This window comes from Oryx dammah, unplaced genomic scaffold (assembly GCF_014754425.2).
Source record: "Oryx dammah isolate SB20612 unplaced genomic scaffold, SCBI_Odam_1.1 HiC_scaffold_22, whole genome shotgun sequence".
Lineage (NCBI taxonomy): Eukaryota > Metazoa > Chordata > Mammalia > Artiodactyla > Bovidae > Oryx > Oryx dammah.
This window is the reverse complement of record NW_024070206.1, coordinates 44441151-44513239: the sequence shown is the minus strand read 5'-3', so window position 1 is coordinate 44513239 and position 72089 is coordinate 44441151.

Genomic DNA, 72089 nt, shown 5'->3' with positions numbered 1-72089 from the left:
AAAAAAGAGTAACCATCTATGGTGTCAAATGTTAACTAGATTCATTACAGTGATCAATTTGCAATACATACAAATGTTTCAAATCACAGCATTGTACACTTGAAATTAATATAATATTATGTTAATTAAAGCTGAACTAAAAATAAAGAAAAAATCAAGACTAAATTTTTTTTCATTAATCATTTTTTGGGTAGTTCTTAAATTTTAGTGTTAAATATTTATGGTAAAGAATTTCCTTTCATTAATTTGAGAAAATATTCTATAATTATTGCTTGTTAAAATATATTTTGATTTTTTTGAAAAAAGCTCGAAACAACTTATGTCATTTTTAGCTTGGTACTGTCTTTCATCTGTTTAACTAGGTTTTTCTCTTCTTCAGCGTTTCAAATACCTCACATGTTTACCAAAACCAGTCTCACACAAGCACACATAGATACGTACACTCTCATGACAGTTCAGTTCAGTTCAGTTGCTCAGTCGTGTCCCATTCTTTGCGACCCCATGAATCATAGCACGCCAGGCCTCCCTGTCCATCACCAATTCCTGGAGTTCACTCAAACTCACGTCCATCAAGTCAGTGATGCCATCCAGCCATCTCATCCTCGGTCGTCCCCTTCTCCTCCTGCCCCCAATCCCTCCCAGCATCAGAGTCTTTTCCAATGAGTCAACTCTTCGCATGAGGTGGCCAAAGTACTGGAGTTTCAGCTTTAGCATCATTCCTTCCAAAGAAATCCCAGGGTTAATCTCCTTTAGAGTGGATTGGTTGGATCTCCTTGCAGTCCAAGTGGATATCAAAAAGAAGCCTGTTAATTTATTCAGTATTTACATTGAATGAGTAAAATTTTATTTTCTTCAACAGTATTTATATTTCATACCATTTAATGTATAATAATGCTTCCCAGCTGGCATTAGTGATAAAAAAAAAAAAAAAAACCTGCCAATGCAGGAGACTCAAGAGATGCAGATTCAATCCGTGGTTTGGGAAGATTCCCTGGAGGAGGGCATGACAACCCACTCCAGTACCCTTATCTGGAGAATCCCATGGACAGAAGAACCTGGCAGGCTACAGTCCATAGTGTTGCACAGAGTTGTACACGACTGAAGTGACTTAGAACACACAAAGTATAATGAAAAGTAAGGATCAGGCACACATCTTATTCACATGTGAATTTGTAAGCACTAGAACTGACACAAATTAACAAATATGCATTATTGTTCAGTTGCCCAGATGCATCTGACTGTTTGCAACCCTATGGCTGTGGCATGCCAGGCCTCCCTGTCCCTCACCATCACCCAAAGTTTGGCTAAGGTCATGCCTATTTCATCAGTGATGCCATCCAGCCATCTCCTCCTCTGACACCCTCTTTTCCTTCTGCCCTCAATCTTTCCAAGCATCAGGGACTTTACCAATAAGTTGGCTGTTCACATCAGGTGACCAAAATACTGGAGTTTCAGCTTCAGCAGCAGTTCTTTCAATAAGTATTCAGGGTTTATTTCCCATAAGACTGGTTTAATCTTGCTGTCTAAGGGATGCTCAGTAGTCTTCTCCAGCACCACAGTTCAAAGGCATTGATTTTTTGGTGCTCTGCCTCTTTACGGTCCAGCCCTTACAACCACATGTTACCACTGGGAAGACCACAGTCTTGAGTATAGGGACCTTTGTCAGCAGAGTGATGCCTCTGCTTCCCAACACATCATCTAGTTTTGTCACAGCTTTCCTGCCAAGAAACAATCCTCTTCTGATGTCATGGCTGCAGTCACTTTCCACAGTGATTTTAGAGCTCAGGAAGAAAAAGTCTGTCACTGCTTCCACTTTTCCCCCTTCCATTTGCTATGAAACAATGAGGCCAGATGCCATTATCATTTTTTTTTAAATATTTAGTTTTAAACTGACTCTTTCATTCTCCTCACAAATGATTAGCTTTGACTAAAGAGTAAAATATGAATAGTAAAAAAGTAATAATATTCTGTTTCTTGTTACTTAACACAAATCCTTGTAAGATTACTATTTCTTACTTGTGTCTCTTTTCTCTATTGATTTTTAATTAATAAGTTTTTTTTTTTTCAGAAATTTTGCAAGTCATTCAGTCTTAGCTTTAGATAAGCTCTAAATTTAGTTCCACTCCCTTTTTGACAAAAAAAAAAAGCACATATACAATCTGAATTTTATGAGAATGGCATGCTAAAAACTTTAATGCTTGAAAACCATATATACATACACCGTGTTTGCATTCTTCTGGAGAGTTAACATGAATGTAGTCAATTGACAAAAATCTTCCCAAGAAATAATCAATACTATTTTGATCTCACTAATTTTCTGAGTTTGTTTATTTATTTGCTATTCCTGCCTATGTGCTTGCTATTTTTATTCAATTCTAGTTTATTAGATCATATAAAGGCACTTTATTTTACTGTTTAAAGCTGCAAGAATTGACGGTCCTAATTTGAGAAAGATACAATAAGGTTCAAAATTTGTATCTACTTCTTACACCATTGGATGTGAAGTAGTGAGGATTAAAAACAGAAATCAAGTCTTTCCTTCTGGAGCTTTTTAGAATCAGAGTTAGAAAAAGTATTTCCTTGGGATTTTGTCAATCAATATTTACAAGATTTCCATGAAATGTTTAGAACTGAGGCGCCATGCTGAACAAGTCAAATGTGGCTGAATTTCACCCGGGGACGAATGTTGCAGGTATTAAATTATCCATGGGCTCCAGTCAAGCAATTCAATACTCAATCTGCTCAAAGCCCAAGGAAATAAAAATCACATAAGGAATTCCAGTTTGAAAGAATATTTTCTTTTTAATTTCTGACGTACAATGTCAGGCCATCTGACATCATGTCACATCAGCTTAACTCCCTGGCTGCAACAGACCTGTTGTGCAGTATCAGTGGGGGAAATGTACAAAGAGATTCTTGTCCTCAATCAGATTTCCCTGGTATCAGTCTGGACAGCAAGCAGTCAATCCCAATTGAGCAGGCAGATGGAGACAGAGCAGATTAATAAGTGGGTCCTCTTATCTGAAGAGCTAGCAGGCATCATGGTTCACCAGGCACCTGAGTTATATTTTTAAATAGGTCAGCACATCGAGCGTTTACAAAGGGGAAATGGAGTTCTCTGGAAGATTGGCATCAGTAGGGAACACAATGTGGGAGGTGGAGCTCAAGGTATGCTTTGATGAGGGCAGTGCATTTGAAACAGTGGAGGATGGAACATAAAGACTTACTGTCTCTGTTTCATGATCCGGTTTGAAAAAACAAAAACAAAAACCTGTACCTTGGGAAGCACATAAAGCACATCTGGATAACATCTCTGAACCTGGTCAAGCATTTTGGTTTTTAAAACGTCATATACCATTATCACTGCCACTAAAGAACCATCATCAGGTCAAAACACAGGGTTCTTATTCATTTCTTTTTTTAATTTTACATCTTACACAGCACAGACTTCTCTGGAAGCTACACAAGAAGTAGAGAAATTGGTCCTTCAAACAAAAGCAGGTAAACATGAGCTATCAGGTTCAACTGTAAAATAATAATACAGGAATGTGTGTGTATGTGTGTGTGTGTGTGTGAAAAAATTCATTAAATTGCCTTGAAATCAAGCTCAAAAGGAAATACAATTTTGTTTTGGACAGAAGCAGCCAATAAACCAATATATAAGTAACACCCTTTAATGATCCCCAAGATTCCCAAATTAAACTACTTTTCCAAGGCAACAATGTGATCAATAGCTTATACTTTGAACATTACCCTGTTTCAACCAGGAAGCTTCAGTCCCTAAAAGAAAACAAGATCAAATTTGTTACTATGTTTTCCAGAGTATGGATTCCAACAGATGGAATTATCAGAAGGTCCAAGTTTAATTATTAACTGCAAGAACAGGTGGTATATTTCAAACATCCCATTTCCAAACAAACCTTGACTTACCAAAGAAGTCCAGGGAGCATAAATGAGAACTTACCAGTTAGCTGCTAGCTTGTGTGAACGGATAATTTACAATTAAAAGGGAAAAAAATGTCCAGTTTTTTAAAATGATAGCGTTTGTCTTTGACTCCTTTCTCTATCTGGTGGTAGATGAGGATTCTTGGGACCGTGCCACATTACCCAGATTGAACAAGGCAGGATCAAGTGATTCACACTCACAGGGTTTGCCTCCACACTTGATTTGACAGCTGGAAGTCAAACTCCATTTGCTTGTGTTGTTTCCAAGGGTAGATAAAAAAGACATTTGAAAAGAATAATTTGGGACCTCTAGGGAAAATAGTGTATTGATTGAGATGAAGTGTGGAAGCCTAAAGGAGCAAATTTCTCCTAAAATGAGACTCAGGAAAATTAAGTAGCAAGGGAGCAATGAAGTAACAATAAATGCTTAATTTGGAAAGGTTTTTTAAAGTCTCCCAGAGTTATTGAATCCTCTGATCTCAGCATCTTAGATTTAGTCAGTGATTAAATGATTATCAGATATGACAGTGCAGTATGGTGAGAGTTTCCTCTATAACGTCTGTGTGGGAGCAAGCATTTTCTTCCCTTGAAGGATGGAGGCACCAGTATTCGTGCTAGACATCTGAGCTGTGCTGGGATGTAAAAATGAAATGACACAACCTCAGTCTTTCTTCAAGTCATTTGAGAAACCAGAGAAAACCAGGAAGGTAGGTAGAAACAGCCTCAGCATTGAGAGTTGAGGTCATCCTGGAATCTAGAAAAAGGAAAGTGAGCACGGGAAGATTGGATGCAGTGGGTACAGACCAGTCATCTTGGGGCAGGGAGATACTAGTGAGCTGGAGTTGGTGGTAGGCCTAGATTTTTCAACTTGACAACTTGGTTCTAGGAGAGCCTGGATGACTAGATCTAGAAGTGGTGCTCTAAGGCATCCAACTCAGCTTAAAAATACAAGCAACTTTGTCTTTCCTCAGTTCTTCTCATGCCAAGCAGAAAACGTTTCTAGTGCTTTTGAGTCTTATTGCCCACCTCTCCTTCTCTCACACTGCCTCTCAGGAGCTTAGCAACAGAAACGATAGCCAAATGGATCTTCCAAGGAAACAAATGATGATCACTCCTAAAACGACCTCCGTTTCCTACAGACCAATATAAGATTATATCTCTGAATAAAACATCCTTCTCTGACTTCTGGCATGATTAAAACTAGAGATGGATTTTGTTGTTCAGTCATCAAGTTGTGTCCGACTCTGTGACACGCTGAAGTGCAGAGTGCCAAGGTCCTCTATCCTCCACCATCTCCTGGAGTTTGCTCAGATTCATGCCCATCCAGTGGATAAGGGAATGGCAACCCACTTCAGTATTCTTGCCTGGAGAATTCCGTGGACAGAAGAGCCTGGCAGGCTACAGTTCATGGGGTTGCAAGAGTCGGACATGACTTAGCGACTAAACCACACCACTATGTCCATCGAGTCAGTGATGCCATCCAACCATCTCATCTTTTGTCATCTGCTTCTCCTCCTGCCTTCAGTCTTTCCCAGCATCAGCGTCTTTCTTTCCCAATGAGCCAATTCTTTACAACAGGTGGCCAAAATATTGGGGCTTCAGCTTCAACATCAGTCCTTCCAATGAATATTCAGTGTTTATTTCCTTTAGGATTGATTGATTTGATCTTCTTGTAGCCCAAGACACTCTCAAGAGTCTTCTGCAGCACCACAATTTGAAAGCATCAGTTCTGCACTCAGTCTTCTTTATGGTCCAACTCTCACATCTATACATGAATATTGGAAAAACCATAGGTTTAACTATGTGAACTTTTGTCAGCAACACGATGGCTAGTTCCTCATAAAGGAACCATTTTTTAATACACTGCCTAGGTTTGTCATAGCTTTCTTTTTAAGGAGGAAGTATCTTTAAATTTCATGGCTACAGTCACCATCCTCAGTGATTTTGGAGCCCCCCAAAATGAAATCTGTCACTGCTTCCATTTTTTTCCCCTTCTATTGCAATGAAGTGATGGGAGCAGATGCCATGATCTTGTTTTTTTAATTCTGAGTTTCAACAACTAGAGATACCAACAATGAAATATAACATATAGCTTTTAACAGAACATAATGAAAATAAAATAAAATTAAGAAGTAAAAATAAAATTCCCACTTCTGTAACATAACACATTTCATTTGCTATAGTCTCAATTGTTCAGTTTAGTCTAGCAAACATAGCGTCAACTCTTAAGAGGGATAGAAGGATGAGTAAGACATTATCCCCACCACCAAGAAGGGAAGAAAATATTCATCTACAGTAACCATGACATATTTAGTCTAAGGAAGAAAAGAAGCATTTATTTTGACAATTCCTTTTATTATGTGAAGCATTTTTCATATTCTAACATAGACTTTAAATCCGTCAGTCTTGAGATTTTCATTATGGGCCTATGCCATATTTTCTTAGATATTTTACTGTTTCAGATATAAAAGATGTTTCTCATATTTTCTTATTAGTAATACAGCTGTAAAAACATCTTTTAATATGCTATTTTCTTCTCATGTTTTTACATTCTATTTACATGAGTATGCCAAAAGAAAAGCAAGCAGATATTATTAATAATTTTTTCCTATAGAAACACATATAGATCCTTTAATATTCATTTGCCTTCATTTAGTTCCTCTAGAAATATGACATATCCCACAAAGAACTGGCTAGTTCCTCATAAAGGAACCACAGAACATTCTGGGGCAGCTTTAAGAGAACATCCTAACATCACCTAGGTGCATTTATTCTATGTATTTACATACCCTTACTCTTGAATTTGAAATCATTTTGCTGATTTTCATGCTTTGTTTTGTCTTTTTTACCCTTTCTGAGTTCTAACTTATCTTGGTTTTACTAATGTAATGAATGCTTATGATTAATTAATGTTTAATTAATGTTCACTACTGCTCAAGAAAATTCTCTCTCTGAACAATACTTCTCTGTTTTTTTCTGTCCATGGGAAATACCAAAACACCTTCCCCAGCTTAGCTCAGACCTTGGTTCCCTCCATCCTTTATCTAGCCACAGTAAGGCAAGATCATGGATGAGTCCGATAATTAGAGGACAAAAATCTGGCTTTGATATTCAAGGTGCCTTTCTCCCAGGAAATGTGTGAATGGATCATAATTTAAAAAAAATCAGTACATAATAAATTTCAGAAAAATTTCCCAAGCTACTTATATGTCTATTTTTTTTTTTTTTTTTTTTTTTGCTCACTGAAGGTGAAACATCATCATCTACTGGAAAAAAGCCTTTGTGTTGCATTTGCCCTTTGATTTCCTTTTCTTATTCATTAACCTGGTCCTTCTTTTCATATTTGGTGTGAGTGCAATGACTGTATTAGAGTGAAAACCTCTATCTTGATGCTGAACAGATTTGAACTATTCATCAATTTTGTGTGTATGCTCATAATTGTATATACATATAAGGGTAAAGCTTCTGCCTGCAATGCAGGAGACCCAGATAAGATTCCTGGGTCAGGAAGATCCCCTGGAGAAGGAAATGGCAACCCACTCCTGTACCCTTGCCTGGAAAATCCCATGGATGGAGAAGCCTGGTAGGCTACAGTCCATGGGGTAGCAAAGAGTCAGACATGACTGAGCGACTTCACTCACTCATAACTATATATATAATTTTACTAGCTTTAATACAGCATATACATAATCAATAATATGATACAGAAAAAAATCAGTGTTTTCTTCAGTCTCTCTCAATACATTTTATACAACAAGGATGGCTCCTTTCTTTCTCTTAACCTATAGATCTCATTTATATAATTTATGTACATATGAATGTATGTATATATTCTTAGGTACATGTTTTCTCTCCTGAAAATTATAAACTCCTGAGGACAGAGTTTTTGACTTATATTCCCCTTGTATTCTATTCAGTTATTAGAATAGTACTAAGTATAATAAATATCAGGTGATTAATGAATTTATGTTAAATATTATATATCTAAGATAACTTTTAGTCTATTACCACAAATGACCCTCAAGTTGCATTTTCTACCTATAAATGTCCTAATTATTTTACTATTATTTGCAATCTATTTGATATTTACCAAGAAAAAGCAGATGTGTTTATAGTGGCTAGCATTAAAGTTGTCAAAGAAGGCAATCATTAAGGTACAAGAAAGACTCATGATGTGATTAAAATCAGCTCCCTCATACCAGAATAGGCAGAAACCAAAGTATGAAAGCAAATCTAAAGTTCTGCCTCTTTTATTTCTGTAGTCATAATCTGTGGCAGCCTCCTTTTTTAGTTTGGTTTTTACCTTCTTCCCAGAATAGAAGACACTTCATTATGTTTCCTATTTTTTTTTCCCCATTGATAAATGACTCCATTTTTCCCCAAGTTGGTTGGCAGAATGGCCAACATTAAATGTTCATTTGTTTAAACTAACAGAGTGTGGTCAGTTGATTCCCAAGGGAAGAGAGAAAGCCAAACAGGTCTAAAATGGCATCTTTTAAGAACACATTCAATTCATTATCTTTTTCATAAAGTTCACATATGCAAGCATTAATCATCATGGTGTGGCTCTGGGCAGGAAGTTCTTACCTAAGCAAGTTCTACTCTATAATATATCTTTAGTGTTTAATGGCCTTTACAGCTTAGATTTTATTGTGTGCTCACTCATCTGTTGTTTTATGAGCCAGTCTGTGTCTTTGTGATGAACTGATTAAGCAACTGGTTTCTAAGTTAAATTCATAAGCAAGTCAACACTCCATCCATGTCTAATAAGCACTTTAGCCCATTATGCTCTTATCTCTTTTCTAGCATATACAGTGTCAGGAGTGGGGAAAGCTTCTGGAAGAACTTAAGACTGCTTAATAAGTTAAGCCATTGAAGAACTCAAGATGATGATTGAAAAATGAGAATATTAAAGGAATATCTTGGTGATCCTCACTTTGCAAAATGTCATCTATGTTAAGGTGAAAAATAAACTCCAGAGGAAACAATAGTCCTATGGGGGAAAAAAATTAAGGATCAAGAAAAGAAAGAACTTTCTCAGTGTGCAACATGAAATAAGTTAACTGAGGAATAGTTGAGGTTTTAGTCAATGAAATGATTTCAGAAGAATTTGGCTAAAGATATGCCCCAGGTATTGAAGTGAATCATATATATGTTGGGAGATAAACTTGTTGACATTCACAGTCAAAGTCCATGATGCTAATCATTATTTGAGAATGAACAATGTAAGGGAGCAAAAATTGCCCCCCTAAGTGCCTCTTTGGCATATAGCTTATTTCAGTCTGAGTACAATTCAGGCCCAAAAGACAAGAAGAAACTTCAATCTTCACCCTAACTTTCCCCCTAAAAATATAGATAGAGGGGCTATCACAGTAATAATTCTATCACCAGAGGTCTCTGCATTGAATAAGGGCTAGGGATAGAGGGAGGAATTCTTAGAGAGCAAGGTTGTCTTTCTACCCTTTGAGTTCTCAAAGCACTACCTCCATCATCCTCTTATGTCTTTAGCTGAAGATGAAATTTAAGGTGAGGGCTTCAGTCATTTTGGAAAGTTACTCACTCCTTCTGGATCTGTCTATTGTATGCATTTTATTAAATTTTGCCTTGAGTTTCTCCTATTAATGTGTCTTATGTCAATTTAATTCTTAGGCCAATCAGAAGAACCCAGAAGAGTAGAAGAAAATTTCTTCCTCCCCAACAATAGTCTTAACCACTTACCAACCAATTAGTTTGGTGAAATAACCAGTTTGGTTGTTTTTTCTTTTCTTCCTTTCTTTCTGTTTGTGTTTATTGAATTTTTTTAGCTCAACTTAAAGCCTCTTAATGATGATTATTTCATATATAAGCATAGTCAAAGCTTCAGTTTGTTCACTGATAAAAACACAAAATTCAGAGTGAATTTGTGTACTAAAAGGTAGTTTTATACCATTCTATGTTCAGCTACCTTCTGTGGTTAGCATGATGTGACTTTTCAAACAAACCCAGCTTATAGTATCAAAATTCAGAACAGTTTGCCTCATTTTTCTTGCATAAGGAAATAAAATTACTTATTTTTTTTTAGTTTAGAAGGAAATTTACACTTTTAGGTAATATATACTAAAAAATAAGATACAAAAAAAGAAAAAGAATGTCAAGAACATTTCCAGTTCATCCTAAAACACATGCCAATTTAGCTCCCATAGAAAAGACAGCAGAATTTCTTTAAAACTTAAAAAAAAAAAAAATTTTTGGCTTAAAAAAAATTCCCTATTTCTTTAATTCAATCTAATTTGTGCTTCCTTGAATATGCAAAATAATTGATTTCTTATAGAGATTTTTCCTATATTTGTAGATGACGATTAAATCACCCTTAGCCTTCATGTCTCTGTATTAAATTAGAATGCTATCACCTCCCCAGCACTGTTTTATGCCAGCTCTTTAAAGATTTATGTTGCTTTCTGCTGAATTCTCACTCAAAATTATTTCTGTACAAAATTGGGCTGAATTCTTTACATGCTAAACCTCATACTGCCTTTCTAAGATTGATGTATATCATCATCTACATTTTGAAAGTTGAGGAAGAAGTTAAAGAGGAATTAGGCCTGTCATCATTAATAGACCCTGAATCATGGCTAGGATTAGAAATGAGAAGCTCACACCACAAATAATAGCAAGATGAACAGCAACTTCATCACTCACCAGTCACCAAACAGGTTGCCCTCCAATATCATCTTTATTTTATAGCACTATATTTCTTACCTCTGGGGATCTTTGTGAAATGGATGGGATGATCAGCTGAGCTGTGATGGATGAAACCATGCTGATTACTTGTTTTCCAAGATTGAAGACTCTCTGAATGTTAAACCATATCCAGTCTGTGGTGGACAGACTTTAAGTGGCCCCATGACTCCCACTTCTTAATGTCCATGCTCTTGTTTAGCCTTCGCCCTTCAAGTGTGGATGCAAACTGTGCCTTTCTTCCAACTAGCAGAGTTTGCAAAGGTAGTAGGATATAACTCCCATGATTATATCAGGTTTTATATACTCTGTCTGGCCAGACTTGTACTTGCTTTCACTCTCTTACTAAAGAAGCAATCTGCTATGTTGTAAACTGTCTATGGTGAAGACGACAAGGCAGGGAGCTGCAGAGTCGAGGATGGCCTCCAGGTGACAGCTAGCAGAAAGCTGTGTCTCTCAGACTGTACATACACAAAGAAATGAACTTGCTAATAACTGAGTGAGCTTGGAAGTGGATTTTCCCCAGTTGAACTGCCAGATGATAATGTAATCTGGTCAAAAGATACCTCGACTACCGCTTCATGAAATCAAAACAAAGGACTCAGCTAAGCTATGCCCAGACTTTTGACCCACAGACTGTGAGATAACAATTGTATGCTATTTTAAGCCTTTTTTACACTCTTTTCACACAATGTATAAAATTTACATGTCCTATTTTCAGATAAGAAGTTAAGAATACTGGCTAAGATGAAGATACTTTCTCAAGAAGCTCCATAAAGGGACCATAACTCAAAACTGTGCAGATGATGATAAAGACGTTTTGTAAGGTTTAATCAAATTATATCTCAATGTAAGAAGATATGACATAAGACCAGATTTAACACAAGGAAATGCATTTTACTCCTTCCCAATACTCTTCAGGAAGTTACACTGTAAAAATTGGAAATGAAGGAATAAGATTTAAGTATAATACAGAAATGTTGATCCGATTTTTGGTATTGTAAGGAGCTATACTTTATTACAAATTTTAAAGAAAATTTAAGTTTCAACCATGTCTATTGGCCTTATGTTCAGTTAAGTGTTTCCTTAAAACAAGAAAATAAAAAGAGTTATTTATATTTCACACATGGGAAAAATAAGAAAAAAGAAAGAATAAAGAAGGAAAGTGTGAAAAACAGAAAAGGAGAAAAAAAAGAGAAGCAAGGAAACAAGGGAAAAGGGTGAGAAAGGAGATCAACACAATATGATAAGAACACTTTCCTTAGAATATATAAAATGTAATTATTTGTATACCACTACAGTAAATTTGACTTCCCTGGTGGCTCAGATGGTAGAGAATTCCCTCGCAATGCAGGAGACTTGAGTTCAATCCCTGGGCCAGGAAGATCCCCTGGAGAAGAGAATGGCTACCCATTCCTTTATTCTAGCCTGGAGAATTCCATGGACAGAAGATCTGGGAGGGCTACAGTCCATGGGGTCACAAATGGTTGGACACTACTGAGTGACTAGCACACTCAGAGCACTCAGTAAATTAGTTGCTTTAACTTTGTGTTAATATAGAATAATTCACTTAATGCAAGTGTTTGAAAGGAATAGAAATTCCTTATGTTATAGACATTATCACATATCTAAATTATACTTCTGCATAGTACTAAAAATTAATGATTCAATTTTTCAGGGTTTTGAACAAAATGTTCACAACTTTTGTATTCTAAGTAAGTTTCAGCTTATTCGCAACTACTTGTCAAGTTTGTATTACCAGTAATCCCCTTTTAACAGTCTTTCAGGTTTAATATCTCCTAATCTTTCCTTGTCTTCCAACTCTAGCTATCCACAAGACTGGTATTTAAGTTAAGAGAAGTACACTGACTGAAAGTGCCCACCCTGGCACAAGCTGTTTTACTACAGGAAGTCTTAGTAACGAACACAGAACTAATAAGCCACCACCAACCAGAAGAGTTTGGGAAAGGTCAAAAGGAGACACCACATGTCCAACCACCTCCCAGAATCCTTATCACTGGGATTCATTTTGGCTGAGTAATGTGGATGCCACCAGGAAGGACTCTGGGTCAGAACAATTGACCAAAGACAACCAGGAAACTAATCTCATCACCATAAAACCTGAGACTGCGGGCCATGTGGCAGAGCAGTTCTCCAGGGCTGCCTCACCCTAGTGCTCTCCACCCGGGTGCCCTTTCTAATAAAGTGTCTTGCTTTGTCAGTGCATGTATCTCCTCAGAAAATTCATTTCCAAGTGTTAGACAAGAGCCCACTTTGGGGCCTTGAAAGGGTTCCCCTTTCCTGTAACACTTACATCCTTTATTAATTGACCATGATTAACTCTGTTCATTTAATATAAAAAATTAAATGAGAAGGATCCATTTATAAACCCTGACACACTCTGACATGCTAAGTCAATGGTCTTCAAGACCTTCAAAGAATAGAATTTAAAACTCTTGACAGAGCTTAGGCAAGGATTTTCAGAGAAGGCAATGAGACCCATTCCAGTATTCTTGCCTGGAAAATCCCATGGACAGAGGAGCCTGGAAGGCTGCAGTCCATGGGGTCACTGAGGGTCGGACATGACTGAGCGGCTTCACTTTCACTTTTCACTTTCATGCATTGGAGAAGGAAATGGCAGCCCACTCCAGTGTTCTTGCCTGGAGAATCCCAGGGAACCTGGTAGGCTGCGGCTTATGGGGTAGCACAGAGTTGGACACGACTGAAGTGACTTAGCAGCAGCAGCAGCAGGCAAGGATTTCTGAAGAAGGGTAGCATTCAGTCACTGATTCTATAGCTTAACACTCTTGTACACTGTGATTTTCTTCTCAGGCATCCAGGGCCCCTCATGACTTCCTTGGATAATCAAAATTTTCTATTTTGGTTTTCCATGTGCATTATTATGCTTAAACATGTTCTAACTCTTGTACTTTCTCACCCTTGAAGAATATTCACCAGAAGGAAAACCTGCCTTGTACTATTAGGTGATGCTTGCTGTCCTGTCTAATTCCTGCTTAGAAAGTAAAAATGAAAGTGTTAGTCATTCAGCTTGTCTGACTCTTTGAGACCCCATGGACTGTAGCCTGCCAGGCTCCTTCATCCATGGGATTTTCTAGACAAGAATACTGGAGTGGGTTGCCATTTCCTTCTCCAGGGGATCTTCCTGACCCAGGGATCGAACCTGGGTTTCCCACATTGCAGGCAGACTCTTTACCATCTGAGCTACCAGTTCTGGTCTAGAGTTCCACTTGAATGACTCCACCAAAACCAACCTTCCACTTAAAATACCCTATGTCTCTATATTTTATTCATGATATGAAGGTACCTGACTAAAGGATGTTGGATCTGAACCTCAAAAATATGGGCAAATGCCTTCATATTTCAAGGTCTGATCCGGGCCTTTCCATTTCAGTTTATTATTTGATCAATCTTGATGGCACAATTTTCAAAAATATTATTTAGTTTGGAAATTCTAGGATCCACTTAAGGAGTCTAGTTCAGTTCAGTTTAGTCGTTCAGTCATGTCCGACTATTTGTGACCCCCCTGCACGCGAGGCCTCCCTGTCCATCACCAATTCCCGGAGTTCACTCAGATTCACGTCCATCGAGTCAGTGATGCCATCCAGCCATCTCACCCTCTGTCGTCCCCTTCTCCTCCTGCCCCCAATCCCTCCCAGCATCAGAGTCTTTTCCAATGAGTCAACTCTTCACATGAGGTGGCCAAAGTACTGGAGTTTCAGCTTTAGCATAATTTCTTCCAAAGAAATCCCAGGGCTGATCTCCTTCAGAATGGACTGGTTGGATCTCCTTGCAGTCCAAGGGACTCTCAAGAGTCTTCTCCAACAACACAGTTCAAAAGCATCAATTCTTCAGCACTCAGCATTCTTCGCAGTCCAACTCTCACATCCATACATGCCCACAGGAAAAACCATAGCCTTGACTAGATGGACCCTAGTCGGCAAAGTAATGTCTCTGCTTTTGAATATGCTGTCTAGGTTGATCATAACTTTTCTTCCAAGGAGTAAGCGTCTTTTAATTTCATGGCTGCAGTCACCATCTGCAGTGATTTTGGAGCCCCCCAAAATAAAGTCTGACACTGTTTCCACTGTTTCCCCGTCTATTTCCCATGAAGTGATGGGACCAGATGCCATGATCTTCATTTTCTGAATGTTGAGCTTTAAGCCAACTTTTTCACTGCCCTCTTTCACTTTCATCAAAAAGCTTTTTACTTCCTCTTCACTTTCTGCCATAAGGGTGGTGTCATCTGCATATCTGAGGTGATTGATATTTCTCCCGGCAATCTTGATTCCAGCTTGTGTTTCTTCCAGTCCAGCGTTTCTCATGATGTACTCTGCATATAAGTTAAATAAGCAGGGTGACAATGTCCAGTTCTAGAGTACTTTTCAAATATCACAATAAAAGCTATCATTCTGTTCATATTGCACATGGGCACAGTGTGTGTGTACCTATATATCTAATAGGTAAAAATAAGATTTTGACTACTTTTTACCTCCCACAGTCAAAGATATAGCATTTTGTGTAGCATATGATGCATTGACAATTAAAATGCTTTGGTGAAATAAATACTTGCTAATCAACAGTTAAAAGCCAGTTTAAAAACAATTGAAAACGCTAAACTTGAAGTAAACAGCTCGAAAAGGTTTATTTTTCCTATTATTATGTTAAATGGCATAATTAAAAATACTCAAAGTACCCAGTGCTCAATGTGGAAGATGACTCCCCAAGTAAAGGTAGTTTAAATAACATTTTTAAGGAAATAGGACCAGGTCCCTAGGAGGCCAATAATGTATGTTGCCTCAGCCTCATGATTCAGTGTTTACCAGAAAGATCATTTGAGTAACAAATGCAGGAGAATAGCTGCAAGTTTCCATGGGGTGGAGGTAAATTTAGGTGTGAAAAGAAGCTAATTGCCTTAGTGTGTGCCAAACTTTTCAGGTGCTAACAAGATCCTATTCAAGGACCCTGGGGGAGTTGGAAGGGGAACCTGGAACTTAAGTTATTGACTCATATCCTAAAATCAGTAATAAAAAAAAAAGTCCTTGAATGCAGCCAAGGACAAGAAAGAAGGTTAATCTGTCTATTATCAATCTATATAGATAAAATAAAGATAAACTTGATTTAATTAATATGTATTATTTCTTTCAGGAGAGATGTGGTCTAAATCAAATGCCTTGACCAAGGTGGATACTTAGAAGAAGATTCAGTTTCTAAACTGTTCATGTCGGTTCTCAGATCCAGAAATAAAGTAAAAGTTATTTCAGTTTTTCACTGTGACTTTGAATGCATAATGTATATGTGTATGTAAGTGTGTGTGTATACATTTTTGGATAAGAATCATACTAAAAAGTACTCAGTACTCAAATCGCTTATACTTAACAGTTAAATAAATGTCCTCGAAATTGTCTGAAATGATAAGGAGCAAGGTAGCGGAGAAATCAACTAGTTTTCAATTGGACTTTTCAGTGCCATGGGGGGAAGAAAGATTTAAGAGTGATTAAACTGATAGCATCTGCCACAGGTTCCTGGTGGTTGTTTGATGATGGACTTATCCATATGGGACATTTATGCCTGTGCCATCACACATTGACTATGGGTAAGACCTCATGGTAGGACAAATAGATTTGCAAATCTGGGATCTTACACAATTCATCTATCTACAATCCTTTGTGGCTTTACATACATGTATGCTTAATCGCTTCAGTCATGTCTGACTCTGCAATCCTATAAGCTGTAGCTCGCCAGGCTTCCCTGTCCATGGGATTCTCCAGTCAAGAGTATTAGAGTGGGTTGTCATACCCTCTCCAGGTGATCTTTTAGACCCAGGAAAGGAACCCACATCTTCTGCGTTGACGGCAGATTATTTTCCGCTGAGCCATGGGGAAATCCCTTTCCGGTTTTAGGACTGGACTATTCTCAAGCAACAATGCAGATAGTGTTATTTTTCAATTTGTTTCCTTTACAAAGTATCCACCACTATTTTAATCTGTTCTTTACTCTTAATTTCTCAGAGATTTTTGGTCAAGGCTAGAGAGCAATTATGAGGCTGAAATTTTAGAAAGTTAACATTTGAGCCAGCCTTCATTGACAATGAATGAGTAAAGTACTCTCTAGAATTTTCCTAAAATTCTTCATTCCTACAACATCTACTTGCTAAACTTCTTTATCCACATTTGGTCAAAAGTCACTCCTTTCAAGTTTTCCAAGACTCTCCCACTTCTTATTGTTGCACAGTGTTTTGTCTACACTTAGGTTATAACTTGGGCTTCCCAGGTAGCACAGTGGTAAATAATCTGCTGCCAAAGCAGGAGCTGCAAGAGATATAGGTTTGATCCCTGGGTCTGATCCCTAGGTCAGGAAGATCCCCTGGAGTAGGAAAAGGCAACCTGATCCAGCACTCTTGCCTGGAAAATTCCATGGACAGAGGAGCATGGTGGGCCACATTAACTGTGTCACAAAGAGTCTGGCATGACTGAGTGACTGAGCACCACCACCAAATTCTAACTCACCCCTCAGCCTTAGAGTTAGGCCTAATGTTGGCTGCAGACTCATTTTTCCTTAGATCCTGTTTTCTTGCAGTTTCTAAAGTCAAATAAACAAACAATTTTCATATTATAGATTGTATTAGTTAGAGGAGGACAGACTTGTAAAAACAAAAATAAGAAATGCAGGACTTTGCTGGTAGTACAGTGGATAGGAATCTACCTTCCAGTGCAGAGGATGCAGGTTCAATTCCTGGTCTGGGAAGATTCCACAAACTTTGGAGAAACTGAGCCCATGTGCTGCAACTATGGAAGCCTAGTTGCAGAGCCTGCACTCTACAACAAGAGAAGCCTCCACAATGAGAAACCTGCGCATCAATCACAATGAAAAGTAGTTTCTGCTCATCACAACTAAAGAAAACCCACACACAGCAACACAGACCCCGTGCAGCCAAAAAAAAAAAAAAAAATCAATAAATAAAAAAATAAGGAATACAAAGAAAAACAAGCTTATTCTAATCTCCAAAACCCTTTTAATCATGCTCACTTTTTTTTTTAAATTTTGTCACAAATTCTACTGAGGTGGGCTTCTGCTATAGGACTTAACTCCCTGTGTATCTCCTGCCTTACCTTTGGAAGAGGCATCATGAGTCTTTTCTTTCTGAGGGCCTCACGTCCTTACTCTGGTCCTAACGATGCAACCAGGGATGCTCTATTTGTTTTCAAAGATGAAATATATTTTCAGAAAATCTCCATTGTCTACTCAATCTGTGCCTCAAGGTGAGATATTTACACCTCATAGTTTCTACATCTCTTATCTTGGAAGTTAAACTCTTGAAGAGGGGGATAAAGATGTGACAAGGTTTCTCTTCAGCTCTGGGAAAATGCTATGACTTGAGGTGGAATGAGGTGCATGGCTGATATATGTGGTCATATTTTAGGACTCCAGAAATGAGGAAGACATTTCAGTAGGGCATACATGGGATGAGTGTCGGGGTATACTTGAGAGAAGAGATGCTTGTAATGTTTTTTTTTTTTTTTTTTTTTTTACACAACAGTGGTTGTTTTAAAAAGTTTTAGTTTTTTTTTTTTTTTTTTTTTTTTTTATACTCAACTAGTTTCAGGATGCCAAAGAGATCATATGCGTTTACCAGCCTGTTTCTTAGGAAAATAGTTTATTCCATTGAGCTGCTTATTGAAGAATTGAGAATAAATACCATGCACAAAGTTTAGGTCATTGACAAATGTTCAATACTTCTTGATAGATAAAAACTTAAATGAATTGGGAAGAATTACAAAGTAATAATTAATACATGTAGAATCTTACATTATATGGTAAAACACAAGTCTCTGATGAAAGAAAGAACAAATAATGTTTGAAAAATGAGTGGCCTTAATTAGGAAAAGCCTATTATAACAAACCCAAAATCTTCTATTGTGTCAATTTCCTATTCTTTCCTCCCTGGAAATGAAGAACAGCTGGTTCCTGTCCTCTATTTAATAGATCATCATATTTCAAACACAATTCTCAGAGTACCCTTTAGTCTCCTCTTTGCCAAGCTAAACAACATCACTTTCTTAAACTTTTCCTGTGGGATATATTTACCCTTGAATCATAGTGTACACACTTGAAGTATATTGCCTACCATAATCCAAAGTTTAAGCCTGGTAATTTTAGGAAAACTGCAAAAAAGGGAAAAAATGTTTTGATGATAATTATTATATTTTGGTAATTATTTTGTTATTAAGAAAAAAAGACTTGTGAATCATGGATACACATCAAAGAGAGTTTAACCTGAAGAATATATATTTAGGCTTCTTATTCCAAAATCATTCTTAAAATAACATTCTTCAGGTAATGGGAGTTATGGCTGACCTGTCCATCACAGTAGCTTCTATGGTCCCTAGTAATGGCCATGTGCAAATGTACACGTGATGATGTCTATAAATCAACAGTAGGAATAAGTTAGATAATCTGTTGACTTTAAACAAATAGATTGTTTTAGGGATTCCCTGATGGTCCAGTGGTTAGGACTCCGAGCCTCCACTGCAGAGGACTGGATGTGATCCCTGGTCAGAGAACTAAGATCCTGCAAAGTGCATAGTGCAGCACACACACACACACACAAAAAAAAGACTATTTTTTAGAGCAGTTTTAAGTTTGCAGAAATATTGAACAGAAAGTACAGAGTTCCCATATGCCCCTTTCTCATCTTTGCCCATATAAACTGGTCTCTTCTTTTATTTATATCTTGCATTTAAACTCCAGTACTTTGGCCACCTCATGCAAAGAGTTGACTCATTGGAAAAGACTCTGATGCTGGGAGGGATTGGGGACAGGAGGAGAAAGGGACGACCGAGGATGAGATGGCTGGATGGCATCACTGACTCGATGGACATGAGTCTGAGTGAACTCCGGGAGATGGTGATGAACAAGGAGGCCTAGTGTGCTGCGATTCATGGGGTCGCAAAGAGTCGGACACGACTGAATGACTGAACTGAACTGAACTGCATTTAGTGTGGTATATTTGTTACAATTGACGATCTTGATTGACTTATTTGACTTAGAAGCTATTTCCTGTCATAAGGCTTGAATCTGAGTCCCTCTAAGCTGTCTTTTAAGAGAATGTAGTCCATACTGTAGCATTGGAATATAGCTCCAATACTTTGGCCTCCCAATGCAAAGACTTGACTCATTGGAAAAGACACAGATGCTGGGAGATTGAAGGCAAGAGGAGAAGGGGACGACAGAGGATGAGATGGTTGGATGGCATCACAGACTCAATGGACATGTGTTTGTGCAAGCTCCAGGAGTTGGTGATGGATAGGGAAGCCTGGCATGTTGCATTCCATGGGGTCACAAAGAGTTGGACACGACTAAGCTGCTGAACTGAATTGGACTGAGTCCAATACAGAGGATGGAAGTGGGTTTCCTTCCATCTGCCAAATGGATTGCTTGACAATTTTGGAGAGATGCAATGTTTTCTGAGGTTGCTTCCATGCTCAGCATGAAAGCAGGTCAGCTTTGATTAACAATTATTGCCATGCACAGAGATGAAGAGGATGGTTGCATAGATGAAGTCTATTTACTATATTAGACTATCAGAAAGGCACTGGATTATAGAGCAGGAGCCAGGATTCTAGGTCCCTCCAGTCTAATTTTTTTGACCTCCAAGAGCTTATCTGACCTCTCTGAACCTAAAGTGCAATAAAATGAAAAAACATTATTTTAACTTTGTTAAAGGAGCACACTGAACTAGAAGAAGTCTTGAAAGTACTTACAGCTCCGAAATGCATGATTCTAAGTGTTTTTGAAGAACATTGCTGATACAGCTTTCATCAAATCAACCAAGAGACATTCAGCTGACATTTTACCTCCTTGTAGTCTCCATGTCTATAAGTCACTATTTCCGTAACTGAATACAATTATTTTTTTCTGGCCCAACTATAACCAAAGTTATACACTAAAAACTCCAAAAGAGGAAAACAAGATGGGGAAGAAAAAACAACTAAGATATTTTTCATTTGATCATTACACTCTATTTTGGTGACTGTCAAAAATAATATCTAATTTACAGTGTTTTATATTTAAGCATCTGGCAGTTTGATTAATTTGATTAATTCATTTCTTGGAATTCTATCAACTCTGCCACACCATAACTTGTATAAAAAACTACACAATGAAAAACAACTTTAAAAGGAATTAAAAATGTCATTATTTGAGATTTGATGTTATTAAGTTTTCATCTGGAAAAGGCAAAATAAGGTGAAATTAGAAAATTAAGAGAAAAGGAAAAAATAGATTTTCAGGCTAAAAATGCATTGCAAAAATATGTAACACATGCTTTAAGGCTTATAGAACATATATTGCATATAATAAATATTCTGAAGGATACTAGATTGTTGGTTTCCTTAAAGGAGTATTTGTTGGGAAATACATTCTTATATTTTAGGGCAAGTCTTTGATTTCCGGTTAAAAATAAGATTGTCTTTTGCTTGGCACTCAAGTGTAGTAAGTCCAGCAGGACCCTCATGGAGAAAGTCTGCTCAAGCACTGGTTTACCTCCTTGTGTCAAACATTTTGCTTTGGGGGGAGAAAATCAATCTATTTGCTGCACTAGTCATTATGCAATCTGCTATCTGGACATCATAATGCTGATATGTTGAAAACATCTCTAAACTGACAGCTTTCTGAACTGGTTTTTCCAGCTCTCCAGCTGATGAGCTTATAGCCACCCCACATTTTCCTGACCACTGCAATTTCACAAGCAGGTTCTAGTGAGGTAATCACCTGACCTCAGCAAAACCATTGTGTAAAGGGAATTTTGGTAACCTTGCTGTCAGCACAGCTGGATGGACTCACATTGCTTTCCTTTGCAGATTTGGAGTCTGTGAATTCCAGCAGCCTGAGATGGTGTTCCTGGGTTCTTGCTGGCATGTGTTTGCATCTGGCTCATGCTTCTTTCTCAGGTGGTTAAGCAAATGCCCATTTCTGGAAAAGTTCAGGAACACAAAAGAATATTTGCATGCAGCCTTTCTTGTGACAAAGGATTTCAGGACTGACCTATTATTTCAAAATAGAGGTAGAAGAATCTGCAGAACGGCAAAATCCACATGGTCACCCAATGCTTCCTGAGTGCTTATTGCAGGTGTAAATGGTTTTTTGGTATATGTGCACACTCAGATAACGATTGCATAAATTTGCATATTTTATTCTAACCCTCATAGATTGTTGCAAATTCTGAGGCAGGATTATCATCCAGAATAATATCTTCATGGAGATTTTAAGTTTTTAATGATCTCACACTTATTAAAATAGCTTCCTACTGATTGAGTGCTCCCTGGACATTGAAATTGGGAAGGATAGAGACAGAAACTGACGGGAAGGGACGAAAGAGCTAAAGACCCCAGGAATTTGGAAGCAAAGGAAAAGAGAACAGCAAATTAATCCCTAATGGGATTAGTGATGAGAGATTTGGATATTGGATTGCTGGCGTGGTGCAACTTTATTCACATTTTGAGATGAGTATTTGTCTTCTCTCACCTCCCTGTTTCCCCACCATCCTTTCGTGTTCCATCTAAACTCCAATTTCCCAACTGTTTTCCCTTCTCCAGAATCCTGCTCAGGACAGACATGCTTCCTTAGAGCTGCAGACTAACCCAGTAACTCCACTTTCACGCCAAATCAAATGTTTCAGCCCTTCAGTTCTGACCCTCAGCTACACTGTAAAGTATGGGGAGACCTCATTAACAAATAACCAGAAACAAGTGACTAACAACAGTACACTAATACCTAAAGAACATGGGTAGAGAATGCTGCTGCTACTAAGTCACTTCAGTTGTGTCCGACTCTTTGCGACCCCATAGGCGGCAGCCCACCAGGCTTCCTCGTCTCTGGGATTCTCCAGGCAAGAATGCTGGAGTGGGTTGCCATTTACTTCTCCAATGCATGAAAGTGAAAAGTGAAAGTGAAGTCGCTTAGTCGTGTCCGACCCTCAGCTATCCCATGGATTGTTGCTTTCCAGGCTCCTCCGTCCGTGGGATTTTCCAGGCAAGAGTACTAGGGTGGGGTGCCACTGCCTTGTAGAGACTGAGATACTTTAATTGAAATAAACAATAGAAGGGTTTACAGGTTAGGGGAGGTCTTAGTCAGAATGATCATTCTAATGTTCATCAAATCAATAGGCAGGTGTCTAAATATATAAGCAATTTATGCTGTTGTTCAGCAAATTCTAGGTGTTGTAATTGAGTGCTCACTAAAATGGAAAGTTTTTTTTTTTTAATTTAATGAAGGGAATCTTCCTTCTCACTGTACCAAGATATGGCATCCAAAATAAAAGCAGAAGCAGTTTCATGAGAAACAAAGAGGAACTTTATGAGTCATGTGGATGTTAGGTGATAGTTTAGCTATTCACTGTCAACATAATGAAGTTAAACGTGACAACCTGTCAATCACCCTTCTGTGGTCCTAAATCATGTGGGTCATTCTGCAGAATTAGGAGCAATTTCAATGTGACTACCTTCTAATTGCACTTAATCTTTTTCCTAAACATCAAACAATTGCTCTTAGGATCCACTCTCAATTTTTAAGCAGTCTATGAATACCAGTGAGTTCAGAGACCTTGAAGCACAAACTTGGCCACCCCTTGGGCAGAGATATAATTTAGCATGGGAAAATAATATACCTCTTATTTTTGGTCTCAATTTCTAAAGAAAAAGAGTTAGAAGAGCTAAGATGTCTCTTTAAACAAAGCTGGTGATAAATTTTTCATCCAAATGAAAAATATTTGATTTTCGTACATTTTAAGTCCTCTCTTGCTATGACCTCACTAACTATGGTCTCTTGAATATTATTATCCTTCATATATATATAGTGTTGAAATAAACCAAAATGATTAAGTTGCCCTGACCCCTTGACTAATACTTGGTTATTTGTTCCACAGCCCTTCTAAGGCAAGTCTCTATGAAATAGCTTGAGAGAACTCCTTTGAATCCCGAAATGCACTGAACTTACCTCTTTGATGTTTTGTCCTTAACATAGCTTACATCATTAATTGCAAAGAACAAGAGTGGTTGAACTCTGCATCTTTGCTTTAAGCTCTTCAGGTAAGCAGATGAGAACTTTTGCTGACTGCCCACTGTGAACAGGGCATTCCACTGGACACTGAATTTATAAACAAAGCAATTAAGCAAACAAACCATACTGCTTTCCTTGATCTGAAGTTTTAATAAAGGAGGGATGTTATAGGTGGACATAATACACACATCCTATTCCAAACCATAAACAGAGCTTCAATTAATAATAATATTTTGAGAATCAATTCCCTGTCTTGGTGAGATTCAGACGTTCTCTCAGGTCCTTGTTGCTGCTGTGCTGTATCAGGGCACTCCAGTCCCTCTCTCTGTTCACCTCTCACATTCAATATGATGGAACATCCTATAAACTTCCCAGGGTAGATACTTATTTGTTTGTGTTTGCTCCATCTCCCTATTTATATGGTGAAATTTCCGAGATCAAGTAGACATACGCTCTCATATTCCTTACTCTTGGCAGAAAGGACTCCCAAAGGAGTCCATAACACTCTCTTCCTCAGGTTGATACAAGACTAATCACTTTTCAGACTCAAGATCTTAATGTAAATGTCACATTATCAGTGACGACTTCCTGGACGGCCTATCAAGAACATTGTTCAACACTACCAAGGAGTCAGTCTATTCTTTAGCATCCTGTTTGTTTCAGAGCAACTCATAATTATTAACTTTATATGCTTCTTCATTTTCTATTTTCCTATTAGACTAAAATAATTGTGAAAGATTATGCTGTGAAAGTGCTACACTCAATATGCCAGCAAATTTGGAAAACTCAGCAATGGCCACAGGACTGGAAAAAGTCAGTTTTCATTCAAATCCCTAAGAAGGGCAGTGCCAAAGAATGTTCAAAATACCGCACAGTTGTGCTCATTTCACATGCTAGCAAGGTAATACTCAAAATCCTTCAAGCTAGGCTTCAACAGTACATAAACCAAGAACTTCCAGATGTGCAAGCTGGATTTAGAAAAGGCAGAGGAACCAGAGATCAAAGATCCATCTCTTGGATCAAGGTAAAAAGCAAGAGAATTCCAGAAAAACACCTACTTCTGCTTCATTGACTACACTTAAGACGTTGAATGTGGATCACAACAAGCTGTGGAAAATTCTTAAACAGATGGGAATATCAGACAATTTTACCTGTCTCCTCAGAAACCTGATGCAGGACAAGAAGTAACAGAACAGGACATGAAAAAAATGGACTGGTTCAAAATTGGGAAACAGTACATCAAGGCTGTATGTTGTCACCCTGCTTATTTAACATATATGCATAGTATATCATATGAAATCCTGGGCTGGATGAAGCACAAACTGGAATCAAGATTGCTGGGAGAGATATCAATAACCTCAGATATGCAGATGATACCACCCTAATGGCAGGAAGTGAAGAGGGACTAAACAGCCTCTTGATGAAGGTAAAGAGGAGACTGGAAAAGCTAGCTTAAAACCCAACATTCAAATAACAAAGGTTGTGGCATCCAGTCCATTCAGTTCAGTTCAGTTCAGTCACTCCGTCATATCTGATTCTTTGCGACCCCATGAATTGCAGCACGCCAGGCCTCCCTGTCCATCACCAACTCCCAGAGTTCACTCAAACTCATGTCCATCAAGTCGGTGATGCCATTCAGCCACCTCATCCTCTGTAGTCCCCTTCCCCTCCTGCCTCCAATACCTCCCAGAATCAGGGTCTTTTCCAATGAGTCAACTCTTTGCACGAGGTGGCCAAAGTATTGGAGTTTCAGCTTCAGCATCAGTCCTTCCAATGAACTCCCAGGACTGATCTCCTTTAGAATGGATTGGTTAGATCCCCTGCAGTCCAAGGGACTCTCAGAAGTCTTCTCCAACACCACAGTTCAAGAGCATCAATTCTTTGCTGCTCAGCTTTCTTCACAGTCCAACTCTCACATCCATACATGACCACTGGAAAAACCACAGCCTTGACTAGACGGACCTTTGTTGGCAAAGTAATGTCTCTGCTTTTCAATATGCTACCTAGGTTGGTCATAACTTTCCTTCCAAGGAGTAAGCATCTTTTAATTTCATGGCTGCAATCACCATCTGCTTCATGGCAATAGATGGAGGGTAAATAGAAAGAGTAACAGACTTTATTTTATTGGGCTCCAATTTCACATGGATGGTGACTGCAGCCATGAAATTAGAAAACACTTGCTGCTTGGAAGAAAAGCAATGACAAACCTAGACAGTGTATTTAAAAGCAGAGACATCACTTTGCCAACAAAGGTCTGTCTAGTCAAGGCTATGTTTTTTCCAGTAGTCTTGTATTATATGATCTAGACCATAAAGAAGGCTGAGAACTGAAGAACTGGTGCTTTTGAACTGTGGTGCTAGAGAAGACTGTTAAGAGACCCTTGGACAGCAAGGAGATCAAACCAGTCAATTCTGAAGGAAATCAACTCTGAATATTCATTGGAAGGACTGATATTGAAACTGAAGCTCCGATACTTTGGCTACCTGATGCAAACTGCTGACTCATTATAAAATACCCTGATCCTGGGAAAGATTGTGAGCAGGAGAAGAGAGTGACAGAGGATAAGATGGTTGAATGGCAGCATGGATTCAGTGGACATGAGTTTGAGCAAACTCTAGGAGATAGTGAAAGACAGGGAAGCCTGGTGTGCTGCATTCCAGTGGGTAATAAAGAGTCAGACACAATGGAGCAATGGAAAAACAACAAATCATGAAACAAGAAAATTTCTGGTTTCATTTTCCAGTGTAAAACTTGAACTTAGTTCATTCTCTATTTCATTCATTCAAAAATATGCATTCAAATACTTATATTTCAAATATAAATATAAAATATCTGTTAAAATATTGAATTATATATAATTCATGCATCTGAATCCTCAAAACAGTGAAGAGATGATGATAGAAATAAACCTTTGCCAAAAAATCACATCTATGTAATGTATCAACTCTAAAGTGGTTTCTGATTCTCAGTTAAATGTCAATTTTTAAAACCAAAATTATAACTCTGAAATTAAATTTTAAGAAATTACAAGAAAAAAATTGCTAGAAACAATCAGTATGTTTAAAGTAGAAGAGTATCCAGTTTTTGATGAGTTTGGGCACAAAAGATGATGTCGACTGTAGGTGACTGACCTCTTGAGTTCTATGGCTCACACTGGTTAATGCTGTACAGGCTCTGAGTATCTAAAGTAGCCTAGAGTCTGGTAACTCAGGAGTGTTCCACTGGGCAAGTAATGAACACTAATAGAGGAAGTGGCTCTATTCAGATTACTGCCTTAATTTCACATTGTGTAGCCTATTCCTTGATTGTCAACCATCTTGACACTGGAGATACCCTCTCCAGTCCAGCTGACATAATTATTTCTTTTTTATGCAGATCTTACTCTCTCTGTCAGTTGTTAAATAGGTACAAATGGTGGTGGGGTGGAGCAGAGGTTCTTACCAAAGTAGTTTTATTATTGGATCCAAATTAGATAATCAGTTACAATAACCCATGTATCTGGCAGCACTCTGGACCTTTTTGTAATTGTGTATGAAACATTAAGGTTAAAAGGAAAAGTCTGAAATTTGTTTAGACTGAAAACATATCAACTTTCTTCCCTTTATTGACCTAGTAACATCTACCTATCTTAATCATGGCTTTGACAGTACTTTTGGATCAACATGAAAAGATCAAAATAAAATCCTAAGGTCAAGTATATGTGGAATTTCCATTGTTTGCTATTAACAGAACTTCAGGGAAAGCCAATAGTTTGATTCACTGCTTACCTTAATTGTCATCCAGGTAATCAATCTGAACTAGATATCTAGGGGACTCTGAGGATACAGTGAAGTACATAAAATTTTCATAGGACTCAAGGAATTCACAAGGCATGGACAAGGAGTGATTTCATGGAATCCATAATCCTAGGGCTGGAGACAGCATTAGAAACAATCTAATCAAACACCTCACTTTACAGTTTTGCAAAATCTAAGTGTGAAATGTAAGTCACCTACATTTTAGAAAATGTAAGTGACTTGTTCAAGGTTATTAAGTGTACTAATGGCAGAGGAGAGCCAGGGCCTTTGATTCCCCACCAGGTAACAATTTAGAAGGAATTAATTGACATCGACTGAACATAGAACAGGAACTAGGACAACACCTTGGGGAGTACAAAGATGCTCAGGAGCTACCAAACAGCAATCCGGAGAAAGAAATTACAATAACAGCCTCCATTTATTGAGAAGCTATTATGTGCAAGTCACATTGTTGACATTTTATAAAATGTTATCTAATGCTCACAATAGCTCTGCAAGGTAGATATTATTCATTTCATTTTCCAATTGAAGAAATAGATTCAGTGAAGTTAATGAACTAGCCCAAGGTCATAGAGTTAGAAATAAGATTCATACTGAGCTATGCTGAACCAAAACTCACATTCTTTCTGTTCAACCAAATTTTCTCAAAGGAATATGAAAGACATAGAGGCCATGTTTGATCTGACCAGCAAGCTCAACTAATGGAAGCACATAATGGGTAGATTCAGATTATCTAATTGGACATGATTATGGGAGACTTTTCATGCCGGACTAATGAGTGAGAACTTTGATAAGGATTCATGAACTAATAGAGACACATTTGAAAACTGCTGCTTCAGAAAAGGGTCTCTTGTAGTGAAGGCTATGTGATCAATCAGTTAGAATATTGATGAAGACATAGATATCAAAACAAGAGTTTGCTGTTTCCTAATTCCTCAAATTTCTTTATAATACTCAGAACTATTCTGGCAGGAGAATTGGAAGGACAACTTCAAGTCCCCAGCAGATACTTTTCCTTCCTGCAAAGCTAGTATTAATTTTCAGCTTGTACTTCCTGCTGAAAACTATTTTGATTGGTCACACATCTGTTCTGATGGAAGTACCTAGGCCACAGTTGATGTTGCAATTTTGGATAAAACTCTTTTGTATATCTAAAATAAATTTAAGCTTTTAAAGGCATCTTACTGCATCATGTGTGTTTCCCTGTTGCTATTATTTAGTTACTAAGTCATGTGCAACTCTTTGTGACCTCATGGACTGTAGCAGGCCAGGTTTCTCAGTTCTCCACTATTTCCCAGAGTTTGCTAAAACTGAGTTTCATTGAGTTAATGGTGCTATCTAGCCATCTCATCCTCTACCACTGCTCCCTTCTCCTTTCACTCTCAATCTTTCCCAGCTTCAGGGTCTTTTTCAGTGAGTCAGCTTTTCCCATCAGGTGGCCAAAGTGTTGGAGCTTCAGCTTTAGCAACAGTTCTTCCAGTGAATATTCAGGGTTGATATTCTTTAGGACTGACTGCTTTGATCTCTTTGCAGCCCAAAGGACTCTCAGAAGTCTTCTCCAGCCTCAATTATTTGGTGTTCAGCCTTCTTTATCATCCAACTCTCACATCCATACATGACTATTGGAAAAACTATGTGTGCGCTCATTCCCTCAGTCATGTCTAACTCTTGAGACTCCATGGACTGCAGCCTGCCAGGATACTCTGTCTGTGGAATTTTCCCAAGCAAGAATTCTGGAGTGAGTTGCCATTTCTTCTTCCAGGAGAGCTTCCCCAGCCAGGGATCAAACCTGCCTGTCCTGCATTTCCTATATCGGCAGGCATGTTCTTTACCATTTAGCCGCCAGGGAAGCCCACTATAGCCTAACAGACTAGAGGTATCAGAGAGCAGCGTCAAGACCATAGCTTTGACTGTATGGATCTTTGTCAGCAAAGTGATGTCTCTGCTTTTTAAAATGCTTTCTAGGTTTGCCATAACTTTCCTTCCAAGTGCCTTTTAATTTCATGACTGAAGTCACCATCTGTAGCAATTTTGGAGACCAAGAAAATAAAATTCATTAGTAGATCTAATACTAGTGTTACAAACACCATGGAACTTTACATTTTGTTGTCACTGCTTTCTGAGCACAGCTAATGAGGCTGTTCAGCATTTTGCTCCTGTTTACCTTTTCCTTGCTCTAGTTTCCCTCCATCTTCCCACCATTCATTAATAGACACAAGACATTTCTAAGGGCTCTAGAGAGCTTTTTGTCTTTTCTGCCCCTTCTATGGGAACTCCCTTTGCTCCCTGGAACACTTCTGTTCAATTTTTAAATAATCTTAAAAACAACCTTCTGTAGAACATTACCATATTTATGCTACAATAGACTCTTGTACTTAGACATCTCAAAAGAATTATATTTTTTGGCTGCTGTTAATTTTCCCTTTAAACTAGAAATTTCTCATGGATAGAAATTCTAATTTTCAACAAAGGTTTGATTTTTTCCAAGCTGTAAAACCATAGGAATTCTATCATAAATTTTTTCAGGAGAAAATATTGAAGAAAAGAACAGAAAAATGAAAGAAAGGCAAGAAGGTGATGGAAAAAGAAAAACATATTTATGCATGAGTAAATTAAATCTGCTAGTAGTTGCGTATTTTTTGTTTTGAGATTTCTAATGTCTCAATTTGTAGTTGGTTAAAGAGGGAGGTTGATTGTTTTACCTTAATGTGGATACCAGTTATATTTCCCAATGTGTACCAAGTGCTACCAGCCAAGAAATACAATCTACATGTGGGTCACTGGGAAACTCAATCATGTATAAATATTGAGTGAGTACATAAGAATCCAGAATCAAGTAGAATTTGATCCTTGTTTAGACTGAAAGCTCTTTAGCGAATTATTGGGAAACGTATTACTTAAGTAATGAGATGATGATGATTTACCATACTTTCTAGCTTCTATGCCTTGCACAATATCTGGCTCATAGCAATGTTTTATTCAAAATGTAGGTGAATATTGAAACAATAGTCTGTACTCTATGCTTGTTGACTGAGCCCTGATTTTATTACTAAGTAGTGCTCTATAACCCATGTGAGCCCCAGTTTCCTCTGAAGAGGAACAAATGTATATCTACTTCCTTTTGCTGTTCTGAAGATTACCAGAGATAATATATTTTAGAAGACATTATTTTTAAATATTAAAATACTTAGGAAATCTGAATTATAGCTATTAGGAACAGATTGAAATAGGTTAATCAGTTCTCCTTATAAGCAATAGCAATTTTGAGGAGGCAAATGAGAAAGAGTTATTGGTAAATATTAAAAATTATGAGGGTTAATGCTAAGGGTCAATTTACCTTTTTTCCCAGTTTCATATCTCAAATTATTCTTTTCATGCCTTATCATCTTATCAATTAAAATTGTCTAAACTTAGCCTCACATTGTAAATACAGCCAAGAAGTTAAAACAGCCAAGGTATAGCTTAGAGAGATCCAAATAAATAGATCACTGCTGACAGATTTGTCTCCATAACAATCTATCACTGAAACAAAAGCACTTCCACTAGTAATCTATAAATATCAGTTGAGCACTAAAAGAAATTTCTAAGAAATATACCATATCAATTACTATAGAAGCTATGTTTTTTTAAATAAAAATTTATCAACTTGTGTCTGATTGGATGCAGTTCATCAAAAAACTATGGTTCTATTTGGTTTAACATTGATCTATAGGAGCTGAAGTGCTGGGTTTAACTCTTTTGTTTTGTAACTTTTATTAAAAAGTTCTTCACCCATTTCTCCCACACCTCTGGCACCACCAATCTGTTCTTTTGCATCTATTAGCTTGGCTTTTTGTTTATTTGTCTTTAGATTCCTTATATCAGAGAGATAATACAGTATTTGTCTTTCTCTGACTTATTTCACTAGCTTAATACGATTTAGATCCATCCATATTGTTGAAAATGGAAATATTTCATTGTGTTTTAATGGATAAAATTATTTAGGTATATATCACCATTTTTTATCCATTCATTCATTGAAAAACATTTAATTTGTTTTCATATCTTGGCTATTGTAACTAATGTTGCAGTGAACATACAAGTGTATATATTCTTTCTGAGTTAGTGTTTTCATCTTCAGATAAATACCTAAAGTAAAATTTCTGGTTCCTACAGTAGTCCCATTTTTAATTTTTTGAAGACACTCCATACTTTTTTGAAGAAGCTTCAAATTTTTTGAAGATGCCATAAAGGATGCACCAATTTATATTCCTCCTAACAGTACACAAGGGCTCATTTTTTTCCACCTGCTTGTCAACAATAGTTACTTCTTGTCTTTTCGATAATAGTCATTCTAACAGCTGTAAGATGATATCTCATTGTGGTTTCGATTGCATTTTCCTGATGGTTAATGCTACTGGGCATCTTTTCATGTACTTGTTGGTGATCCATATGTCTTCTTTGAGAAATGTCCATTCAGATTTTCAGCCCATTTTTAATTGGATTTTTATTTTTTTTCTATAGAATTGTGTGAGTTCTTTATGTATGTTGGATATCAACTTATCAGATACATGATTTACAAATATTTTCTCCCATTCACTAGATTGTCTTTTCATTTTATTGATGGTCTCTTTTGCTGTGCAGAAAGTTTTTAGCTTGATATAGCTCCACTTATTTACTGTTGACTTAGTTGCTTTGCTTTGGGGTCAAGTTAAAAAAAAAATCACAAAGGTCTATTTCATGGAGCTTATTGCCTGTGTTTTCTTCTAGAATTTTCACAATTCCAGGTCTCATTTTAAATCTTTAATCAATGTTGAGCTATTTTTTGTGTATTGTACAAGATAGTTGAGTTTTTGCATGTGACTGTCCAGATTTTCCAACATCATTTATTGAAGAGCCAGTCTTTTCCCCATTGTATATCTTGGCTTCTTTGTTGTAAATGATTGGATTTATTACTAGGCTCTCTCTTCTGTTCCATTGGTCCATATTTCTGTTTTTATGTCAGTCACATACCTTTTGATTATTGTAGCTTGTTAATATAGTTTGGAATCAGGGAGCATGATGCCTCCATCTTTGTTCTTCTTTCTCAATGTTGCTTTGGCTATTTAGCACCGTTTTGGTTTAATACAAATTTTGGCATCATTGCTCTATTTCTGTGAAAAAATACTATTGAAATATGATGGATATTTTCTTGAGTTTGCAGATTACTTTGAGTAGCATGGACATTTTAACAATATTGATTCTTGCAATTTATGAGGATGTCAGACCTCTCCATTTATTTGTCTCCTTTTCAAGTTCTTTCATTAATGTCTTGTTAAGATATTTCTTGGTATTATATCTGGTGTCTGTCAAAGTAGGAACCAGGAAGAAAGTATTACTAAGAATAGTAATGGAAAACTTGTTGCTGCTTGGAAGGTGACTGACAAAAAGTAACTAAATCTTCTTGAGTTCTTTCTTAGCACCAGACAAGCAAGGGCTTGTTGATATGGAGGCCACTGTTGTTATTTAGTCACTAAGTCCTTTAGGACTCCTTGTGACTTCACAGACTGCAGCACACCAGTCTTCATTGTCCATTAGTATCTCCCAGAGTTTGCCCAGATTAATATCCTTCAAGTCGGTGATGCTATCTAATGATCTCATCCTTTGCCTCCCCTATCTCCTTTTACAGCATTGGACCTTGCTTCTATCACCAGTCACATCCACAGCTGGGTATTATATTTGCTTTGGCTCCATTACTTCATTCTTTCTGGAGTTATTTCTCCACTGATCTCCAGTAGCGTGTTGGGCACCTACTGACCCGGGGAGTTCTTCTTTCAGTATCCTATCATTTTGCATTTTCACACTGTTCATGGGGTTCTCAAGGTGAGAATACTGAAGTGGTTTGCCATTCCCTTCTCCAGTGGACCACATTCGGTCAGGTCTGATGCTGTAAAGAGCAATATTGCATAGGAACCTGGAATGTCAGGTCCATGAATCAAGGCAAATTGGAAGTGGTCAAACAAGAGATGGCAAGGGTGAACGTCAACATTCTAGGAACCAGCGAACTAAAATGGACTGGAATGGGTGAATTTAACTCAGATTATATCTACTACTGTGGGCAGGAATCCCTCAGAAGAAATGGAGTAGCCATCATGGTCAACAAAAGAGTCCGAAATGCAGTACTTGGATGCAATCTCAGAAATGACAGAATGATCTCTGTTCGTATCCAAGGAAAATCATACAATATCACAGTAATCCAAGTCTATGCCCCAACCAGTTACACTGAAGAAGCTGAAGTTGAACAGTTCTGTGAAGACCTACAAGACCTTTTTGGAACTAACACATGAAAAAGATGTCCTTTTTGTTATAGTCTTCAGCAATCAATGCAAAGAAATAGAGGAAAACAACAGAATGGGAAAGACTAGAGATCTCTTCAAGAAAATTAGAGATACCAAGGGAATATTTCATGCAAAGATGAGCTCGATAAAGGACAGAAATGGTATGGACCTAACAGAAGCAGAAGATATTAAGAAGAGGTGGCAAGAATACACGGAAGAACTCTACAAAAAAGATCTTCATGACCAAGATAATCACGATGGTGTGATCACTCATCTAGAGCCAGACATCTTGGAATGTGAAGTCAAGTGGGCCTTAGAAAGCATCACTACGAACAAAGCTAGTGGAGGAATTCCAGTTGAGCTATTTCAAATCCTGAAAGATGATGCTTTGAAAGTGTTGCACTCAATATGCCAGCAAATTTGGAAAACTCAGCAGTGGCCACAGGACTGGAAAAGGTCAGTCTTCATTCCAATCACAAAGTAAGGCAATGCAAAAGAATACTCAAACTACCACACAATTGCACTCATCTCACATGCTAGTAAAGTAATGCTCAAAATTTTCCAAGCCAGGCTTCAGCAATACGTGAACCGTGAACTTCCTGATGTTCAAGCTGGTTTTAGAAAAGACAGAGGAACCAGAGATCAAATTGCCAACATCTGCTGGATCATGGAAAAAACAAGAGAGTTCCAGAAAAACATCTATTTCTGCTTTATTGATTTTCTTTGACTGTGTGGATCACAATCAACTGTGGAAAATTCTGAGAGAGATGGGAATACCAGACCACCTGACCTGCCTCTTGAGAAATCTGTATGCAGGCCAGGAAGCAACAGTTAGAACTGGACATGGAACAACAGACTGGTTCCAAATAGGAAAAGGAGTATGTCAAAGCTGTATATTGTCACCCTGCTTATCAGAGGACATCATGAGAAACGCTGGACTGGAAAAAACACAAGCTGGAATCAAGATTGCCGGGAGAAATATCAATAACCTCAGATATGCAGATGACACCAGCCTTATGGCAGAAAGTGAAGAAGAACTAAAAAGCCTATTGATGAAAGTGAAAGAGGAGAGTGAAAAAGTTGGCTTAAAGCTCACCATTCAGAAAACGGAGATCATGTCATCCTGTCCCATCACTTCATGGGAAATAGGTGGGGAAACAGTGGAAACAGTGTCAGACTTTATTTTTGGGGCTCCAAAATCACAGAAGATGGCGATTGCAGCCATGAAATTAAAAACGCTTACTCTTTGGAAGAAAAGTTATGACCAAACTAGATAGTATATTCAAAAGCAGAGACATTACTTTGCTGACTAAGATCCATCTAGTCAAGGCTATGGTTTTTCCTGTGGTCATGTATGGATGTGACAATTGGACTGTGAAGAAGGCTGAGCACTGAAGAATTGATGCTTTTGAACTGTGGTGTTGGAGAAGACTCTTGACAGTCCCTTGGACTGCAAGGAGATCCAACCAGTCCATTCTGAAGGAGATGAGCCCTGGGATTTCTTTGGAAGAAATGATGCTAAAGCTGAAACTCCAGTACTTTGGCCACCTCATGTGAAGAGTTGACTCATTGGAAAAGACTCTGATGCTAGGAGGGATTGGGGGCAGGAGGAGAAGGGGACGACAGAAGATGAGGTGGCTGGATGGCATCACTGACTCGATGGACGTGAGTCTGAGTGAACTCTGGGAGTTGGTGATGGACAGGGAGGCCTGGCGTGCTGCCATTCATGGAGTGGCAAATAGTCGGACACTACTGAGCGACTGAACTGAACTGAATTCTCCTTTACCTTCAATCTTTCTCAGCATCAGTGTTTTATCTAATGATTCAGGTCTTGGCAACAGATTGTCAAAATCCTGGGGCTTCAACTTCAGCATCAGTCTTTTCAATGAATATTCAGTGTTAATTTCCTTTAGGATTGGCTGGTTTGATCTCCTCGCTGTCCAAGAGACTGTCAAGAGTCTTCTCTAGCACCACAATTTGAAAGCATAAATTCTTCAATAATCAGGCTACTTTATGGCCCAAATCTCACATCCTTACATGACTACTGGAGAAATCATGGCTTTAACTATGTGGACCTTTGTCAACAAAGTGATGACTTTGTTTTTTAATATGCTATCTAGGTTTGCCCTAGTGTTACTTCCAAGGCACAAGAGTCTTTATTTCATGGCTGCAGTCATCATCTGCAGTGATTTGGGAGCTTTAGAAATAAATCTGTCATTGTTTCCAATTTTTTCCCATCTATTTGCCATGAAGTGATGGGACTGAATGCCATGATCTTAGTTTTTTGAATGTTGACTTTTAAGCCAGCTTTGCCACTCTCCCCTTTCATCTCTTTGCTTTCTGCCATAGAGTTGTATCATCTTCTTATGACATTGTTGATATTTTTCCCGGCAATCTTGATTCCAGCTTGAGTCTTCCTGCCCAGCATTTTGCACGATGTACTCTTCATGTAAATAACATAGGCAGGGTGAAGTTTATATATACAGCCTTGAAGTTTACACCTTCCTCAATTTAGAATAAGTCTGTTGTTTCATGTCTGAGTCTAACAGTTGCTTCTTGTCCTGCATACAGGTTTCTAAGAAGACAGGTAAGGTGGTCTGATTTTCCCATCTCTTTAAGAATTTTCCACAGTCTGTTGTGATCCACACAGTCAAAGTCTTTAGTGTAGTAATGAAGCAGAAGTCAATGTTTTTCTGGAATTCCCTCATTTTCTCCATTATCTAGTAGATGTTGACAACTTGATATCTGGTTCATCTGCCAATCTAGCTTGTACACTGGGAATTAACGAATCACATACTGTTGAAGCATAGCTTGAAGTATTTTGAGCTTTACCTTGTTAGCATGTGAAATAAGACTAATTGTGTGGTCATTTAATTGTGTGGTCTTTTGAACATTTCTTGGCATTGCCTTTCTTTGGTATTGGAATGGAAACTGACCTTTTCCAGTCCTGTGGCTACTGCTGAGTTTTCCACCTTTGCTGACATATTGAGTGCAGCACTTTAACAGAATGATCTTTAAGGATTTGAAATAGCTCAGCTGGAATTCCATCACCCTCATTAGCTTTGTTTGTAGTGATACTTCCTAAGACCCACTTGACTTCGCACTCTAGGATGCCTGGCTCTTGGTGAGTGATCATACCATAATGGTTAAACAGTCATTAAGAAATGTTTTGTGCAGTTCTTTTGGTATTCTTGACACCTCTTCTTAATCTCTTCTGCTTCTATTAGGCCCATGACGTTTCTGCACTTTATTATGCTCATTTTTGCATGAAACGTTCCCTTAGTATCTGCAATTTTCTTGAACAGATCTCTAGCCTTTTCCATTCTATTGGTTTCCTCTATTTCTTTGCATTGTTCTCTTCAGAAAGCTTTATAATCTCTTCTTGATAGTCTCTGGAACTCTGCATTCAGTTGGGTATATCTTTCCCTTTCACTTCTGTTCTTTTCTCTGGTATTTGTGAGGACTCCTTGGACAATCATTTTGTCTTCTTGTACTTCTTTTTATTGGGGATGGTTTTGGTCACCACCTCCTATACAAACCTTTGTCCATAGTTCTTCGGATACTTTGTCTACCATTTCTAATCCCTTGAGTCTATTCATCACCTCCACTGTATAATCAGAATGTATTTGATTTAGGTCATACCTGGATGGTCTTGTGGTTTTCCCTGCATTCTTCAATTTAAACCCGAATTTTGCAAATAAGAATACCATGATCTGAGCCATAGTCAACTCCAAGTCTTATATTTGCTGACTGTATAGAGCTTCCATCTTCAGCTGGAAAGAATACAATCGATCTGATTTCTGTATTGACCATGTGGTGATGTTCATGTGTAGAGCTGTCTCCTTTGTTGTTGAAAGAGGGTGTTTGCTATGACCAGTGCATTCTCTTGGCAAAACTGTTTGCCTTTGCCCTGCTTCATTCCAAGGCCTAACTTGCCTGTTCCTCCATGTATCTCGTGACTTTCTACTTTTGTGCTTCAGTCCCCTATGATGAAAAGAATATTTTGTTTTGTGTGTGTGTGTTAGTTCTAGAGGGTCTTATAGGTCTTCACAGGTCTTATAGGTCTTGACAAAATCAATATGCATGCATTTTCATTTAATCCTTGCAAGGGAGTAATTAGTGTTTTACTATTACAGAGAAGGTAAATAGGGCTTAGTGAGCCCAGGTAACTTGCCTAAGGCCCACTAACCTGCATGCTAAGTGACAGAGCAAATATTGAAACCAATGTCTCAGATACTTATTGCAGGTTATGCCAAAACCCTTCCATTTACCTCCAGAATGTCTCTTCAAATTGTCAGTCTTTCTTTTAGTCCTGCATGGCTGATTTGTATGTAATGTACCGTACTCCCATGCCCTCTGGCCTCTGTTAGGTTTAATTGATAGAAGTCTCAGGAGAAGATGGGAAGGAAAGATAAAGGAGAAGGAAAGGGGTATTTCTTACCTGGCTCTTTTGCTGTCAGATCCCCTTGGGGCATCTGTGTCCTTAAATAGAAGACCACCACTTTTCTCAAGGTGGTCTGTTTAATAGAATACTGTCCTTTGGGGTCTTGGTCACTTTATCTTCTCCTTGTTCTTTAGGCTTAGAGGTGGTAACAGGTCTCTAGGTGCTGACCCCGGTTCCTGCACTACCTGTGCTTCCTCTATACCAGCCTGCTCCTTTGTGTTAGATCCTCCTGGAATTACCATAAATTGAGTATGCCATCTGTTTCCTATGACACTTTGGCTGATACAGGTGAAGCTGGAATGCCTTTCTCATGTAGAAAGCTGCATAAAAATACAATGCAAGGTAAATACTTTCTCTAAAATTCATAGCACCACAATTGTGTTGCTAAATCTGTTTTTAAAAGTGAATTGAAGTTTAAAACTGTTTGTGACTTAAGAACTCATACCTAAGAATGAGTGCTCTCCTAGCACTGTGTTCTACAGACAAGAAGCATGCTATGACTTTTAATCATGAAAAATGCATTCACTGCAGAAATTCAACACTTCCTCCATGAAGTTTATGTAGAGAATGTTTTCAGTCAACAAAATGCTTCAGAGCAGTGAGTAAAATTTTAGAGGAAAAGCAGATTTTGGAGGATGCTGGGAGAAATACCAATTAAGGATCATGTTTTTCAATGTCTGTCTTAAACTACAAGAAACACATGTATCCTTCAATGAGAAATCATTGAAGATATAGTTAAGTGCTTGTAATAATTGCTTATTTTGTGATGAAATAAATTTCTTAAAAAACTAATTGAAAAAAATTTTTTAACAACCTTCTTAGCACAAACTATATACCTTTCTTAGTAAAAAGTAAATGAATAAAAATAAATAGTTTTTGGATTTATTTGTTTCTGTTTTTTGTTTGTTTGCTTGCTTAGCTCTTTCTGTTTATTATAACAGGATTTAAATAAAAGGAAAATAGTGTTAAGAGAAATTTATGAGAGTTTATTTTATATACTGTTATGAGTTTCAGAGAAATCCAAATTAAGCGTAAAAATAGGTGGTTTTAAACTACAGAGATGGCTATTCTAATTCACACATCAAAAAGTAAATGTTTGAACTTTACCTTTGAGAATTTAAACAAATTTCCATAGACAACTCCTTTAAGTTTAGTAAGAAAAAATTTATTTTCTTAGATTCATGTCAAGAAAAGAAACCAAGTTCTTATTCTCCTTAGAAATGATATCCAAGAACAAACCACAGTATATTTTATTTTAGAATGCTAAAAATTATTTACATTTAAGTTATTTAAAAACTATAACCCCAAGGGAAAAAAAATGATGACACAATTTGAATTACCTTTAAGAATACCTTTGACAATGGCAACAGTATTGCCCTGTGGATTATCCATTCCAACCTACTTAGTCACACCTAGAGCCAGATTCTCCCTGTTTCCTACCTTTGCAGCTGTCCCTTCTATTGCCGAAGTAGTCTTTTGAGTCCCCCCTGACAGGTGAATTCACTGGTTCTCAAATTTTAGTGTCTGAATGAAACTTCGGTAGGATTTGTGGTAAAACAAGTTTCCTGAATTCTCCTCCTCTAATTCAGTACAGGCCTAGGAATCTGTAGTTGAGCAAGCACCTCAAGCTTCCTGATGCCTGTGGCTGGAGAACCAGATACAGGAGGAACTGTGAATTTGCTATTCACTAGGATTTTGCATTCATCTTGGTCATAGGAGCCAGTAGATTAAGGAGATCAAGGTATTCCATCTAGCACAAGTCTTGACTCAGCAACAAGACTCACTCTCTACAAATGTAGCTCTTGGGGGGTGTCCTCCTTCCAAAAAAACAGAATTCTACTTGGTTCTCAACATGAGGGGTAACCTTGGCTCTCAGATGTGCTAACTGGGTAGTATGTGTTTTTCTGTGTCTTGTCCAAGTTACCTCTGGTGTCAGCACTCTATCTCACTCTTAACCAGTCTCTAAGACTTGACGTTCTCAGTGAGAACTTGGTAACTGCTCCAAGTGTTTGCTCATGCATGTCTACAGATCACCTCTCTTCAACTTCTCCTTACTCTGAGTTACCATTATTTCCTGTTGGGTCCTTTGTCTTGAAAGAAGAATGGCAGAGTAGTTAATTTTACATGCACCAGAATCAGACTGTCTGAACTGGAAACTTGATTCTGTCCTTTACTAGCTGGTAGACCCTGAGTATGTTACAGACGTCTCTAACTCAGTTTCTTTTATATAAAGCAAAATTAGTGATTATTCATAATATTGTTCAGAGAATTAATGTGATAATATGCACAAAGCACAAAACACAGTTTCTACCACATATTAGGTACTAAATAAGTATTAGCTAATAGTATTATCAAAGTGATTACCTTATTAGATTACACAGTTTAGTATGATCTCATGGTAGAATGGACTCTCTCAGTTGCCTGCCATTTTTGGTGTCATCCTAGAAGGAGGACACAGCTACTCCTGGTCTATATCCCTCACCCCCTCAGACAATCAGCCAGCTGTCTGAGGGTAACAGCTACTTGAGGTTATTCACAATGTCTTCTTACTTCTCTATCCTTTGTACTTTTCTGGAAAAAGAGGCTTCCGATCTTTTATTGTTAACACACAAAGACATGGATAAGCCTCCTAAAATTTCAAACTTTTCTTTTGTAGGTTTCTTCCTTTGTTGGTTTGCCAGAACGATTATGTATCAAAGATTATCTGGCTAGAGTTAGCAATTCCTTTGACCTAAAATGAAGAATGAAGTACCTTGAAATGAAAACTATAAAGGGGAAAAAACCTTATCAAGAAGAGGAACGGCATAGATTGTGTCAGATTTCTAGCCACTCACATAAGAAGTATTTGCATGCATAATAGGGTGTGCATGAACTCTCAAAATTGCTAGCACTACCAAACCAGTCTACTCCAGACTCCACTTGGGGCAGCAGGCTAGGCTCTTGCCACATGTTCTTCTTTGGAAGCTTGGCTTTCCCAGTTCACACATTTCACCATTGCATGGATTCTTCCATAAACTGAATCTCAAAGGTAAAGAGAAGACGGGTGCTCGTTTAACGCTGCCTCTTAACCTAACACAGTGAGTGATGTGGAGAAGCATACTGTGGCCTCTATCCTGTACTTTGGTGATGCTGAAAGGCCCTGATTTGCTCCCTCTCAGCGAGGAGGCTGCTGTGTTGTGGTGATATCACAATTGATATCATCCAATTCAGCAGCAGCCTGCAAGGTCCTGTGTGACATGGAATAATGTCCCAGAAATCCGCACTGCCAGAAAGGCCCAGGGATAAGCAGAGCGTTTGTGGCTCTGGGGCCTGACCTGAGGTCTGCCTGGGACGTCTCCATGTAAATGAGTGCTGGGGACACGATCTGGACAGCTTAATCCTGCATTGTCAGGAAGGGTGGAGCCAACGTAAGCTCCAGACACGCTTTCATTCAAAACTGGAATACAATTGGACTATCTCAACTTCTATTTCCCATTATCTCCCAGAGACCTGCAACAGTTTACTAGGAAGAAAGAAAAAAGGGAGAAGGGAGGAAAAAAAGACCAGTCTCTATCCCCACTGAAATCCTGTTCAGAGGATTTGCTGCAATTGCATTCCAGCTTCAAATAAGACTGATTAAAATAAAATTACTCAGTCTCCTGACCCATAGCAAATTTCATGAGCTGCAATTTGTCTAGTAGTTGAGCTGTGAGTACAATCTGATTGGCTATAATTTAGGTTTATAGTTCCTTTTTCTTTTTTTCCCCTTTAAACACAGTAGAACCCAGCGATCCTGAAGTAAAGAACTTTAGAAAGGAAAAAGGAGGATTTAGTAAAAGCTTAGGAAAAAATGGAAAGAAAAAAAATATGTTAATGGTTTGCTTTTCTAAAACCTTGAATTCTCAGTGTCTCTAGAGCTTTGCAGAGGGAGAATGTCCTTGCTTTGTGCTTGAGCTTTCCATTCTAAACTTCCTAGTTGTGTTTGCCCTGCTAGATTGCCTTTGTCTTTTTTTTCTTTCTTTCTTTTTTTTTTCTGTGGTCTTTGTATCCTTTTTTCTCTGTTTACATCTCTGATTTCTAGGTCTGTGAACCATGGTAGATTTTCCAGCTCTAAAAATGCTGAAGACCCACAATGCCAAGAATTTCCAACTCTCCTCCAGGGAAAGTGGCTTTTTCTTTCCAGGCTCAGCCAGTTTGCCACAGTTATCAGTGCTTTTGGAGACAAGCTTGCTTCCTTTCCAAATGAGCAAATGGCCTGTAAGTCACATTAGCAGTCCTGGCTGGAGGGCACTGTGGAAAATGCCTTTGACCTTCTATCATTCCAGGTTTTGGGACAAATCTTTTCAATATCCAGAAAGGGAAATGCATTCAGGGGACAGAAACAGTAGGTAACAGTTGCCTGTTTTCTCTTTACAAAGCAGAACCACAGAGATTTATATATATATAGTAAGCCTGGCCTTAGGACTGCAGTCCTTCTATTACGACGTCTCAGGTGAGTTAGAATGAAATATTGTGGTCAGTTCAGTTCAGTTCAGTTGCTCAGTCGTGTCTGACTCTTTGCGACCCCATGGACTGCAGCACGCCAGGCTTCCTTGTCCATCACCAACTCCTGGAGTTTACTCAAACTCATGTCCATTGAGTCGGTGATGCCATCCAACCATCCAATCCTCTGTCATCCTCTTCTCTTCCCACCTTCAATCTTTCCCAGGATCAGTGTATTTTCAAATGAGTCAGCTCTTCGCATCAGGTGGCCAAAATATTGGAGTTTCAGCTTCAGCATTAGTCCTTCCAATGAATATTCAGGACTGATTTCCTTTAGAATGGACTGGTTGGGTCTCCCTGCAGTCCAGGAGATTCTCAAGAGTCTTCTCCAACACCACAGTTCAAAAGCATGGTGATATGAGAGGTCAAATGAAGAGACAATTGGAAACACAGGCTGGTGTCCAGCCTTTTCAGTGATACATCTCTATGACTGAAGAGTAATTATATACTTTGGATAAAGAATTTCCTTAATTTTCTCCAAGATAGAGAAACACACCAGCCCTTCCTTTCTCTAACCAGAGCTCACTTCCTGGCAGTCAGGGACTAAAGAGGTTACTTGGGGGCAGCAGTCAAAGAGCAGATGGACCCGGGCACAATTCCCCTGGCTGTGCCGGTGTCTTCTGGAAGCAACGGCCTGGTGAGTTCTTCGAAGGAGAGGATGAGCAACACCGTCTCTATTCCCTTGGAGGCATCTGTGATATTTCTTTAGCTGGATAAGGAATTTTAAAGTTTTACTTCCCTAGAGGTACATGGAACACAGTAGATGTTCAATTAAAGGCTGTAGAAAGGTGAATGAGTCCATGGAGCTTCTCTGCTTTAGACGGTGTTCTGAGTGGGGAAGGACCCCAGCAGCCTGCTGTGGGCCTCTGCTGTCAGGGAGACAAAATAGGAATGCAGACACCATCGCCTGCCTCTGAGACTCCTTACTACCATCCACTGTTAGGCAAAAATAAATTTAGAAGACTTCTGCCAGAATAATGGATTCAGGAATTCCTTCCCTTTCCCATTTTGCTCTCTAGATGAAAAGAAGCTACTTCTGTGGAAAGTAAAACGGCTTGGGTTCAGACAAAATTTGGCCTGAATATGAGCGCTACAGGTTGCATGTTAACTGGGACAAATTGCTTTGCATTTCTGAGGCTGAGTTTCCTTTTCTAGAAAATGCAAATAAGACAATCTACCTTGCAGGAATGTTAGGAGGATTAAATAAAATGAGGTCTCTAAAACTCTTGGTACCTAGCAGTATCTTAATAAGTGAGCTTGGTTATGATAAAAAAATATATGAAGAACACTTGACACTCTTCTGCAGAAATCCCTCTCTCGAATTGGCCACTCTAAAAAGGGGGAGATTTTTTTGAACTGCCCATGCTTATTTTAAAATATGTAATCATTAGAGAGTCTAAAATGGGAATCTACTGTTCTTTCTATTTTATAGAGTCTCATTAATTTGATATTCAGTAGAACATGGAAAATTGATTCCAATTTTAAGTCATTTAATTTTTTTATTATGAAAAGATTCAAACTTATGCATAAGGAGGTTAATGAAATCCATGTACCCATCAGCCATCTTCAGGTAGGATGGAAACCTAAACTCTGACAGTCTCATAGGACTTCAGATTTCCATATTTCCACCTCCAGATGACAAAGATGACCTGGACTTATATTCTTATTTTATACTTGAGAAAACTGAGATTCCTAGGGATTGTTATTTGTCCAAAGTCACATTTAATCTGAAAGTGGAGTCCAGCCCAGTGTCAGTTTGCATGTTCAGTTCAGTTCAGTTCAGTCACTCAGTCGTGTTCGACTCTTTGCGACCTCATGAATCGCAGCATGCCAGGCCTCCCTGTCCATCACCAATTCCTGGAATTCACTCAGATTCATGTCCATCGAGTCAGTGATGCCATCCAGCCATCTCATTCTCTGTCATCCCCTTCTCCTCCTGCCCCCAATCCCTCCCAGCATCAGAGTCTTTTCCAATAAGTCAACTCTTCACATGAGGTGGCCAAAGTACTGGAGTTTCAGCTTTAGCATCAATCCTTCCAAAGAAATCCCAGGGCTGATCTCCTTCAGAATGGACTGGTTGGATCTCCTTGCAGTCCAAGGGACTCTCAAGAGTCTTCTCCAACACCCTATATGCAAAAACACACTGGGTTGGTTATACTAGTTCCACTTAATTTGATGATAGTCAGGAAATTTTTCCCATTAGTAATACTCCTTAGTCAACATAAAAGGTGATGCTGGATTAAAGAGTTTCTCATTCTAAATTGCTGACCATCCCAAGGAAGTACATCGCTTTCAGCAGGAATGGTCATTGTCCAATTCTGAAAACCCAGGAGAATTTTGGGTTTTTGGAAGACTGGACACCAGAGGGTGGTAAAGAGCTGCACAATTTACTTCTGGGTCTTTAAGAAGTTTCCATGGTGATGGGGTCAGCTGGCCTTGAGAGGAGAGTTGAGCATGTTTGGTGCTGGAGGATGTGTTCCCAGCTTAGAGCTCTGTTGGAAGCATCTGCCTACCTGGAGCCACAGGCCATGTTAATGGACCACGGTGTGCCATCGCCTGGTTGCTGCTGACTTGACAGTTGGTTTGGTCAATCTCATTGATTGTGAGGAAGTCAACTGTTAAAAATAGAATCAATGGTGCTACCACCAGCTTACTAGCCATTTACAGGCACTCATAAATACTGAAAATGATTGCCCAGAGGCTGAGCTTCCAGGCTTCTTTTAGCTTTACTTTGAATTTGCTGATTCTTGCTACATCAGCAGAAGAGAGAATTTGAAAGAGCTGAAAACAGTCCAAGATGCATGAGTCTCTCAAGAAAGAAATTATTAACAAAATGTCAACTCTTATGCATAAAGCTTCTTTTGAAAATCTTTCCTGAATTCATGAAATATCCGGTTTGGTGCTTTGGTCCTGCTCTTTTTTCCTGGTACCCACACTTCTACTTCTCAAAAATAAATTACTCCTTTAGCTATGAAATCAAGTCCATCTCCTTACCTGAATGTACCTCCTTAGGGTTTGACACAATGCTCAGCACAATGTAGAATATAACAGATTTTGACCTTCAGAATTTTATAATGACTTAAATGTAAGAGACATGTAATGAGCAATGTGGACTATTTTATAAGCTCTAGGTTTGTTGGTATATTGAGTTAACATACTGGTGGGAACTCAGTTTAATTTACATTAAGAATATGGAAAATATATGAGTATGTGTGTATATATATATATATATATTTATACATTATACATGTGCTCAATCATTCAGTCCTGTCTGACTTTTTGCTGCCCTATGGACTGCAGCCTGCGAGGCTAATGTGTCCAAAGAATTTTCCAAGAAAGAATATTGGAATGGGTTGCCATTTCCTCCTCCAGGGGATCTTCCTGATTCAGGGAACAAACATGTTTCTCTTGCATTTCCTGCATTGGCAGGTGGATTTTTTACCACTAGCACCACCTGGGAAGCATACATACATATATATATATATATATATATATATACATAAATATACATAACATGACTGAGCATTAATTTGCGCAGTTTGAATACTAAATAACACATAGCTTTGAAAGCTTAGTCTTATAGTCTTGTTTTTTTCTAATCATATACTCCTTCCCATAGTATCTGTATTCATGATGATTTATGATGATACACACTTCAATAATTTTATTCATACATCACACTCTTTACCACTCATTCAGTTTTTCAATAATTTATTCAGTTTTGAATTTAATGAATATTTTGGAGATTCACCATATACATATACATATCTCAAGGCAGAGTAAGAATCTGCCTTAGGATACAGCAATGAATGAGGTGCAATTCCTGGCCTCATTGGAGCTGACACAAGAAAACTGTTAGGTAAATCTTAAAATACAGATATACATGTAGCATTGCAGGAGAGATGGAACACTATCAACCCCTGATGCCCGAGATTAGACTAAACTTCTTCTGGGGAAAGGTGGTATATGGATTGAATCTTAAGGAATGAATTACAGTTAGCCAGGTAGTAAGGGTAGGATGAAGATACTCAATGGAAGGTCAATGTGTGAAGTGTCTCAAGGTGACAGGTGCTTGTTACATGCTGAGACTGACAAATCTTTTAGATGAAGAGATGAAGCATCAAGGGAACAGCAAAGAGAGACAAGCAGAAAAGATCAATTACAAAGAAATTTGTGTGTCATCCTAAGGGGTTTGGATTTTATGCTGTTCGAAATGGAGAATTATTGAAGCGTTTTAGACAGGAGATTAGTAAGGTCAGAGCCACATTTTAGAATGATCACACTGGGTACTGATTAGAAGAAGACAAAGCAAGAAACAAGAACACTAGATAGGCAACTGTTTCAATCATTCAAGAAAAGTCCATAGAAAACTGAACTCAAGTAATAGTTATCATGAAGATGGCAAAGGTGTTGAGAGATGTAGATCTTTTTGTTGTTATTGATGAGCTCTGGGGCGTAATTGAGAGGCAGGCAGATGGTGATGAAGCCCTGGATTCCAGATCACGCCATAATCTGGGTGAATGGTAATGCCATCTTCATAGAAATATGAAGCCAAAGACCTTCTGAAAGACTCAGTTCTGGGATTAAGTATTCCGTGCTTAATACTACTATATCTTTGAACTCATATCATAATCAAATTGTACCATGAACACTTATCACACACTGTTGTATTCTATAATTGTTTAAGATAAGGTATATTGTATTTTATAACTGTTAAAAGTAAGTGGGTCACATTTCCATGTCTATCATATAACAAAAACAAATATTCTACCTGTGCTCACCTACTCAGTTATTTTTATAACTGGAGCACATAATCGTGTTCATATTCATATTTAATGATCCTCTGATTTCAGTTTAGGGTTGAGGTTCATAATGTGAAATTGTGGGTTACAAAGAAACATTTTAACCACGGGATCAGCTCCAATATTTTGGTCACCTGATGAGAAGAGCCAACTCATTGAAAAAGATCCTGATGGTGGGAAAAATTGAAGGCAAAAGGAGAAAGGGGCAGTAGATGATGAGATGGTTAGATAGCATCACCAACTCCGTGGACATGAATTTGAGCAAACTCTGGGAGATATTAAAGGACAGGGAAGCCTGGTGTGCTGCAGTCTATGGGGTTGCAAAGACTTGGATATGACTTAGTGACTGAACAAAACCACCATGGGATCAGAATCTGCAAGTAGCTTTCAAGTTCTTTTCTGATAGACCTCCAACTAGCTTCATATATACATATGTGTATATATATATATATATATATATATATATATATATATAGTTCTTTTCATGACATTCTGACTTCTTACGTGTTCTTCGGATTTAAAGGAATGAGAAAAATTAAGTTATAATCAATTAGTGACTTGGAAGCCTTAATTTTAGTATATACTAATGGCAACCCACGCCAGTATTCTTGCCTGGAGAATCCCAGGGACGGGGGAGCCTGGTGGGCTGCCGTCTATGGGGTCGCACAGAGTCAGACACGACTGAAGCGACTTAGCAGCAGCAGCAGCGTACCATTAAACCAAGATAATTCCATGGTTTGGGGAATACATTTTTTTAAAATGCTTTTTAATCATTTTCTCACAAATGCATTTGGAGAATTCTGCAGACCACAGTCTTACCAAACCTCTGTATTGCATCCCACCTGCACAGACAGCAGGGCCCCTTCCTTAATGTTCTCTTGCTTGTTCTGAGGATGGTTTAACAAGATGTCCAAAACAGAATCAGAATCACGTCCCCCATGGGCAGAACTCATAAATGATTATTTCAACTTAGAGAGTAAGATGGAGAAGGAAATGGCAACCCATTACAGTACTCTTGCCTGGAAAATCGCATGGATGGAGGAGCCAGGTAGGCTACATACAGTCCATGGGGTTGCTACTAGTCTGACACGACTGAGTGACTTCTCTTTCACTTTTCACTTTCATGCATTGGAGAAGGAAATGGCAACCCACTCCAGTGTTCTTGCCTGTAGGATCCCAGGGACAGAGGAGCCTGGTGGGCTGCTGTCTGTGGGGTCACACAGAGTTGGATATGACTGATGCAACTTAGCAGCAGCAGCAGCAGCAGGGAGTAAGAGGTTACTCAAATAAATCATTCAGGTGCCCCAAATAAAATAGTTTTCCCATGATAATAAAGAGTTTTAAGCTATTATTTTTTAGGCTATTCATAACAAAGAAAATATTAAAGAATAATAATAAATAACTGTAAGAATTTTAGAAATGGAAGACAACATAACTTTAATACACTTGTCATAAAACAGAATTTTGAAAGACCCTGTAAAAGTAACATTGGAAAAGTAAGTCACTAGAAGAATATCCAAAGAAAATGAAAAGTAACAAAATTTCCCCCAAAAGTCACTTAAAAATGAAAAAAAAAAAAAAATCCTGAACCATGGAGGAAATGTATAAATTTAATAGAGAGTAATTTAAAAAACATAGGCCTACTTACCTTGTTTTATCAGTGATTCATTTCAAATCTTTACCAAACATTCATTTTCCATGAGACTTTTACTGTTTACAAATATATGGCAAAGCCATGGTTTAAACATGGTAAGATTGGTCATGAGCAAATAAACACATCACCAATACTGAAGCTACTCCTATAGATTGAGGCAAAGAAAATAAGTCTATTGCAAAAGGAGAAAAACAAACGGGCAAAATACAATCAAAAGATTAAATTAATATTTCTGCTATTTGAGGAAGATCTATACTATAATTTCATATTCATATTCACTGAATCAATAAATAATAAAAAGACCCACCTGGCTCATCTGTCCATGGAATTCTCCAGGCAAGAATACCAGAGCGGGTAGCCAGTATTCCCTTCCACAGGAGATTTTTCTGACCCAGGGATTGAACCTGGTTTCCTGCACTGCAGGCAGATTCTGAGCCACCAGGGAAGCCTGACATATTCAGTTTAGTTCAGTTCAGTTCAGTCGCTCAGTACTGTCCGACTCTTTGCGACCCCATGAATTGCAGCATGCCAGGCCTCTCTGTCCATCACCATCTGCCGGAGTTCACTCAGACTCACGTCCATCGAGTCAGTGATGCCATCCAGCCATCTCATCCTCTGACTTCCCCTTCTCCTCCTGCCCCCAATCCCTCCCAGCATCAGAGTCTTTTCCAATGACTCAACTCTTTGCATGAGGTGGCCAAAGTACAGGAGTTTCAGCTTTAGCATCATTCCTTCCAAAGAAATCCCAGGGCTGATCTCTTTCAGAATGGACTGGTTGGATCTCCTTGCAGTCCAAGGGACTCTCAAGAGTCTTCTCCAACACCACAGTTCAAAAGCATCAATTATTTGGGGCTCAGCCTTCTTCACAGTCTAACTCTCACATCCATACATGATCACAGGAAAAACTATAGCCTTCACTAGACGGACCCTAGTCAGCAAAGTAATGTCTCTGCTTTTGAATATGCTATCTAGGTTGGTCATAACTTTTCTTCCAAGGAGTAAGCATCTTTTAATTTCATGGCTGCAGTCACCATCTGCAGTGATTTTGGAGCCCCCCAAAATAAAGTCTGACACTGTTTCCAATGTTTCCCCATCTATTTCCCATGAAGTGATGGGACCAGATGCCATGATCTTCGTTTTCTGAATGTTGAGCTTTAAGCCAACTTTTTCACTCTCCTCTTTCACTTTCATCAAGAGGCTTTTTTGTTCCTCTTCACTTCTGCCATAAGGCTGGTGTCATCTGCATATCTGAGGTTATTGATATCTCTCCCGGCAATCTTGATTCCAGCTTGTGTTTCTTCCAGTCCAGCATTTCTCATGATGTACTCTGCATAGAAGTTAAATAAGCAGGGTGACAATATACAGCCTTGACGTACTCCTTTTCCTATTTGAAACCAGTCTGTTGTTCCATGTCCAGTTCTAACTGTTGCTTCCTGACCTGCATACAGATTTCTCAAGAGGCAGGTCAGGTGGTCTGGTATTCCCATCTCTTTCAGAATTTTCCACAGTTGATTGTGATCCACAGAGTCAAAGGCTTTGGCATAGTCAATAAAGCAGAAATAGATGTTTTTCTGGAACTCTCTTGTTTTTACCATCCCCATGGAAAAGAAATGCAAAAAAGCAAAATGGCTGTCTGGGGAGGCCCAACATATTACAGGTTATTTATCCATTGATTTGTTGAGAAACATTAATGTTGTTTCTAAGCTTCCCTGGTGGCTCAGATGGTAAAGCGTCTGTCTACAATGTGGGAGACCTGGGTTCAAGCCCTGGGTTGGGAAGATCCCCTGGTGAAGGAAATGGCAATCCACTCCAGGACTATTGCCTGGAGAATCCCATGGACAGAGGAGCCTGGTAAGCTAAAGTCTATGGGGTCGCAAAGAGTCGGACACGACTGAGTGACTTCACTCACTCACTCACTCAATGTTGTTTCTAGTTTGGGGATATTACAAACAAAAATGCTGTGAACATCCATATACCCATGTTTATGGACATAAGCATTCATTTTTGCTTGAAAAATACTTAGGAATAAAAAGACGGGATCCTATGATAGGCACATATTTAACTTTTTAAGAGACTGCTAACTTTGTCTCCAAAGGGATTGAATCACTTCTCTCAGAAGTGTCCAAGAGTTCCAGTTCCTCTACATTTTTGCCAAGGCTCTGCATGTTCAGTCTGCTTAATTTTGCTATTTTAATAGGTACCTAGTTGTATATCACCAGGATTTCAAATTGCGTGAAATTCTGTGTTGAGATGTATCCTAGGTATTCTGTGATTTCCTTTTCAAATAATAATTACTAAATGGAGTTCAAAATTCCTATTGTTGGGAGGTTTTGCTTTCATTAGTTTTATAATCATTATACAATATCATAAAATTATAATTTATATTTCAGTTGGGTGTTCTTTGGAAGGAATGATGCTAAAACTGAAACTCCAGTACTTTGGCCACCTCGTGCGAAGAGTTGACTCGTTGGAAAAGACTCTGATGCTGGGAGGGATTGGGGGCAGGAGGAGAAGGGGACGACAGAGGATGAGATGGCTGGATGGCATCACTGACTCGATGGACGCGAGTCTGAGTGAACTCCAGGAGTTGGTGATGGACAGGGAGGCCTGGCATGCTGCAATTCATGGGGTTGCAAAGAGTCAGACACGACTGAGCAGTTGAATTGAACTGAACTGACTCTTGAACCACATGGGTTTGAACAGTACATATCCATTTATATGTAGGAGTTTTTTGTTTTCAATAAATACATATTATAGTTTCAGTTCATCTGTGGTTGGTTGTAACTGAGGATGCAGAACCCATGTACTAAAAGTAGACTGTAAAGTTATATACAAATTTCCTACTATGGTGTAAGACTTGACCTTAATCCCTGTATTTTTCAATAGTCATTTATATTTCTAATATGGATAAAAATAGTATTTACTTCAATTGATCTTGTATAGTCATTAATTAAGATATGATAATGATATAAAATACTTAACACAGTGACAGAAATTATAAATTAAGTGGAACAATTGTTTTAAGGTCAGCAGTGAGGACTCCATCTTGTACATGATAGGACATTGAAGAGAAAGGACTGGGGACTGGGGTGTATGAGAGGAACCTAAGATTATGAGTTGTGAAACTGGTTATCTTATATTTATACTTGGATAGCTAACCTTGGAAATTTTCTCAACAAGAATCTTTACATATATTTCCATTCCCTGAAGGACTAGCTTCAGAGTCACATAAAGAACCAACAATCTTGAAATACCCTAAAGTTCTTAAATGATAAAAAGTCATAAAATAATAGTTACATAAAAATAATGATTACAATAGTTGATACATAAATGGTAATTTATTGAGTGTTATAATATGTAAAATTTTAAAATATAAACCTGTTCATTAAAAATTATATTTCTGTATTTTGCTTTATGTATTTTTCCAACAGCCAGGACTTATCAGTATGCATATGGATGGAGAGATAAGTATCTGAGGAGGGTAATTACTATTTAATCAAATCACAGACAAATTTTGATGCCACCAGTTTAAATAAATAATAAAGGTATCATTAGAAATAACATTACCAAGTCAAAGATAGTAATGAAACTAGAGATCCAGATCGATTTTGAAAATAACCTTTTTTTAAAAAAATAGGAACATAGATTTATGAGATATCATGAGTACCTACAAGACAATCATTATACCTGTTAGGTTGTCAGACAGCTTTTTTGGTCCTCTATTCCTAATCATTAATCAGAGTATACACTTACATGTTCTCCACATGTAGTTAAAACTCTGATAGTTCATCATTTTGTATTTTTATGTAACCCTCTTTTCAAATTGCGAACATCTGCTGGATCATGGAAAAAGCAAGAGAGTTCCAGAAAAACTTCTATTTCTGCTTTATTGACTAAGCCAAAGCCTTTGACCGTGTGGATCACAATAAACTGTGGAAAATTCTGAAAAAGATGGGAATACCAGACCACCTGACCTGCCTCTTGAGAAATCTGTATGCAGATCAGGAAGCAACAGTTAGAATTGGACATGGAACAACAGACTGATTCCAAATAGGAAAAGGAGTATGTCAAAGCTGTATATTGTCACCCTGCTTATTTAACTTATACTCAGAGGACATCATGAGAAACACTGGACTCGAAGAAACACAAGCTGGAATCAAGATTGTCGGGAGAGATATCAATAACCTCAGATATGCAGATGACACCACCCTTTTGGCAGAAAGCGAAGAGGAACAAAAAAGCCTCTTGATGAAAGTGAAAGAGGAGAGTGAAAAAGTTGGCTTAAAGCTCAACATTCAGAAAAAGAAGATCATGGCATCTGGACCCATCACTTCATGGGAAATAGAAGGGTAAACAGTGTCAGACTTTATTTTGGGGGGCTCCAAAATCACTGCAGATGGTGACTGCAGCCATGAATTTAAAAGACGCTTACTCCTTGGAAGAAAAGTTATGACCAACCTAGATAGCATATTCAAAAGCAGAGACATTACTTTGCCGACTAGCATCGTCTAGTCAAGGCTATAGTTTTTCCTGTGATCATGTATGGATGTGAGAGTTAGACTGTGAAGAAGGCTGAGCCCCAAAGAATTGATGCTTCTGAACTGTGATGTTGGAGAAGACTCTTGAGAGTCCCTTGGACTACAAGGAGATCCAACCAATCCATTCTGAAGGAGGTCAGCCCTGGGATTTCTTTGGAAGGAATGATGCTAAAGCTGAAACTCCAGTACTTTGGCCACCTCATGCGAAGAGTTGACTCATTGGAAAAGACTCTGATGCTGGGAGGGACTGGGGGCAGGAGGAGAAGGGGACGACCGAGGATGAGATGGCTGGATGGCATTGCTGACTCGATGGACGTCAGTCTGAGTGAACTCCAGGAGTTGGTGGTGTACAAGGAGGCCTGGCGTGCTGCGATTCATGGGGTCGCAAAAAGTCGGACAGGACTGAGCGACTGTACTGAACTGAACAGCTCAGAACAGTGGCCAGAAAATGTAGTGCTTTAGAGTAAATTCTATTAAGAAATCCTGGAAGAACTGGATCATTTAGCCTGGAGAAAAGAATGCTGAGGGAGGGTTATTGTTATCTCCTGAGGCATTTTCTCAGTATCTTAATCAGACGGCTTTTCTTAAGTTTCTTGTTTAAGCCTCATGTAAATGAAGACGTTAATATGATCTGGTGGTAACTTTCTGTCCATGATCTTACCGAGACCATCAGAATGTTCCTGTGAACTGCATTTTAAACTGGCTGTGAGCTACAAGTGTGGCAAGTTAGTTAATAACCAAATGTGACTTCCCACGTGTCGCTAGTTGTAAAGAACCTATCTGCCAATGCAGGAGACATAAAAGACACAGGTTCGATCCCTGAGTTGGAAACATTCCCTGGAGGAGGAAATAGCAACTCACTCCAGTTTTCTTGCCTGAAGAATCCAATGGACAGAGAAGACTGGTTGGCAACTGTCCATAGATTTGCATAGAGGTGGACACAACTGAAGTAACTTGGCATTTAGGCAAGGATTCTGATGGAATGAAATGAAGTGATCCATCCCACAGCACCCTGAGGAGCCTGGACCAATGAAGATAATCTTAAACCAACATAAGAAATGTAGTTTTGCTTTTTAACATGTACATCAAAGACTCTCTGTTCAGTAAAACAGTGAGTTATCCCACTGAGTTCTGGAGTGCCCTAGTGTTAACACACAAACATTCACATACACACACACATAACTACTATGATGGTAAGTAAAAACTGTTTTCAGAATGTACATCTTAATCCCATAAAGACACTTACTGAATATTCATTCCTTTAGCCATTTCATAAATATTTTCTGAAATATTTTCAGATACTGTCCTGAAAACCTAGCACATTGGTAAGCAGAATTTCATGTAAATTGTGTTCTTTAAGCTTAAGTGCAAGCAAGATAATGATAAAACTTTTGCACAATTAAACATCAAATTATCATGAAAAATGCTATAAATGGTAGTGAAAGCTGCCACAAGAGCCCAACAGAGAGAATTAGCTGGTATGCAAATCATTATGAGATGATATTTGCACTAGACTCTGAAAGTTTAACAGACATTAAAGTAAAGAAGAAAGGAGATTATTTCAAGCAGATGGAATAGGATGTGCAAGTGCCCTGCAGTCTCAGAGACTTGATTTCATTACTTCCTACCCAACATGTGTCCGCAGTATTTATTATATATATCTGCTATGTGCTTTGTATGGGCTTCCCTAACAGGTCAGCTGGTAAAGAATTCACCTGCAATGCAGGAGACCCTGGTTCAATTCCTGGGTGGGGAAGATCCCCTGGAGAAGGGATAGGCTGCCCACTCAAGTATTCTTGGGCTTTCCTTGTGGCTCAACTGGTAAAGAATCAACCTGCAATGTGGGAGACTTGGGTTCGATCCCTGGGTTGGGAAGATACCCCAGAGAAGGGAAAGGCTACCCACTCCAGTATTCTGGACTACAGAATTCCATGGGCTGTGTAGTCCACGGGGTTGCAAAGAGCCAGACACAACTGAGTGACTTTCATTTTCACTTTTACTTTTATGTGCTATGTATAGTCACTGTTCCCTATGTTGGGAATAGGGTGATGAAAAAAAAAAAATTGCGTCTGGGATCTCATGGAACTTTTAATCTAGGGGAATAGATAAATATTAAATTAATAGTTACACAGAATATTGTTAAATTACAATGATAATAAACCCTGGAAAGCACATGACACAATGTCTTACCTTGGATATGGGGTGGAGTTACAAGATGGGAACAGGAACTCATTAATGAAATGATATTTATGCTGAAATTTGAAAGATAAAGATTTGATTATTCTAAAAGCAAGAGAAAAGCTTTCTAGGGATTGCAAATTACTGATTCAAACTTTCTGAGACAGGAAGTATCTTGGTGCATGGATGGAAAAGAATGGTGATCATGGTGGTGGGAGTAGAGCAGACGAAGGCAAAGAAAGGGTCAGAAGAACTGGCTTGCCCTTGGAAGCAATGGTAAAGGATTTGGTCTCTATTTTAGTGGCATTAGTCAGCTACTGAAATAGTTTAAAGGAAATAGAGATAATGGGATTTGTATTTTAAGACTATCTGATGACTGCTTTGTGGAAAATGGGTTAAAAGTAGGCAGCTGTGCAAAAACTCGATCAACGCAGAGACTATTGGCATCTTTCAGGTACAAGATGATGTAGCTCAGAATACAGACTTAGAGCAAGAGAAGGAATTTGATTCACGTTTAGGTAGCACATTTAGGAAAGATCCAATGCTGTTTTGATGCCATGACCTAGACCCAGTCACTGTGTTGCCAATACAAGCAAATGACAGCATGTACCATACTCTCTGAGTTCTACTTGCCATAGTGTTACATACTGGAAAGGTTACATCGCTACCCATCACTGCTCAGTGACCTTAAATTTAGCTTTGGTGCACATATGAATCACACTGATATTTTAGTGCATTAAAGCTAAGTCATTAACAGTGCACTTTCCAAACTAAGGCTCAATACTTACTTGAAAGAGGAAAATAGTTTTTATTAGATGTCAACAGCATAATGGCACATTTTAAAGAAATATTACATCTGATGGTAAAATAAGGAGAATACAATTTCAACAAAAATAATTTAAGTCAGAGATAGAAGAGATTTATCCTGATGAATGGAGAAAATTCAATACTTAGATGAGGTAGATTAAACAGGTATTAGGTCATAAAGAGAACTGTGAACCATAGAAACTTCTAGAGCTTTGGCAGAGGACTCTACAGGTTGTTCATCATAGTTTTCATAATCAGTGCTTCCTGGAGTTATGCAACAAACAGCCTAATCAAATGTTTGTAGATAAAGAAGGCTGAGCACCAAAGAATTAATGATTTTGAATTGTGATGCTGGAGAAGACTCCTGAGAGTCTCTTAGACAGCAAGGAGATCAAACCAGTCAATCCAAAGGGAAATCAACCCTGACTATTCATTGAAATGACCCTTGATGAAACTGAAGTGCCAATACTTTGGCCACCTGATGTGAAGAGCTGACTCACTGGTAAAGACCATGATGCTGGGAAAGCTTGAGGGCAGGAGGAGAAGGGGATGACAGATGATAAGATGGTTGGATGGCATCACTGACTCAATGGACATGAGTTTGAGCAAACTCCGAGAGATAGGGGGAAGCCTGGTGTGCTCCAGTCCATGCGTTCACAAAGGGTTGGACATGACTGAGTAACTGAACAACAAAATTCTAGTCCAACTCTGCTGTCTGTCTGCCCCATGTATTTAGACAAGTCATTTCACCTGTTGGATCTTCAGTCTAATTTTAGAATTGAACTGTGTTGCCTAGATATTTGTGAATCTAGTTCTACAGTTCTATGATTCCAAGTCAACACTGGAAGCTGACAATCAGGTAGCTTCTTAAAGTGCTGAAACAGTGTTTTCTGCCTCGGTCTGGGGTAGATTTTTGTTCACTCAAGGATTCTTCTAAAGATAGTTTGGTATATTTAGTGAAACTGAAATCAGATTGGGATAGTTAGTGAAACTGAGGATCTAACTTCTTTCCATTACTAGACCTCAGCAAAGCATCATTTCATAATCCCGTGGTTCATTCAGCTATGCTTTGTCTCTGAGTCCTAGATTAAAAAGTGTTTTACAAGATGGGATCTCGGTAAATCTGCCAACACAAAAATGTGCAATCTTCAATGCCTGAAGTCAGTTTTCCATACAACTTGACGAGGTTTTTGCTATGAGACCAAAATACATTTTCAGCTGTTACAGACAGCCCTTAAACATTTGCAGCTCGATGCAGTTGAATATTCACACTGTGTTTTTAATTAGGCTAATGTGTGCTTGCTCCAATGTATAATAAAAGACATAATCCATAATTATAACCCCTTTGCACTGCTTCCTGTCAGAGAGATTGTTTAAAAAAAAGTCTTGTTCTATCTTTCAATTTGTTAATGGGATTATGATGAGCAAAAAAGCCTGATTACCATGGCCGAGCAGGCATGCCTTAGCAAGGTGAAAGGATTAATACTACAGGTCATCAGTAATTTAAAGATGTCAATTGCCAGGCTCATCCATGGGTTTCTGAGAAATGAGAGAATCTAGAAAATGTTTGCTCCTAGGAGGTGAGCACATCAGCTAAGTGAGTGGGGAAAATGTATCCTCATACAACTCTTCAATTCAAAATGATGCACCAGTAAAAGGAAATACTCCAACTGTGAATCGACATATTAGGAACAAAAAATAAGAATGAAAGGAATGGAATGCATTTTCAGTGAATGGAATTTAAAACATATTTTTATATAATGAATCCTACCCTGGCTCTTCATCATGAATCTTAGCATCTATTATCATGTACTGTGGGCTTCCCTTGTGGCTCAGCTGGTAAAGAATCTGCCTGCAATGAGGGAGACCTAGGATCAATTCCTGGGTTGGCTATCCACTGCAGTATTCTGGCCTGGAGAATTACATGGACTATTCCATTGGGTCGCAAAGAGTCGGACATGACTGAGCGACTTTTACTTTCATCATGTACTGTTACCTGTGTAAGAATTTTTTTTTCCTTAGATGGATTTCATATTCCACAAAGCAGGAATTTCAGCATATAGCACTGGACGTTGTCCATAGTGGGTTCAGGTCACAAGGTCACTGATAATTATGATGAGAATAATCCCTAATGTTCCATAGATGCCTAGGCCAGAAAAGGCCATTTCAAGCCAATCTGGTGGTGGTTTAGTTGCTAAGCAGTGTCCAATTACTGGGACCCCTTGGACTATAGCCCGCCAGGCTTCTCTGTCCATGGGATTCTCCAGGCAAGAGTACTGTAATGGGTTACCGTTTCCTTCTCCAGGGGATCTTCTCAAGCTGGGGATCGAGCCCTGGTCTCTTGCACTGCAGGCAGATTCTTTACCAACTGAGCAACAAGTCATCTTAGTAGACTTCAATGGTAGGTTTATTTTCATTTTAAAATTATATAGAATTAATATTTAGTGGACTATAACACAAAATACTTAATCCTGTGTCTTTTGTCAAATATATTTTTCCCTTCTGGACTTTTTGAATATAGTTACTTTTATGGCCACTTAGCTTTTTATAACTATCATGGTTGTAGAGTTCACTAGGTGACATGAGGATATAAACAAGTCTTGGGTTCCACAGAATAAGCATTCAGAGCTTTGAAAACAGAATTTTTAAGTTAGTATTATTCTCAATCTAAAAAGAAATCAATTTTATCCAATTGTTAGGAAGTGAGAAAATTCTTAGCCCCTTTACAAATTATTTTATTGAATTATCACCTCGCTTCTTGTATGAGAAACTTTATTTTCTCTAGGCTGGGGAACAGCAGAGGGAAAAGAATAGCTGAGAGCCTCTGTGCATGCAATGGGAAAGAAAGCAGAATACTCATTGGAGATGAAAAAATACAGACAAGCTAAATATTAGTTCTTTTGAGTATAAGTTTTAAACACTTTCTGTTTAAGTAAATAAAATCTGAAAACAATGAATTATTAAAACTAAAAGAGCAGTGATTTAAATATCTTCAAGTCAATAAACCAAGGAGGTTGCATTTTACTGATTCTGACAGTATAAGTAATAATAAGTTCTTTTTCTAGGACTATTTTTCAGTTGTCTTTGATGTATCTCTGTTGTCTTAGAAGAAAATAAAAGAGGAGAACAGTGTGGGGTTTTTTTGGAATTAATTTTGTCAATAACGTCCCTTCTCTTTATTACACAATATAAGAACAATTAAGTCATTTTTAAAAAGAAAGTAACTTTGAAGATAGCAATTTTATGTTATTGCTTTTCTTAAAAAAAAAAAAAAATGAAGGACCTAATAAGGAAATACCTTTTATTACATTTGTTATTGATGCTATAAAACACAATTTTAACAGCCACGAAATGCAATGCAATTGATCATATGTTAGAAATGCATTAATTTGAGTTACTGTATTTTTCATATGTAATTTGAAATTATGTATAGACATAAAAATGTCTTATTGCATGGTATAAATCTATGCATTACTATTTCATTACATTAAATTAAAACCATGTCTATAAGAGATTTTCCCTAAACTTTCCCTGAATTTTCTGACACAGTTTCCTGGAGGAGGCTCTTTTAGATTGAACTGACCATGGTCTATTATTTGGGACAATTTTCTTCATAGTCCCAGCTCTGGCCTATAGTTTGCTGCTTTTGACCTATTGTTTCTTGAAACAGTCATCGAATGAAAATAATGTCATCCATAAAAATGACCATTTAGTAATAAAAAATAAAGGACTTTACTGAGGACAGAATAATCAAACAAGAGACAGCAGTTTAACAGCCCTTTTAAAAGGCTACTTTGTTTTCAGAAGGAGATGCTGCCTCCCAGATCCATCTCCATCACTCAGTGTGTCAAGAAGTGATGGCAAAGGAATGTGCTCTCAGCCTGTTTGGGTTCCTCTTGCACAGTTAGCTGAGCTCAGATAAAAAGGATGCTTCCAGTCAGCAGGATCAGAGCCTATTTTTCCAAAATAATGGTATCCCTTTGATCTATTTGAAGCCATCAGTACATTAACAAAATATCCCACTTCTAACCATATATGAGACTCAAATTGCCTAAGTATTTGCCAGGTAAATGTAGTGTGTTTGTGTGTGTGTAACTTTAGGTCTCTGTGCTCCTCAAAACCCAAATGTTTTATTAGTTGTTAATCTTGTCTTAGGTAGAATTTCAAGAAATATTTTTATAATATTGTACTGATGTGCTTTCTTCACCTCCACCACCCAAAGCATAATTATCTCACTATTTTATAGTCTATCTCTACCTATCTGAAACTTTTCTAGTGTTAAATTTGTAAGAGAGTAGAGTTTCTTTGACTTCCAACTAGTAACTGAAGAATGCTTCATATTTTACTGTTTCTTTTTCATGTGATGATGCAGTCTCCTGCTCAGGTTCATAACCTTGGAGGTCATCTTTCATCCTGAACACCCTTTGATTATAAATTTACATCACACAAATCTCCTTCTATCATCTCCAGAACATAGCAAGGCTGTGACCAAAGCTGTCTCAGGAAGATGCCAATTCAATAATTCATACCGTTATTATATCTCGGCTGGTCGCAGTAATTCATCCTAGTTGTAACACCAGTAACTCTCTCAGCCCTGTATGTTAGTAGTGCTGAAGAAATCTCCCATCTATTGCCAGTGCTGTGGCTCTAACATATCTGACCTATTCATCTAATACAATTGAATTATGCATCCAAGTGTCTCCATTTCATTAACAATTTATACAGCTTTTAGCACCTCAATACCTAAATTCTTCAACAAAAGATAATATAATCAATGGTTATGGGGATTGAGGGCCATCATAACACGAGAAGCAGCTTTTGGAAAACCTAATGTTTCTCTAAAAGAATCCACCTAGAAAATTACAAAGCAAGCAGAAACATAAAAAGAAGGTGTCAAATCAACCTCATTAAAGGAAAAAATCTAAAAGTGAAACTAATGGAATGAAGAAGCATTATCTGAAGCTACTTTTGAAAGTTTTGAAGGCTCTTCATTAAGCTAAGAGAGAGAGGAGAGTGGTAGAAAAGTAAGTCTGTTTAACAGATATTTAATCTATTTTAATCATTTAATAGATATTTATTAGGCATCAAATATGTGCCAGATGCTTTCTAGAATAAAGCAGTAAGCAAAATAGGGAAAGACCATGAAGCATTAATGGAAGGGAATGAACAAAGAGACAATGACTATGTGGTTGTGTTTTAACAAGGTATGCCTGGGAATAGCAACAATTTGGTTATAATTTGAGGATCTCACTCTCACTTCCTAATCAACCCCTAACAGAACTCCTATTTACTTATATAAAAGCAGAATGTGGGCAAACAACTGTCTAATTTTATAAAATAAATTTGGGTTGTCTTGTGTTCATATCTGTTAAAAGAGTCAACAAATGAGAAAACAAAAGCACAGGATAGCTTTAAGGTTCAATATTATCCAACAATAAATTTAAGTTTAAAATGCTATAAAGCAATACAGAAATATATTAGCAAAATAGAGAAAAGTAAAAAAAAATCTACAGGAAGGAAATGAAAATCAAGAATCAATTTCTTTTCAGTGAAGGATTGTGAAGAACTTTCAAGGAAGACTTAACAATGGAAAAAAAAATTATACTGCTTTTGACTAACTCACTCTTAGGAACTGATTTAAGGGAAAAAATGCAAATTCTTAATGATAAAGTGTAGATGGCTCTTTCAAGAAGTATAGCAAAATTAGAATAAAGTGGAATCAAAGTAAGCAATAGGTCTGAGGATGGAATTTTCTAGAAGGGGAGAAAACTGAGCTTGTATGTTTTCAGTTACAACTGAGTTGTAAGGAGTTAATTTGTAGGGTGGGGGGAAACAAAACAATGAAACAAGTAAATAAGTAACAGAGGGTGTTATTCACAACACACAGTCCTAAATGAATAGTAGAGTCGTTAGATGGTTGCATTGTAAATGTTAATGGAAATACACAATGTGTAGGTATACTTGGAAGGAAAAAAGTTAAGGAAGGACAGTAGGATTGAGCTCGCTCTCTCTCTCTCTTTTTCTCTCTCTGTCAACAAATGGCTTTGATAGCTCAAGACGGTATCATTTGGATTTACTTAACAACATGGTGGGTGTGCTGCGATTCATGGGGTCGCAAAGAGTGGGACACGACTGAGCGACTGAACTGAACTGATGGTGGGGTTATAAAGAAGAAATGGTTTGAAGTAAATAGTATCTATGGAGAATTTCCATATGGAGTTATTTAGTTAACAGAACCAGTGTTGACCCCACCACAAGAAAACACGTTTTCAGAAATATTACAATATCAATTATATTCTAACAATGCTTGTTTCATGATGTCATCCAGCTGAAGTTTAAACAAGTTGTATGTCTTGTGATGAAAAGACAGTTAATGGATATTGCTTTTAGCTATAAGTCATGCAACAATTTAATATGGTGTTTATCTATAATGAGAGGATCTAAACTTTAGTTTGAACTTAAAAATTAATGGTGACTACTTTATCTCAACCTCATTCTGTCTGAGTCAACTTCTAAACCTGTGCAATACACTCAGGAACACCTCTTTCATTACATAGAAATTTTCCTTTATCTTCCAACTATTCTTATAATTGTTTCTACCTCTTCAACCACTCAAAAATATTAACTTTTTTTTTTTAAGCACCATTTCTTATGACCTCTAAGTTGCAGCTTTTCATTCCCCTATAAACATTCTCCCAGGGCCAAAAGTGAGCTTAGGTCCACATGACTGCTCCCTTATGCTGCTCACTATTGGCTTCTCTTCTAATTCTCTTTTCTTCAAAGCCTATTTCCAATTATACAGTCCACATCACCTGTCACCATCACACATCTTGATCATACCTACAATATCAATGAAGGTTTTGAAAGCTTTCTGGAACCCATTGCTCCACTTGTCTTTATCCCCTTAGGATTCAATATTCACAATTATGCCCCTTTAAGAACTCTGAGCTTTGAGGTTAATTCCACTTGGATTTCCCATCCACTGTGACATCAGTTCAAGATGAGGTTCACACTTGGGCTTAGAGTATATTGAAATCTTCTGTTATCTCTCTCTTCAAGTTCATCTGAGAAACTACATCTATAAGTATATTCCTAACACCCATGATCATACTATTACTCAAAAATCTCTTATGAATATAATTCTATATTAGATAATATTATTCATACTACTTTGCATGGAGTCTAAGACCCTTTAAAATTCCACTTTAAATTTACAGCCTTTTGATGTTTTGAGGAATATCTTATTTCCTTTAAAATACACTTTTCTTTAAAATGAGAGCTTTCACTTTATGATCTTTGAGTAAACTCTGAAGTTTTCATGCCTCTGTGCTTCAGCTAATTTTGTATTTTCCATCAAGACTAAGTTTATCTTCATTTTCCCCTCTTTCTCTGTCTCAGTTCTTCTGGGCCCAGCTCCAATATGCCACATTTAACTTTCCTTAAGTCTCTGCTTCTGACATAACCATACATGTGCTTCATCACAATCTCATAGCACTTGGCTTATGTCTCTCTCTTTCCTTATTATAGTGAACATATAAATAAAGTAGGCATGCAGTATTGATTCAATGATAACTTCCCTTGGTCTATGTTTCCATACTTATAAAAAGAGATAGGTAGAATCAGTCAGTTCAGTTCAGTTGCTCAGTCGTGTCTGACCCTTTGCGACCCCATGAATTGCAGCACACCAGACGATGGCACCCCACTCCAGTCCTCTTGCCTGGAAAATCCCATGGACAGAGGAGCCTGGTGGGCTGCAGTCCACGGGGTCACTGAGAGTTGGACACGACTCAGTGACTTCACTTTCACTTTTCACTTTCATACATTGGAGAAGGAAATGGGAACCCACTCCAGTGTTCTTGCCTGGAGAATCCCAGGGACGGCGGAGCCTGGTGGGCTGCCATCTATGGGATTGCACAGAGATGGACACGACTGAAGCGACCTAGCAGCAGCAGCAACAGCAGCAGCAGCAGCAGCAGCAGGCCTCCCTGTCCATCACCATCTACCGGAGTTCATTGAAACTTATGTCCATCGAGTCGGTGATGCCATCCAGCCATCTCATCCTCTGTCGTCCCCTTCTCCTCCTGCCCCCAATCCCTCCCAGCATCAGAGTCTTTTCCAATGAGTCAACTCTTCGCATGAGGTGGCCAAAGAACTGGAGTTTCAGCTTTAGCATCATTCTTTCCAAAGAACACCCAGGGCTGATTTCCTTCAGAATGGACTGGTTGGATCTCCTTGCAGTCCAAGGGACTCTCAACAGTCTTCTCCAACACCACAGTTCAAAAGCATCAATTCTTCAGTGCTCAACTTTCTTCACAGTCCAATTCTCACATCCATACATGACCACTGGAAAAAACATAACCTTGACTAGATGGACCTTTGTAGGCAATGTAATGTCTCTGCTTTAATAGATGTAACCTAATATTCCCATTAGTTCAAATATGTTATGATTTACTAGCAGAATATCAAATTTTCATCATTTTTTATATACCAATTACTCCCTCTAAATAGTGTCATGGCACTTGTATTGTGGTGCTTTACCAGCTTTCTTTGTCTAGTCACTGTTTATTGACAGTTTGCTGTATGCAAAGCCCAATATGTGTAATGTGTGTATGTGCATATAAAATCATGAGCCATAACCTTAAGTGGATTACTACCAATTAAAAGAAATTCTCTGAACTTTCACACTTACATGGACTTATTGACTTTACACACACTGTCAAATCTTTCTGTAAAGCATACATATGGAGTCCTTTAGTAAACTGAAAACTTACTCTAATTGGTTGAGTTGTATGTTTCCCAAGACTCAGTTGTATTTAGCTTCAAGTCTGTTCAACCCATATTATGTGACATTCTAATTATTCAACTTAATTTTATGTTATATTAACTGATGAAAGATGCATATAAAAAATACAGCTGTTAATTTTAAGAAAGGTAGTTTAATTTGAATGCCTATAATGGACATAACCTAAGGTCATCCCTAATGACTCATACTCTTGTATAATCTTTCACCTTAAGTGCAGGTAGAAACTGTAATTTGCTTCTAACCTACAGAATATGACAAAGCTGAGGGGAAACCATTCCTCTGCTCAGGTTATGCTATGTGGCAAAAGTGATGGCATGTTTCTCCTATGATTCTATTACATTACAAAAGACTCCATCTTAGCTCACTAGAGATAGAGATTCTTACGCTGGCCTTAAAGAAGCAAAGAGCCTTTTAGAAAACAACCTGTGGGGAAAACCATGTAGCAAAGAACTGGGGGGTGGGGTAGTTTTTACAACCTGAAGGTCACCTTCAGCAAAAAGCCAGTAAGAAGCCAAGAGCATCAGTCACAAAGCACAAGGAAGTAACTTTGGCCAAAAATCTGAAGGACCTTCAAAGATGATTCTTTCCTCAGATGATAAAATAGGGTGACTGACACTTCGATGTCAGCTTAGTGGGCCTCTGAGCAGAGAATCCAAGTATAAGTTATGTCAAGAGTCCTGACTTTCAAAATCTATAAGATAATAAATGAGTATTGTTTTAACTATCTCATTTTGGGGTAATTTGTTATGCAGAAATACAAACATAGTACAGTGCCATAGAAAGATTCATTAAAATCAATAATTTCTTAGCCCCAAAAAGCTGCCACATAATACTGCCCTCCAATTTAGTCAAGGTGAGACAATGATAAATGTTGGAGGAAAAAAAATCTAAATTTACACAAGTATATTTCAGATGTTGCTCCATTTTAAAGAATCTCAATCTAGAAATCATAAATAATACATTGACAGAGTTTATGCAAGGAAAATAGTGATAAATTATAATTCCAGTTGAGCTATTTCAAATCCTGAAAGATGACACTGTGAAAGTACTGCACTCAATATGCCAGCAAATATGGAAAACTCAGCAGTGGCCACAGGACTGGAAAAGGTCAGTTCTCATTCCAATCCCAAAGAAAGGCAATGCCAAAGAATGCTCAAACTACCACACAATTGCACTCATCTCACATGCTAGTAAAGTGATGCTTAAAATTCTCCAAGCCAGGCTTCAGCAATACATGAACCATGAACTTCCAGATGTTCAACCTGGTTTTAGAAAAGGCAGAGGAACCAGAGATCAAATTGCCAACATCTGCTGGATCATCGAAAAAGCGAGAGTTCCAGAAAAACATCTATTTCTGCTTTATTGACTATGCCAAAGCCTTTGACTGTGTGGATCACAATCAACTGTGGAAAATTCTGAGAGAGATGGGAATACCAGACCACCTGACCTGCCTCTTGAGAAATCTGTATACAGGTCAGGAAGCAACAGTTAGAACTGGACATGGAACAACAGACTGGTTTCAAATAGGAAAAGGAGTATGTCAAGGCTGTATACTGTCACCCTGCTTATTTAACTTCTATGCAGAATACATCATGAGAAACGCTGGACTGGAAGAAACACAAGCTAGAATCAAGATTGCTGGGAGAAATATCAATCACCTCAAATATGCAGATGACACCACCCTTATGGCAGAAAGTGAAGAAGAACTAAAGAGCCTCTTGGTGAAAGTGAGAGAGTGTCGGGGGCCAGCATGAGGAACTCCGCCCATGGCAAAGGTCATGAGGAAGGAGGCTTGGCATACGCAAAGGCGTGATCAAGCCTCAGGAAACCTCCTGTTTCCGAGCATCTACCCCAAAACCAGAGTCTGTTTTATGCTCTCACCTTACACCTCTGACTTTACGGGGGGCTCTCCCCCATAACCATTTCTCTCGGAGAAGGAGTTAACTTGCAGCTCCAAGTCATTAAAAATTCCTGGGCGTGACAAGAGTGTTTCAGCTTACGGACTCCTCTGAAGGTTATCTAGCCCGCCTGTATAGGTTCGTCCGGCCACATGTGATTGTTTACAGCCTCCCAATCTGAGAGGCATGAGATGTTTTAGACTTACTAAAGGCAAGTTCTTTTGGGGAGTTGGAAATTATTAGTATAGTGGGTTGGTTAGGAATTATATTGGTGAAGGGTTTTTCATTTGTTAGGCCAATAATTGCTGCTAATTCCCTGCCCTGGGTGTGACAAAGGTGTCTTAGGTCAAACCTCTCTGCTGACAGACTAGCTTGTGTGACAGGATTATCCATACTCCTGCCACTAGCACATGATTGTTTACTACCTCTCAACCATAAACAGCACAGAGAGTTTTGGAGTATTTTGAGAGTCTTAATTAGCATAGGGCCTTTCTCATTGTTGAGTCAATAATTGCTGCCAGGCCTCCATATCTTTAGGCACCTGGGAATATATTAATCAATGTATTTGGAATATAGAAAAGGAAATATAATAGTTTTTAAGGTTAGCAATACTAGACTTTTTGAGTTAATGAATTTTCTCTTTTGTAATAGATCACTGTACTTTGTTATAAATCACTGTGTCCTTGCTATGTAAAAATGTAACTTTATCACTACCTTAACACTGAGTAGATCTTAAGGGGAACATTGGTGAAAGGATTTTCATTTGTTGGGCTGATGTTTGCTGCTAAATCTCCATATTCCCTGCCCTTATAATGAATATAACTAGCATATAGGAGAAATAAGTATTAACCTTTAAGATTAATCATGTTAACCTTGGGTTAAATAAATTCCTTTCTTGATTGTAACTCACTACACCCTCACCCTATAGAAATGTAACTTTATTTGGAGGGTGATGCCTGGTTTAAGAAAAAAACACCCTTGGAAGAAATAAAAGTTTTTTGGTTATAAGAAAGAAAGGATCATAAAATGTCAGCAGGTCTCACTCATGGCCAGAAGATGATGTAAAATCCCTAAGACCTTTTTATGTGAAGCACCTGATTTTGATAAAGGTCAGGACTGCTGACCCCTGCATGACTCTGTATTCATCCCTATGTGTAACAAAAGGTATATAAGCAAACCCCAAAATAAAGAAATTGGATCAGTTTCTGGAAAGACTGATTCCCCCATGTCGTTTCTTTCTTGCTCCCCGTTTTTCTGGCTGAATTCCCGTCTGGAGCATGGATGCTATTCCACGTAAACCAAATTATTCAGCCTTTTTTTAATCCACTAATTTTCCTACTACACTATCCGTTTCTAATCTCTCTATATATCTGTAATTAAATATGTATTTTTCTAAGGACGCCGACGCCGTCCTCACCTTCCAATTCCCTGGATCCACCGGGGCTGGACCCTGGCAAAAGAGGAGAGTGAAAAAGTTGGCTTAAAGCTCAACATTCAGAAAACGAAGATCATGGCCTCCGGTCCCATCACTTCATGGCAAATAGATAGGGAAACAGTGTCAGACTTTATTTTTTGGGGCTCCAAAATCACTGCAGATGGTGATTGCAGCCATGAAATTAAAAGATACTGGTAAAGCGTCTGCCTGCAATGCGGGAGACCCAGGCAACCCACTCCAGCATTCTTGCCTGGAAAATCCCATGGACAGAGAACGTGATAGGCTACAGTCCATGGGGTCGCAAAGAGTCGAATACGACTGAGCGGCTTCACTTTCACTTTACTCCTTGGAAGGAAAGTTATGACCAAACTAGACAGCGTATTGAAAAGCAGAGACAGTACTTTGCCAACAGAGGTCCATCTAGTCAAGGCTATGGTTTTTCCAGTGGTCATGTATGGATGTGAGATTTAGACTGTGAAGAAAGCTGAGCGCTGAAGAATTGATGCTTTTGAACTGTGGTGTTGGAGAAGACTCTTGAGAGTCCCTTGGACTGCAAGGAGATCCAACCAGTCCATCATAAAGGAGATCAGTCCTGGGTGTTCTTTGGAAGGACCAATGTTGAAGCTGAAACTCCAATACTTTGACCACCTGATGTGAAGAGCTGACTCATTGGAAAAGACCCTGATGCTGGGAAAGATTGAAGGCAGGAGAAGAAGGGGATGACAGAAGATGAGATGGTTTGATGGCATCATCAACTTGATGCACGTGGGTTTGGGTGGATTCTGGGAATTGGTGATGGACACGGAGGCCTGGTGTGCTGTGGTTCATGGGGTCACAAGGAGTTAGACACGACTGAGCAACTGAACTGAACTGAACTGATAATCACCTGGTTTATACTCAAATTAGGGTGTGGACAAATTGAGTTATTTTATGCATCTCTGTTTTAAGTTAGAATAAATAATTTAAAGTGTATATCCTTAAAAAATCATTTCATATTTTAACTCTTTCAATTAACAAACTCACCACAGTGATTATGTTGGATAAAAAGTTTTTTTCTACAATAGCTAGAGAACTCTGGCCTAATGAGTGACTATAGGATGAGCTTCCTATGGCATCTCTTCCACAGGTATTCATACAGAGAAAGTAAAAAAAAAAAAACCTCTCCCTTAGACTATAGGGAAGTTTTCAGGAGTAAAGGCATTTTATATGGATAGTGGTCAGGGAAGAACAAAAGGGTATGGCTTCAGTAGGTCCTGGCCTTCCCTGGTGGCTTAGAAGGTAGAGTCCACCTGCAATGGAGGAGAGGCGGGTTCAATCCCTGGGTTGGAAATATCCACTGGAGAAGGGAATGGCAACCCACCTCAGTATTCTTGCCTGGAAAGTTAATGGACCGAGGAGCCTGGTGGGTTACATCCATGAAGTCACAAAGTGTCAAAAATGACTGAATGACTAGCACTTTCAGTAGGTCTAAGAGGGCCCCAACAACAAGCATAACGTGATGTCAAGTGCAGTTGTAGGTAAGAGTGTGAGTTTTAGAAGTGCTGAGACTCCAGTCTAAGAGAAAGAAGTCACTATGTGATCACAAAATGACTGAATGTGGGTGGGTGCATTCCATTTACATAGTTCTAGTGCTCTGTCCTTCAGTTTGTAGGAAATAGTATGTTCATTTCAAAAATCACAAAATCATTGAATCCATGATGATTTTAGGAAAAATCAACTTGGAAGTAAGTACAGTTAAGACTCAATCCAATTCCCAAGATGTACAATTTAAATAAAAGAGAATCTCAAGACCTGAGGAATGAATTCACTAGTATTATTCCAAGTGGGAAGAAAGAAGGAAGTTTATAATGAATCACCCTACCTAGGTGTCTACTGTTGAAGAAAGCTCAGTTAGCCAAGAACTCCATTAAAAAGTATGGTATATAACCTTTGGTTATTGTAATTTTTATTGCTACTATATTATCCTTACACTGAATGCCTATTATCACAGCTACTGGTTCTCACAGGTATTTGTTAGCAACTTTATCATGTTGCAGTTTATACCACTTAAGCAGGCCATGATGATATATTACAGTCAGCTAAAATGTAGAACATTCTTAGATTTATTTTGACACCTAAAGCAACTTTTCATTAGGCTGGTAACAAGCCATACAGATGCCACAGTCCTCTCAAAGGCATCATTAGGATGTCTAAAAAGTACTGACATAAATGTGGACATTCTCAAAAACATGTTTAAGAAACTGATAGGGTGGGGGGGCGGTCCTAAGATGGCGGAGGAATAGGAAGGGAAGACCACTTTCTCCCTCACAAATTCCTCAAAAGATCATTTCAACGCGGAGCAAACTCCACAAAACAACCTCTGAATGCAGGCAGAGGACATCAGGCAACCAGAAAAGCAGATCATTGTCTTCAAAAACAGGTAGGAAAAAATATAAAAGACGAGAAAAGAGACAAAGGAGGTGGGGAGGGAGCTCCGTCCCGGGAAGGGAAGCCCGTCCCGGGAAGGGAATTCTAAGAAGAGAGGTTTCCAAACACAAGGAAACACTCTACCTGCCGAGTCTAAGGCGAGCCTTGGAAACACAGAGGGCAACATAACAGGAAGGAAAAACGAATAAATAATTAAAACCAACAGATTACAAGCCCAACAGTAACTCCCCCAGCGGAAAAGCCGCGCAGACGCCTGCAGCCGCCGCTAGCAAGTGGGGGCAAGGCAGGGAAGCGCGGGAGCCGCGGGCTGCCGTGCTCGGTAAGAAGCGGGCAGAAACACCCCACGCGTAACCAGAGCGATCGAACTTGGGCGAGCAAACCAGGCTGGGGGATAGCTACCACGCGAAAAGCGCGAACATAAGACCCCGCCAGGACCGCGCACAGAACAAAGGACTGAACGGAAATAGCCGGCTGCAGACCATCCCCCGCCGGGGACAGGCAGCCAGAGCTGTAAGGGCTGGAAAGGGGCAATCGCAGCCCCGGAGAGACCACCTAAAAAGCGGCAGGCAGGCTTCTTAGCTGAGACTTCAGGGGATGCAGGACAGTCACCATCCCCCTCACAAGGAGCGCCAGCAGTACACCCAGAAAACTGAGCAGTAGAAACAGAGAAGGGGACAAGTCCCGGCGACCGCGCTCGCCAAGCTCCCGAGCTGCTCGGACCCAGGAGGGGCGCAGAGCGCAGTCCCAAAC